This window comes from Ruditapes philippinarum, unplaced genomic scaffold, assembly GCF_026571515.1.
Source record: "Ruditapes philippinarum isolate M1 unplaced genomic scaffold, ASM2657151v2 ctg10344_1_1_1_1, whole genome shotgun sequence".
Lineage (NCBI taxonomy): Eukaryota > Metazoa > Mollusca > Bivalvia > Venerida > Veneridae > Ruditapes > Ruditapes philippinarum.
This window is the reverse complement of record NW_026855233.1, coordinates 1-51,204: the sequence shown is the minus strand read 5'-3', so window position 1 is coordinate 51,204 and position 51,204 is coordinate 1. Positions and strand designations below refer to the sequence as shown.

Genomic DNA, 51,204 nt, shown 5'->3' with positions numbered 1-51,204 from the left:
TTGCAACATGTTACGACCCAAGTAATTTGAAATGCTTTCAAGTAGGGCGCAAAGAAGATAAGGAGAGAATAATTTACAGACTTCATGACAAAATTGATAGAGTGCATGAACAATTGTCACTCGCTATAGAGAGAAATCAAACACAAGCAAAGAATGACCGAATCGGTCAGTTAAAGAAACTACATCTCAAATTGAAAACTTACGTGAATGACATACATCTGAAACTATGTTCTTATCTTGTGAAACATTACAAGCTCACAGTTCTTGGTTAAAATATCAGTCTCTTCAATTGTTAGAAAAGACAGACCGAAACATTTATCAAAGAGAAGCAACAGAGACCTGTTATGCTGGCAACACTACAAATTCAGAGAGAGATTGCTGCATAGAGCCCGAGATACAAATTGCGAAGTAATCGTTCAAGATGAAAGTTACACATCAATGACATGTGGGAATTGTGGAGTAAAGAACAAACAATTGGGTGGAAATGAAACATTTTATTGCGACAAGTGCAAATATCAAACACATCGAGACGTGAATGGTGCGAGAAATATTATGCTAAAGTATTTGAACATTTTTCCATTTTCATCATAAAAATATAAATGACATTATAGGTTTGACTCGACCTGCCTCGAGTAAGAAGTTTTGCCTCGAATTTTACATATGCGAAAGTCGGGGCAAAAATTCTCTCGGAGTGAATGAGTTACAATACATATTTTTTGCATTTTGCACTTTATGATATCTACCACATTAGATCTATCACTACTGATTAAAAATTGAAGAGGAAATATATAAATAAATATTGTAGATCATTTTCACTGTCAAGTTAATTTGCAATAAGCAATAAGCGGTTTTTTTTTTCAAGCAAAATATTTTCAAAAAGCCACGGTCAAAATAGTCTACCAACACTTTATCAGTAAACAAATTTTGGACGAAAAAAAATCGTAGACCAATGTTAATCTACTAGATTATCTACTAAATCTATTCAGTGATAAATTTACCATTTTATTTCAATTCAAAATTGTGTTCATTTCTCAAGTATAGTTTATGATTGATCATTCCATCAAACGTAAAATAAAATCGGGTTTGCATTTCAATTCGCAGACAAATAAACACGAAGAAAAAAATACCATCATTCTCGATACACAAAAGCGAACAGATTTTTTTTTCCTCTTGAAAACATGAAATATTTGCACCGAATAGCATTTCAAAACATCCACTGTTCTACATTAACAATTGAACATTTGATATTTTTTCCTACTTTGTAGTAAAGAATTTTTCTATCTGAAATATCGTTTGGAGAAATAAACCAAGAGAACTTTTTTTCTTTCAATCTAGAATAAAAAATCTAAAGTGAAGTTTATTCTCAATATTTTTTCAGACATGTCCAATAAAAAATTGATCTAAATCCATTTTTTTACAGGCAAAATATTAACATCATATTGAATGTATATTTTACAAAAAAATAAATCTAGATCTAACAAAACATTTCGCTAAAATATTTTAAATCGCTATTCAACTGACTTTCTGTATTCCGTAAATTTGACAAATAATTGTCTCTATCTACTAAAATATTCACACCATATTAAGTCTACATTTAACAAAAAATAAATCAAACAAAACAGTTCGCTAAAATATCTTAAATCGCTATTCAACTGTACTCTGTAAACTTGAAAAATAAACTTGTCTATCCTGCCTATCAATAAGAAAATATCCATCTTGTTTATATGCTTTAAAAAAATATTAACCCAACATTACATCGTCAAAAGATTCAATTTGAAATTCAACATAAGACTCATGATGATAGATCTAGAAAAATAAAATCAAAATCCAACAACATCAATCTCACGAAGTAATCTAAACTTCAATCTCTCGAAAAAAATTGCATTTTCAGACATAAAATACATTGATATTCTTTTAAAAAATTCGCCAGAGTGAAAAGTATAAACAAATGTCACATACCTCATAAAAATTGAGTAAATATCCAGTAATTATCCACCTTAAATTAAATTTTTTAACACAGCAATTTCCAACACGGCCGAACATTTTAAAAGCGAGACTTGTTATGACCCGTTTGAACGTTTTCTTATTCGAAGCTATATTGATGACGTAGTATTGATGACGTCACATTATAATTATTTTCTTAGAACTATCAAAGGCGAGCTAATTAGCGCCATATTAGTCGATAGAAATATATTGTGTATCATTGAAAACAATCTCTAATGACTTAGACAATAAAAAAGAGTAAATCAAATAAAAAAGAGGAGAAATATACCGACTGTGCCGTATTTAGCCTAAATACTGAAGAAAATCTAAATAAAAACAATAGACGACCTCTTTTACATACATTTTACGTTTACGAAGGGTTTATTCATTTTCTGAATATTACCTATCACATGTTGTCCAACATTGTACGGTCATTTCACAAGTAAAAGCAAATTTACTGTACATAAACTTATTCAGTGCGGGTTTTGATAGCATCGGATTGTATCCCCTTGATTATCAAGCGTCGTTTGTTTGACTTTGTTGTTGTGAGAAATTCAGGAATGGAAACGTCTATTTTCAACGGATTTTCGGGGCGTTTCAAGAAAAATAAAAGGTAAGTAAATTTGTTAGATCGGGTTAGATCATTAGCTATTAAAACTATAAACAACTTCATATGAAATATCTAGCTTGTTTTATTGATTTCATGCACTGTGTCAACAAAAGATGTAAACAACAGCTTTTGATCATGCATGCTGAATGATACAACAGTTTGACATTTCAATCTGACATTTGAAATTTTAAATCAAAAGTAGTCTGTAGAAATGAAAATTGTTTCTGACACTGTATATCTAAAATTGCCAGGGTGCTTGAAAGACTATTTCAATTTGACCAGAAATGAATTTGTCTGTAGAAAAAATATAGCAGAATCTATAGATAAATTTAATACTGACTCTACTCATTGAGTATTCTTACTGATTTAAAACAGTACTGTAGAGTTGTTTATGAATACAAAATGAAAATATCTCTGATCATTTGTGTAACAATTGAGTAAAACACTGAATTATCAGAAATACAGGCCTGTCATGAATGAAAATATATGTATATTTATTTCATACAGAAATTTTCAAGCATTCAAAGCAAAAAACACCATGTAACTAGCATATTGACTTGAAGAACAGGACAGATTATTCTTTTTCAATGACAGCATCAAGTAGCTCTTCTATTTATTTTAATTTGCATGCTTTTTCATGAAACACACAGCAAATTTCAATACACGTTTGAATAATTAATACAGGTACATATCTCAAAATTTCTCACAAATTGTGTTTTTGATGCCATATGGCATTTGTTTTTGATGTAATTGTTTCTTTTTATACCCCATGTCAGTGTATATGCATTTTGTCTCCTTTATTTCTTACATCATTTCTAAATTTCTAAAACTATTTGCAGAAACATGGTCAAAATGTTGATGGTTACTAAGATGAACAATTGAAAAACATCAGTGGCTGGAAAAAAATCAAGTCATGTGCAGTGACTAGAATGAATACAACACAAATTATCAGGTAAAATACTTTTTTTCAAATAAATTGATAAGTATTTTAGTCATTTATATGCTGAACTTGACATGTTCACTCTGGAAAATGAAATTTTGTATATGTTTGAATATGTTAAGATAGAATTGTAGGTGATTTTCAAAATTATAAGACACAGTACAAAGACACACTTAACATTTAGTTTCAATATTTTCTTTTTCAGATTGGAATCTTATGTAGTATTGAGAGTGGATTTTTTTACAATGGACCAGACCTCATGACAAATGTACAGCTGATGGTAATAACAAATGTTCTCTTTGTGCTGCTATTTTATCCAACAGTATTTGACTGTTATGGTAAGTTTTGAATTTTTTTCACCATACTTGAATTACATCATCCAATTTGACACACACCTGTAGATTGTTCTTGCTTCTTTCACATTATTTGGCAAAGTAAACAAAAACAGGAAATTGACTGTAAAATATTCATTTTTATCAATTTGGAGAACTTTACTATGTTTTTCACCATGTATCAATATTAATCTAAGCTGAATTGTTGTTCAAAGGAAGATCTATAAGCCTATTTTTGACAAATAGGTGAACAAAATCTTTCTATGACATGCAATACTGCATATTGAAAATATATTTATCATTGTTATCATTGTTAGACATTTATTTCATTCATTCAACCAGCCTAAATTTATTTGCTTGTTTTGTACAATAAACTGGTTGTAAATCAATGAAATCACTAAATGGTAAAAAAAAATGTGTTCCCTGAGTGACAAATAATCTTGCCTGTGTAAGAAAAGTCATTTTCAGGAGCAAATGTTGTAAAACAAACTATTCCGCAATCCTATTTTGTCTTTTTTATTTGCTTAAGAACACATATTTTCTTAAATGAAATAAAAATGCATATCATCTTTAAATATTAGTTCATTTCTATACTGTTTCATGAGTTTTGAAGCAAATATCCATGTCCATTGAGACAAAAAATCTGAAGTACTGCTGTTTTTCTTCAAAATCTTTGACAAAATGTATGAAACAAAGTAGTCAGAATCTTGTATTTTTTCAGACCTTGTTCCAGATCATTTTCATATAGCTGAGCATAAAAGTGTAGCCTTGTTTTCATTCAAGAGGTCACAGTTGCAGTTATTGTAAGTTGTTTTCAGTTAATATGAGAATTTAATATCATTGACATCATGTTTATATCTCCACCTTTTTGTTTTTCCTTGGGGGTAAGTTATATTAAATTTCACTATTTTACATCAACATGATGTTAACATGTCAATTTATTTGAAATGCAGATAAATTTCATAAGTTTTATCTGTTATGTGCATTTTATTGTTTTACTTTGACTCAATGTCAGTCCATTTTACATTCTGTGATAATATAAAACACTGGATTAATTTCATCACAGATTAAATGATTTACATATATTTTTTTCATTTTATATTTTCAATGATTTCTATTTTGTTTTCAGACTGAAAAGGACAGTTAGCATTGTGGATTATGTATTGGTGACAAAGAAATGAAAATTCACACAAAAAAATCTCCTGACATTGTGAAAAAGCATAAGATGTTGGAATGAGATGTACATATAGGAGAATGAAATAAAATTCATGTCTTCAATTTATTTTGCATTTTTATTGTTAATTTCAAACATGCATGCACAAAAAAGGATTTATAGCCAAAAATACCCCGGCCCAAACAAGGCGGGGGGTCTAAAAAAGAGGTGCCCCCCCTAAATATTATCATCAGATTTTTTTACATATCAACTATATTCCATCCACCAGTACTGGAAAAATATTGAACTTGAAAAAAATGCGTTTACGTAGAATCAAATATTTTGTTAAAGTCTACTTCACTGTCTAAGACCTATATTATGCCCACCTGAAATCTGCATAAAAGACTTTCATTTAACCACAGCTTTAACAAGCAAATTCGTTGAATTTATATCCCCCGCCGAGTACTGGTTATTATTAACACAACAACTGAAGACATAAGGCTATGCAACAGACCAGAACCATTTGATCAACTTTGGCAGGGGACCACCCTAGGATCATTCCTGTAAAGTTTGGTTGCTGTGCAGTCATTTGTTTCTGAGGAGATGTTGTTTAAAGAAATTGCTGACGACGCATGACGACGGACGGTGGGGGATCACAATAGCTCACCTAGATGTAAAAACATCTTAATCTCCAGACTTCATTATTCGTAATTTAGTGATGTTGATCATTATTCCTGTAAAGTTGGTTGATTCTAACTCAAGCACTCAAGGATCAAATAACAACATAATGAAACAGTTTTTACTAAGTCAAGGGAAATAACTCTACAAATACTGGATAAATCCACAAGCGAAACCCCAGGAACAAACTAAATATGCTGAGCAACTTTCCAATAAGGTTAAATGACTCTATGTCAAATCCTTTTTGAGTTACATGCGACACATGTTGAAAATTGCAAACATTTTCTAAATCAAGGGCAATAACTCTAAAAATACTAAATAAATCCAGACGAAAATACCCAGGTGCACAACTACACATGCTGATCAACATTCCTGTAAAGTATCATGACTTTAGGTCAAATACTTTTTGAGTTACATGTGACACAAGTTGAAAATTGCAAAATTTTACTAAGTAAAGGGCAATAACTCTAAAAATAGTAAAAATATCCGGACGAAAATACCCAGGTGCACAACTACACATACTGATCAACATTCCTGTAAAGTTTCATGACTAGGTCAAACACTTTTTGAGTTACATGCGACACAAGTTGAAAATTACAAAATTTTACTAAGTCAAGGGCAATAACTCTAAAAATGCTAAAAATATCCAGATGAAAATACCCAGGTACACAACTACACATACTGATCAACATTCCTGTAAAGTTTCATGACTCTAGGTCAAATACTTTTTGAGTTACATGCGACACAAGTTGAAAATTACAAAATTTTACTAAGTCAAGGGCAATAACTCTAAAAATACTAAAAATATCCAGAAGAAAATACCCAGGTGCACAACTTCACATGCTGATGAACATTCCCATAAAGTTTCGTTGAATTCCAGCCATTAGTTGCAGAGAACTACTCCGGAAACGAAATTCGTACGTTTTACTAAGTCAAGGGCAATAACTCTAAAAATACTAAAAATATCCAGACGAAAATACCCAGGTGCACAACTTCACATGCTGATGAACATTCCCATAAAGTTTCGTTGAATTCCAGCCATTAGTTGCAGAGAACTACTCCGGAAACGAAATTCGGACGTTTTACTAAGTCAAGGGCAATAACTCTAAAAATACTAAAAATATCCAGACGAAAATACCCAGGTGCACAACTTCACATGCTGATCAACATTCCCATAAAGTTTCGTTGAATTCCAGCCATTAGTTGCAGAGAACTACTCCGGAAACGAAATTCGGACGGATGGACGGACGGACGGAAGGACGGACGGACAACGCCAAAACTATATCCCCCTCCCGATTCCATCGGCGGGGGATAATAAAAGTCGTGGTTTAACAAGTCCATCAATTTCTGACAAATTAAAACCAGATTGGAGGAGGGGGCGGCTAATCTTGTGTACTCTGAAGACATATGTACGTTAAATGTGCAACGATCTATCGTTAATGACTAAGATTTTCCCAAACATTTATATACTAATAAACCATGTCTTGAGCTTTCTGACGATTGTAATTTCACTTATGCTTAGAAATATGCATTAACAATAAGCCAGTGACCTCAATAAATATGATTCTTTGAGAATTTGGCAAAATGTTTATATGGAAACATGTCAAGGATGGTAATTCATCAATCAGATTTTTTTAAATTTAAATATATAATTTCTAAATCCATATTACGTAAACTGTCTTGCTTTAATTTCATTTCCGGGACCATTTGTAACTTTAAATAATAATATCATTTTCAAGTCGTTATAATTATGTCGTAGCGTATCGCTGTCCAATGAAACTGATTTTAAGGACCTTCCTTTGGTTCACCTACTCCATGGTGGCCCGGATTTGACATTGTCTAGGCAATGTATTATTATGATCTTAGAGATTGTTTTTAATTAGGACAATGTGTTTGATAGATTATTCATGGGATATCAAAGGAATATTACATTTTAACATTTATTGTTTTATTAGTATAATATGCTACCCAAATATACGTTTTACTATTTCAATCTGTTGTGTTAAGCTTTTCCAATTTAGTACTTTCAACAATTTAATTTTCAAAAATTCATATAATTTTGTAGACACTTGGGCAGTGATGAAAAATGAAATATTTAAACTGCTGCTCAAAAACGCTGAACAATAATTTATTATTTATTTCTGATAAACTTTGACGAATGATGTTCCTATTTAGTTTAGCGGTTGCAACAAAATAACGCCATTGATATAGTACAAATTGAAAAAGCCACAAGTGTCGCCTGAAGACAATATTATATTCCGATGGAACAGGCTCTTTCAAATAGAAAAATATTTACAATCGGTGCTATTTCTTTCTGATGATAAGGACCTTATATGTTCTAAATCCATATATTCATTATAACAACGTTAAGTTAGTTATAAATTCATACGCTATGATAAGAAAATAGTTACAGCTGAAATGACATTAATTTCCAGGAAAAATATCTTTTTGAGGAAAACCACTTTAAATGTGATAGAATGTGACTGAATATGCAATAAAATATATCTAACAATGTTTGTGGTTCAGATCGGAATATCCGTCCCTCAGGTACCCGCCCATGGTCAGCTAGACCAAGACTGTGTTAGTTAAAATTATACCAATAGCGGGTAGACAAATTTAGTGACCTTTCACAAATTTTGGTATGGTACGTTTTTGTTGTTTTTTTAATGCAAAAAAGCAAGCATAAGAGCGGCTTAAGGTAAATAACATCTTTGACAATACTCGCTTGAAATCACGGCTGTCTCAATCGTACAGTTACCTCTCTACCATTGGCATTTTTGAAGATATTTTTTTCATTAAGCGCTTTCTTATTTGGAATTTTACCCTGACTTTGTAGAAAATTCGATCATTACATAAACATACTAAAAGTTACTCTTTAAATGTATGCGTATATCTCATGACGATTAATTGCTACATGACTTATATAAATATGATATTTTTCAGTGTTTTTCATAACCATGGACTATTAATGAAAAAATATTATTTTATTCTTTTTTAACGTATCTCATTTTACATTTTATTAGAAAATTATTCTAACATATTCTAATTGAATTAATAAGTGTATCAATATTACTAAAAAGGGCCCTTTACAACGTTCCTTCATTTTATAAAAGAAGTCATGTCAATTCTTTTTTCACTAAGTAATTTGAATAGCATTTGCGTGTGGTGTTCACAAAACAGTTAAAATAGAAACTGAAAGGAAAAGACACATATAATCGCGAATTATCAATTTGTTCCCCGAATAAAAAGAGTAAAGAAGGGCAATGACATATAATATCATACTGGCCTCATTATACAGCTAAAAATCTGACTAGAAGTTACAGGTTTCAAGAGAAATGAGATTCTGCCGAATATCCGCGAGCCAAATATTTCAGTCTGAGACGGACGGTGGCCAGTGTTTCTTTCATTTTTTTGCATATTATAGTTCAAAAAGAAATCACAAACACTCGTATTTCGATTTAGCATTTTTACATTAACGAGTATTGTGATAATGCTAGACTTCTTTGAATAAAGTATAATTGCTTAAATCGATAGTTTAATTAGCCATTAAAGAGATCCTCATTGTATAGGCGTATTTGAGCCCCGTCACGACAAAACCAACATAGTGCGTTTGCGACCAGCTTGGATCCAGACTAGCCTGCGCATCCGCGCAGTCTGATCAGGATCCATGCTGTTCGCTTACCAACTCTATTACAAGTAGAGAAACTGATAGCGAACAGCATGGATCCTGATCAGTCTGCGCGGATGCGCAGGCTGGTCTGGATCCATGCTGGTCGCAAACCCATTACGTTGGTTTTGTCGTGACGCGGCTCATTTGTTTTTTTATCATAACATTCATGTACATGTAAAGAATAGGCCCACAGATATTACGTTATACATTAAATCTAGTTCATTGTATAATATTTCATTTCCACAGTAGCCTCGTAATCACAACACGTGAATTTTTAATAACTTACGAAGTATCATTATTAAAACAATATTATAAAGTAGTAGGTCATTCAATGTTTAATAAGGTATTGGATTAAAACAATATTTTTAAGTAGAAAGTCATTTAATGTTAAAGTAGGTATTGCATTTAAAACCTTGAAATTTGAATATTTGTTTTCTTTCAATTTTTTTTTTCATAATTTATTTATGATAGTGTAAATAATTCCTAAAGCCTATACTCGTAAATTTTATAGTAAAATTACACTCCTTATACTTGAAACACAATTAATGGTATTTTTATTAAAATACTTCAGGGGAAAAAGATATATTTTAGTTCACTAACTATAAATCTATATGAAGTATGTAACACTGAAATAACATAAAAATAATAAAAATACATAAATATGTACATGTATAATGTTTTTTCTCATATCAAGGTTTATTATTATTATAAATTATGAATTTTTTGTATCACATGTGTAGATTCATATTCTATGTATATTGCATTGTAATTAGCTGTATTCATGTAGCAATGTTTTAATTGAACAAATCTATTTTTAATTGACATTTTTTTTCAGCGTAAACGTGATGTTCCGTTTGAATGTATAGTTAAATGGACGTTGTGTCATCTGCTATTTCATAAACGTTATTTTTTGGCAAAACGTCGAAATCTTAAAGTTACATTTAATAAATTTCATAAAAACAGATATAGCGACACTTCATTAATAAATTGGGTTTTATATCGACTCAAGATCTTATTTTTGTGTCCAGACAAATAAGCATAAAAAATGCACAACCTCATTGTGGCGAAATCGGAAGTACAATTATATCTGTTTGCATGAGAAACTCCGCCTTCAGATCTTCCGTACATCAATATTAAATCATCAAACATGACGTATAGGATATCGGCCTCGTACATCGATCTTTCTGTTTAGGAAAGACCTGGTCACGAATTTCATGTGACACCGAGAGCGCGTTGCGCTCGAGGTGTTTCATGAAATTCGTGACCAGGTCTTTCCTAAACAGAAAGATCGATGTACGAGGCCGATATCCAACTTACACACCGTAAAACTATACTGGCTTGCGCTATGGCTGATCTGAAGCATTTGATGCAATGCACAAATATTATTTTTTAACACAACGCATATAGAGGTAAGCTTTTATCAACGTTCTTCTTAAATACAATATATATTTTGCTTTTCCCTTTAAAATAATAATCAAAAAGCTAAATCAGCAGTTTGTCAATAATAAAGTGAATAGGTCTGTAATGGAAGGTATGCTAAAGTATGAATAATTATGTTGATAGTATTTAGTATCAGACATTGCAAATTCTAGGACATTTAAATCCGGACAGGTGCCCCCTCGGACGTTTGCTCCCACTTTTTTTGCTGTTGCGACTTGTCACTTGCCAGAGGTCATCTCGTGTACATGTATATTTTTTTGTATGTCAATGTAAACATTATAGTTCATTTATTTATGGATGCTATTTTGATGTTCACAAATTTGCGCGTGAGTTTTTGTGTATTTAAAGCAACACGCCTCCAGATTCATTTTAATTTTCATGAAAATTTTGGAAATGTATTTAAAAGTAAAATATTGTAAGGTAAACAAATAAAATAATTTACATATTACAATTGGCACTTACAATCCAAGAAAATTACCAAAAAGTCGTCAACATATGCAAAAGTAGCCCGTACTGCGTTACTAACGCAGTAGAAATATTGTAATGAATATGTAAATAGTACAATAAGGCTGTTTGGCAAGTCCGATTTTATATATATAATAAGTCCGTGGCAGAGTGGTTAGGGTCGTTGACTTCAAACCACCTGCTCCTCACCGCTGTGGGTTCGAATCCCGACAGGGACTTTGAATTCTTTCATGTGAGGTAGCTATCCAGCTAGCTTACGGAACGTCGGTGGTTCTACTCAGGTGCCCGTTCGTGAAATTATGCTGGAACATCGCCAAATGACCTATACTGTGTCGGTGTGACGTTAAACCCAAACAAACAAACGAACAACATATTAATTTAAATTAATAAGTTCAATAGTATAAACAACGCAGATATCATATAATCAGTTTGCTATAATAATTGTTTACACTGTGTATAAGAAAAAAAGAGAATATGTTATAATGTTTTGGGATTAAGTAGCAATGGTTTCATTTTAATAGTTATTAGATTAATGCATTGATTTGTGAGTTGCAGTATAGGGATATCATCCCGCGGGAAATACTGTTTCCCGAGGTGTTTACTGAGGGTACCATTAATTATTTGAGCGATTGTGGTTGTTGCTATTGCTCACAAACCTATGCGTTATTAATTTTGTAGCCCTGGATAGATATTTCGTTTAGACACGGTTTCAATATTGAAAGAAGTTCTGTACCTATGTAACAGTCCGACATTTTTAGTCACATAGTACTGTTGAATTAACAATAAGAATAACTCCCTTTTGAAATTAACATTACAAAAATAGTGAGGGGTAATAATATATTATGCAAAAATGTTCAAAAATTACAATTAATATGTAATAGAAAGAGCATCGAAACACGAGGCTATCTGATTTATACGAGGGGGCGTAGCCCACGAGTATTAATCATATTGTCGAGTGTTTTGATATGCTTTCTCTTTTGTATCATAGTCAAACATGAAAACACGTTCCCTGTTGTCACAACCCCGCAGAAAAGTAACAAATGAACGAGCATCTAAATATGATATTTCTGTCGCTTTCATTTTCTCTGCCGTCACAATAAGTAAACCCCAGCAAAAATGAGCCAATCAATTGGCATCATGCTCTAGAGTGCGGGTAACTTATACCTGCACTCCAGTTAAGGCACGGTGCATATATGTATACGATTTAACTCGGACACATTTTCAACAGAAAGGTCCCCAAACTATGATACAAATTGATTTAACTGTACCATCTATTGATAAGTTTAATATTATCATGTCAACAATTTATACAGAAAACATAAAATCAGTTGCTATGTTATTATGCAATGTATTAGAAAAAAACCCATAAAGTATGCGTAAATGATTTTTGATACAGTTATAAAGTTTTTACAATGCCGGTATATGATGTTTAGAGGTTAAACAATTATGTGTATGTGTAACATTTAGCATATCTAATGTTATATAAGTCTATAAAACTAATTTAGCATATCTAAGGTTATATAAGTCTATAAAACTAATTGTGTATGTATACTTTTGCATGGGCCACAGACCTCAGAGCAACTTTTTTTTCTTGCAGAATTTTCTGTTATTATGCATGTTTTTTTTATAATTATGTAAAACGGCTTTAATTTATTTTCAATAACGCTAAAAATGTCTAAATAGAAATTGAGTCTGAAATTTAACAACGTTTATGTCAGTTATCAGTGTAACATTTACCTAACCACGCCGTTTTAGCTAGAATGAATTAAAAGGGATGAGACAAATCTCAATCTAAACTTTTGAAGAAATTAAGTACCAAAAGATCTACATTAGTGGGCTAAAATGTTGTAAATTCTGAGCATTGGCTTTATAAATGATAATACAATTGGTACCTGTATCTTATCTGAAGTGATTGTTCACCTAATATTTTAAGTACCACAGACTGAATGTCGAGGCATCTCCGCGTCCTAAAATGATTGCAATGTTTGTCATCAGTGCATATGATGTGAAATTCATATCATTTATATATAATACATTATCCATAATCAATTCATTCTCTAATGCATACGCATAGGTCTTTGTCTGTATTATTTGTTGTCATATATAAATATATTTAACCCCTCGGTGAAATTGTCAGAGAATGTTTCGCGTTATCAAGGTCTTTAATTGTGTACATATATTTTCCCGGCATTGTCAAAACGATTAAAAAATTTATGTATCTTTAGAGATAATCTTATGCGTAATGTATTTCGGAAATAAACATTTAGATTTGACAGTATATTTCATATAAACATATTTTGATTTTGTAATGTTTGTTTACACTTCCGCCAATTGTTTTCTTGTTAGGGCACAAGCATTGTTTTAATTGGGGATCATACGCCCCATTCCATGATAACCTCGTATGAACACATCTACGGATGTTTCTATATTCAAAATTTTACAATTTTATGTTAATGTTGAATACAGATGTTCGTTTTTCATTTTCTGTGCTAAATTTATGACAATTGCTACATTCTAGCACATTTTATGCTATTTCCTTACTAAAGCTACTGTGCAAATGCTGCTTTATATTATGACAATTACGTCATTAGCAAACAAATGTGACTTCAGATGTGACGTCGACATACCAAGTGAAGTCATTAAAATATCATCATATACATTAATATTAAAAGAATGGAATTTCTGATATGTTCATGTAACATAATGGTGGCTGATTTGATACACAAAGTGCCAAACGGCGCATTATCGCCTTATCAATTTGTCGTCCTTTCCTTAGCAAAACACGCCAAATGGCGCGTTTTCTCGCCGCGTGTGGCGCGATGACACATCGTCGCTTTTTAAATGGAAGAATTGGCTAATTGGTGCTATGATGCTCGCGACAGCGAGCTATGTAACAGCACGATAAGAAGCCAACTCTTCGCAGTTTTGCGCGTTAGGTAGCGATCATACGACAAGGCGAAAATGCGATAACAATATATGTTGTGTTGTCGCTAGTGACAACGCAACTCACAAAAGTGTAACAAGTCAGCCACCATATAATATTGATTACATTGATACATAATTCGTCATTTGTAATATGATATTCACGTCTACCGGAAGTTCATGATATATAAATTGCACAGCAGTGCATTACTCTACGAGAACGTACTCAAAATTCCTAACAAAAGCAATGTAATATTTTCTGCTGTAAATACATTGTAGCAATGTCAAAGCTTATACTTAGAATTATTTGCGTCGTCTTGCTTACCAACAGGAGCATAAGTTATATTGAAATTTTGAATTTGAAGACTTGCATAGATCTATTCGTTATCCCATATATGCCGTTTAACAGCAAAATGTGTAGAAATATAAACGTGCCTTTTTAACTTTGATCAAAACAGCGATCAAATTATGATCATAATTTCAAGTCTTAGTTCAGTAAATCTGTTAGTTATTGCAAGGTCTCATATTGTTGTCAACACATACTGTATGGATAAAGTCTAAATCACTATCAACTAAAGTGAATTATTGGATATTTAATTTACAAAAATGAAGGTTGCATACTATTTACTGTTTTAAAATTTAAAATGTATTATCAGTACATCCTACACTTTAAACATTCATATCATTGCATAGCTGATCAAGTCGCTTTGTATTGAATATACATGTATTTAAATTCGGGTCGACTAATAAGTAATTAAGTCAATAGAATCTTTCAAATTATAGTATACATGTGAATATAAGTAAGTGTACCTGTGTGTAATACGTGTGCCTGTCTGTAGTACGTGTACCGGTGTGTAGTACGTGTGCATGTGTGTAGTACGTGTACCTCTGTGTAGCACGTGTACATGTGTGTTTTACGTGTACCTGTGTGTAGTACGTGTACCTGTGTGACATAAGTGTACCTGTGTGTAGTACGTGTATCTGTGTGCAGTACGTGTACCTGTGTGTAGTATGTGTACCTGTGTGTAGTACGTGTACCTGTGTGTAGTACGTGTACCTGTGTGTAGTACGTGTACATATGTGAAGTACATGTACCTGTGTGTAGTACGTGTACCTATGTGTAGTACGTGTATCTATGTGCAGTACGTGCACTTGTGTGTAGTACGTGTATCTGTGTGTAGTACGTGTCCCTGTGTGTTGTACGTTTACCTGTGTATAGTACGTGTACCTGTGTGTAGTACGTGTACATGTGTGCAGTACGTGCACTTGTGTGTAGTACGTGTTCTTGTGTGTGTAGTACGTGTATTTGTGTGTAGTACGTGTCCCTGTGTGCAGTACGTGTACCTGTTTGCAGTACGTGTACTTGTGTTCAGTACGTGAGTCTGTGTTCAGTACGTGAGCCTGTGTGTAGTACGTGTCCTGTGTGTAGTACGTGTCCCTGTGTGTAGTACGTGTATCAGTGTGTAGTACGTGTCCCTGGGTGTAGTACGTGTCCCTGGGTGTAGTACGTGTACTTGTGTGAAGTAAGTGTACCTGTGTGTAGTACTTGTACCTGTGTGTAGTACGTGTCCCTGTATGTAGTACGTGTACCTGTGTGTAGTACGTGTACTTGTGTGGAGTAAGTGTACCTGTGTGTGGTACGTGTACCTGTGTGTAGTACGTGTATCAGTGTGTAGTACGTGTACCTGTGTGTAGCACGTGTCCCTGTATGTAATACGCGTACCTGTGAGTAGTAGGTGTACATTTGTGTAGTACGTGTACCTGTGTGTAGTACGTGTAACTGTGTGTAGTACGTGTACCTGTGTGTAGCACGTGTCCCTGTATGTAATACGCGTACCTGTGAGTAGAAGGTGTACATTGGTGTAGTACGTGTACCTGGATGTAGTACGTGTACCTGTGTGTAGTACGTGTACCTGTGTGTAGTGCGTGTTCCTGTGTGTAATAAGTGTACCTGTGTGTAGTACGTGTACCTGTATGTAGTACGCGTACCTGTGAGTAGTAGGTGTACATTTGTGTAGTACGTGTCCCTGTGTGTAGTACGTGTACCTGTGTGTAGTACGTGTACTTGTGTGAAGTACGTGTACCTGTGTGAAGTACGTGTACATGTGTGTAGTAAGTGTACCTGTGTGTAGTACGTGTACCTGTATGTATTACGCGTACCTGTGAGTAGTAGGTGTACATTTGTGTAGTACGTGTACCTGTGTGTTGTACGTGTACCTGTGTGTAGTACGTGTGCTTTTGTGTAGTACGTGTGCCTGTATGTAGTACGTGCGCATGTGTGTAGTTAGAGCGCCTGTGTGTACAGGCATGTGTTTAAAGTGTCAAGGATTATATAGCATTCAACATTTCGTGTACGGTACATAACCTTTCTATTTCTTGACGAGTTTGAAATACGTTGCAAAATTGCCATGACAAATCAAAATTGAATGTATTAATCGTGTTTGATTAATGACCGCGTTATTTCTTCATTATAACTAAATCATCGCCAAATACATGTAGGTTTATTTTAGCTTATTATTTCCTTCTTTTGTTATGTAAGGCACTACATAAACGGTCATAGGTCGATGTTATTAAGCAATATCAATCCATTTAAGTTAAAAGTCATGATCAAATATGAAAAGGTTAAGATGGAAAAAAACTGAGTTTTTCACACAACACATCTATATCATACATGTATATACTCGGTTGGCTCGAACAATCAATCTCTCGAACAAATTTACGCAGGCCCTCCGAATTAAAGCGAACGAAGTTTGACTGTATATACGTATGTATATCAGATGCATCGTTTTATTTGCTGCAGGTTATAACAAGTAAGCTCACAGACTTATGGTTAGTAGGAAATCGTCCACAATTTTCTTTGATATTCATATTTTTGGACATTGTGTCTGTCCTTGTTCCTATCTTGTTATATTCGTCTTAGTAGTGCGGTAACGGCTAAGGATAATGTAGAATTAGTGTTAATATCACGTAGTCATATCTTGTAATTCTTATAGTTTAATTTCCAAATGCGCGCTTGGAGACTGAAAAATGTATTTTAATTATAAACATAGAATATTAGAATAAAAATTGCCTTTTTATCCAATATCATGACACAGAACGTTCAAGTATTCTTAACTAAATTTAACTGTACTATACTGGTTAATGCAGTTTAACAGTTTCCTTTCAACATCATCTAACGAAAATGCTGAGTTTGATCCTAAATAGATCAAAATGCCTTCAGTTATAAGCGGGTTATACTTAAATACATATTTACATTTACACCAGGAAGATTTATTAGTTCATTGATAAGATGAAGCGTTTATATAAAAAAAACATGTAAGATTTAGTCATTTTATAGAGATAGTAGTTGTTGGATATTGATTAAGTAAAGAAGAAAATTATGTGGAACAAGTTTGATAAAAGCCCACAATCTCTGTGATGTAAACCTGTTTTGAAAATTTGAAAATTGCTCTTAAGTTAAGAAAAGAATCGGATAGACAGGAGAAGTATTTATTTATTTTTATATCTAAACTTTTGAGTACAAATATTTTCTGTGAAGTTGATTGTATCATAACATTTGAACTATGCCTAACTTATTTTCAACAAATACAGTGTTTTGTACACCGAAAAACAAAGTGATTGTAAAATAATTGGCTTGGCATAAAAACAGTTGTTTCATATTCTTTACTACATAATTGGTAATAAATAATTGGAGAAATATTTTTTTAAGTTTGTTTTTGAACACATGGCATATTATATTTAATATAACCGTTACACATGTTTTCATATGACATACATTATAATGTGTAACCATTAAAATGCCAGCGTTTGCAACATATTGTTCAGTACAAATCATCATTGGATCCAATGTGATAAAAGTCCCGTTCAGCTTTAAAGTTCAATTTTTTTTTTTTTTAGTTTTCGGAGTCCAAAATGTCTACTTCAAATCTGTTTTGTGCTTCATCTAACTTTTTTTAATCATGAGAGTACTGAAAATCTATTTCAAATCAATAGTGTACACTAAAAATGTACTTCAGATACAATGAACTCTACAACGTATAATAACCTCGTATATACCACGTGATATGTAAGATTGTAGAACAATAGCGAGCGTAAAACGTGAAACATTCGGTTTCCGTTTATTTCATGGCGTTCAGTCATATGATGAAAGAGTTGCATATGATTTGTCATTATCATATAAAGTTTTAACAAATAAGATCAAGATTTACAGCTAGTCTGTAAGAATTATACATCTGTATACAAGAATCTTACATTCCAACAAAGGGAGAGCACAAAATTTTGATACAAATATTTCTCCTTATTTTATTAGTATATGAGTCATTACTAATGATAGTGAATCTTATGAAATATTTTTGCAGACAATCAATTACGACACAATGACGACTTTGTTCTGTATTGTGCTGCTTCTGTTACAAGCTACAACCAGGAAATGCTTTGCAGGTAAAATGTGGTCTGTTTGTTACTGCTTATGTCTTACGCCTTTTCCTCATTTTAATGACAAACTAGAATAAATCTGAATTGATAGAAAACCGCCACAAACAGCCTTTATCAAGGGGTTGATCAGTTACACGGAAGATGAAGTTCTTCTGATAACTGTCACAGAGTTCCTGATATCGTCGGAAATCTTTTGTATTTTTGTATACATTGAAAAAAACACTCGTCAAAAAGAATGATTTTTCATCTTTAAAAACAGAGTTAGAGGTCCTAAATTCAGCTTGGCTTACATATTGTTTTATGTGCCCGAAAAAATAAAAACACCTGACAGCCCATTTGCATCTCCTCTTGTTTAAAATCTTGCAGATTGCCAAATTATTCGCTCATTCATACATATTGATCTGTTCATTTGTGACCTTCTTCCTTGAATAAGAAAGGCTGTTGATCGATCTCATTTTGAAAATGTATAATTTAAAGCGCATTGGTGACAATTAACATGTAAACATACCTTTCATAAACGGACTCCTTCGAAACAAAATTGTACTAAGCTTGATGTTATTAGTTAATACGATTTCTATTCTAAGACTATTCTTATAAAATCGAATGCAGGATAGTTGAATCTAAGTAAAATTATGTAGATAAACAAATATCGATATGTATTGCTAAATCTATAGCAATGGGTAGTTGTATCTCTCAAGAAACTTCGTGCTTTGTCTGTAGACTTTATGAATTGTTTCACCAGTATTTCTTCTCCTTGAATTATATATTTGTTTGTCATAAAGATACAACAAAATCAAGCAAACAATCTCAAAAAGAAAAAAGCAACAACAACAGAAAAATAACAATAATTTGTTGGTTAAAGTAAGACATATATTTCCTTTTAGGCATATATAGATTAAAAGGAAATATGCGTTTTGTTTGCAAACTGTTGTCATGAACACTAAGTGTAAAAGAGGAAAGTTAGTTACTTGATAAAACTGCACAAGATATCAAAATATGATTTTGATTTTGTCAATATTCTTTTACAATCCGGCAAATTAGTCTTAATTGTATCGTTTCAGATTTCAATCTTATCGATCGTATCAGAGCAACCGTTACAACAAGCCAGTCTAGTATATTTGCTCCAATAAATAATCCACAGGATTTTAACTCTCGTAAAGCAATAGACGGATTGCAGAATTATTCTATAGATCATTGTAAATGTTGCAGTGTTACAAATGGAGCATCTCCTTCATGGTGGCAAATTGATCTTGGACAGAAATACCTGTTAGGTGGTTTACAAATATTTGGACGTGCAACAAGTAAGATAATATATTTGTCTAACTTTAAACGGTTTTGTTTTCGACTAATAGCAGATTGAATTCGTTACAAGTGTTTATAAAAGTCATAATTGTATTAGTTTTTTTTTTAATATTACAAAGTATAAACGTCATCAGAATTCCAAAAGGAAGAACGATAATTTGTTATATAAAGACTCAAGTGTATTCAAAATTTATCAGAAATCAGGGTAGGTAGTTAGGTAGGGTAGGTAGGTAGGCTAGGTGGGTAGGGTATGGTAGGGTAGGGTGGTTGGGTAGTGTAGGGTAGGGTAGGGTAGGGTAGGGTAGGGTAGGGTAGGTAGGTAGGATGGGATGGGATGGATGGATGGATGGATGGATGGATGGAAGGAAGGAAGATGTGTTACATACCGAAATCTTTTTGTGTCAGAGGATGAATCGCAATTGGAATATGCTGAAGTTTATGCTAGCAACGTGTCAATGAAGCCAGGAAAAGCTGCATATAAAATGAAGGTTTACGACGTTCCATCGATGAATGCTTCGACAAGGAATTTTACAAAACAATTAGACGCAATAATCGCGCAGTACTTCTTAGTAGAATTGAACCAGGAAGTGTTGACTCTGTGTGAATTCAAGCTTAACGAGAAAGGTATCATTTTAAAAATAATTATGTGTGTTACAATGTAATCTTTACAGTGTAGATAAAAACTTGACTAATTTATCATTGGTGATCGACATATAAATATTTGACAAAATGCTACTATAAAAAGGTCTTCGGTTTCAAGGACTTAATTGTTATTGTATCAATGAATGTACACGTGCTTAATGATGTAAGTTTTGTTATTACACAAATTAAACATCATATCAATATAAAATAATTGGTAACATAATTTTATAAAGGTAATTGAAATTAGTATATAGATTACAATTTATCTTTATTTGGGGGAAGAGGATTTTCCCTTGAAAACGCTAACATGTTTTTTTTCTAACTTATTTTGAATAATATTCAGAAACTCTAAAAGAAGTTATTTCATTTGACTGTTTTTATTTAGAGTGTAAAGTCGGTTACTTTGGATCGGGATGTTTGCATAGTTGTCACTGTTCAGATAATAACAGATGTGATCAAGTGACAGGGACATGTCGGACACCTGGTTGTCTTGCAGGATGGAAAGGCGAAGCATGTCCGGAAGGTAAGCCGTAACAGAAAGGTTAAAACACTTTCGTATTTGTTCGACTTTAATGTCAAAATAACATTCCATTATCTTGTGAAAAATCAATTTGTTGTATGCCCTATATTAAAATCACACCGTCTGTCTGTCTGTGCGTCCTCACACAACATTTTTGTCCGGACTGTACTGTGTCAAATGTCTACCATATCATGGTGATATGTCGCCTCTAAGACCCCTTCCCCTACCTCAAAGATCAAGGTCACACCTTCAGTTTGAATGTTCACATTCTCATAATTATTGTTTAAGGTAGACCATAGGTAATGCATTACCTTCACTCTGTCGAGTGCTATGAAACTATGCAAAATGCTTCAATACTGATGAAACTTGGCACAAATGTTAACTGGACCATAGCTTCTGTAACAACATGCTCCATCGTAAATTTCCTATTACCATGGAAACGCGGGGACGTCTCAAAATTGCCAAAAATCACTATTTCGCATTTTAACTTCTCAATGAATTGAGATAGAGTAAAGGCTTTTCAGCGTCGGTTATTAGTTACCCTAAGATCGACCTGAAGCCATTCTTAGCCTGTCACATGTCAAAATTTTCTTGGCGATGAGGCGGACCACCCTCTTCAAACACCCCAAACAGAAGGGAGCACATCCCCCTCCTAGCAACCCCCTGATAGGGGCGGCGCCGAAAAAGTGGTCACTTTTTTAACAACATTTCTCTAACGAAAAACAGTGTTTAGGGCCTAAATAGGGCATTTTGTCACTGTTTGAGACCTCAAAAAAAAGGGCAAAATGCCGTCAAAAACGTCTATATGAGTGAAAAGGATAAGCAAATAGTTACTTTTTCTCTTTCAATTTCATAATAACTTTCTGAAATACTTACAAAACCTTTTCAGGGAGATTCCTGACTTTTGCGTGACAGCTCTTGTTGTAATTATTATAACTGTTGATTACTTTATCGTAATAAATCTATTTTAAAACTATGAGTGAGGATAAAAAAGGGATTGAAGCACCACACTGAAATACCGTTTTCCGGTACATACCGGACAAGACGTTTGAATGATTAAATGCTTAAATTATTGCCTTTGCACCTTATGGTATGAATTTTAAAACATCTAATTCATCTTTTCACACCGATTTATATACGATAATGAATGAAAAATGTTATAATCAGCGAAAAAAATATTTATGTTCTCTGCAAGCGTCCAGAGCTACTGCTCCAGACCTGTATTGAGTAAAATCCAAAAACTATAGATCACTTTACCGTGATAATCGTTTTACAAACATTATCATGGTTATCCCTACGTGTGTATTTCTTGAGTATGTAAAAATTGCCCTGCTTTTATAATTGCTTTAATTGAACTCTAATGTTATTTAAAATTTAGTAGCGGAAGTAATGGTCTTGCATTTTCTTTTTGGACAAAAGGCATCTTACATTATGTTACATGATAAAAGTATATGTTTCACATTACTTATAATTAAATTTTTTTCTACAAGAGCATAAACATGATTCTAGTATAGGTAAAATTATATTACCATAGATTTATGCTAACACTAATGTCATTGTATTGTATTGAGATGGTGAAATTATATTATATGTCAAGTCAGTGGCTTATTTTCTAAACCGGATTGTTATTCTTTACATGTGGATTTGGAAATTTACATTTCTTCTTTTTTGTACTTATACTTATATTTAAAACCTTCAATGTATTGGTTTTAAAATCAGTCAATCCTATTTTTATCTAAACGTTCTATTAAACTTTTGTTTGCAGCATTAGAAATAGCATTTATTATATGTCGTTCTAAACATATATCATGGTGTTATTAATCAGTTGACTTCATACTGGCCTTGGTTTTGACTGAAGACAACTGAAAACAGCCCTGTTGGCCTCACGCACGGCAAACCTACGATCCACTCCAAAATTCTGGTTTTCTAACAATCGAGCGAACGGCATTTCCGATATAGTATTGAAAGTCGGTTTAATAGGCTTATTGTTAGTATTGTTTATGCTGTTGTCTTCTTATTCTTTTTTTTTCTTTCAAATAACCGATCAATGTAGGTCCGTGTAGGATTGTTAAGGTTTTCCAATGATCTAAGTTGTTGCGAAAATGAAAATTTGATTAAACTCGGGAGAAACCTTTCACCTGACAAAATGAGTAATTTTTTTGAATATTGAACAACGCACCGCACTGAAGATTTTTTTGAAATGGTATTAGAAAATCATCTACCCCTAACAATAGCTTGTATGTCGTGCAAAATAAGTTACTCCGGGTGAATTCCTTAAATTTGTATATCACTATTTCTCGAAAGTAGTGGAGCGAAAGGCAAGATATGATGGAGTGTTAAGCGCAAGGCAATATTTAATTTAGTGTGTCTACGAATTTCCATAAATTAAAGTTTTACAAGTTTAAATAGACATACTTAAAAGTGAAGACTGAGAAATTATAATTTATTTCTACTTAAACTAGATCTATTAATTATTGATAATTTTAGTAAGGAGCCTTTTTGTTCATATATAAAATGCTCTATGTTTAAATGTACAAAATTTTGCACATAAAAATAATTAATTAAAAAATAAAGAGGGAATATATTGACAATATGCAGAGTTTGGTAATAAAATGTAAACACTTCTATATACACTTTGAGACGGCAATAATCAACTAAACAACAATGCTAAATAAGACAAGAAGTGTCTTTAATCATTAAATCATTACCAAAATACGTGTTATATCACACTTTTTGCAACTATTTCATGCACATTTCCTACCTTAAACTAGATTATAGATTGATACGAAACAAAGGGTTTTCAATTCATAAAAGCGCTTGGTGTTTTATCTTATCGTTTATGATAACAAGAAGTTACGTGAAACATAGCTAGTTGTGGTAAAAGCTTGTTAAAAGGGAAGAAGCGATGCATTACATGTGTCCCGTGCATTACATAGTGTTGTCTCTTCTCTGTCTTGAACTTAAAAAAAACCATAATATTTTGGCCGATTTCTACAAAAAGAATTCCAATGGCAAAATATTTACGAAAACGTTTTGTATATTGCAAAAATAATAGTTTACAAAACTTTCAATAATGTTTTACACAGGAATATTGCAACAAACAAATTTCTCCTTCAATGTAAATTAACCGAATCTAGTATTTGTGTTTTTGCTGTATGGGTGTTGAAAGCATTCACCACCTATTTTGGTACTGCCAAACGGTACAAATATTCAGGAATAATCTATTCAAATGGCTAAATGAAATAGCAATAAACGTATGACAATTGTACACCATTCTTTCATGCTAAGGATAAGAAAACATCATATATTTTTCTATTCTAAAAATATTATATTTATACCAGTAAATTAAAAAACAAACTCCAGACATTCAAAAGAAAATTTTTAAACAGATCAAAAATGGAAAGATTTGTTGCATTACAAAATAATACATTAGAAGACTTTGTTTGATATGTAAATAGGTACATGCAGAGAGAAATGCTACCAAAGCAGTTTATTTACTTTTTTCATTATTTTGCGCCTTTTCTTGTGTAATTGTTTAAATGAATGAACCTCTTAACTTTTTTAAAATATCTTATATATTCTGATATAATACCTAACAAAAACATCATAACAAATAAAATTTATTTAAATTAAAAAAAAACTCAGAAACATTTGTTCGCGGTACGGATACGTTATTTATAAATATACATAGTCGTGTCAAAAAACGCCATTGACTTTGTATAGGTGACATTCTATAAAGGTATGTAAATTATTCAATTTTAGGTCCACACGCAAATTTGGAACCTAAACCTTTTATGGAATCTACGGCAGCATTAGGTGGCACATTCCCGATTACGTTTTATTACATGAACATTTAAACAGTTTTGTTGTAAATCCAATTAAATCGTGTTCATAAGTTATAATTTTAAAAGAAAAACCCCACGGTAACACTCAAGTTTGTCATGCAAATGAAGACTAGTATAATTAGCTGTTGTACTCGTATGCGCTACGTCACAGATGTATAAATAATTGTTACCATGTGGATCACAGCAGATTTAAGATATTCTTGTGCAAAAAAACTTGGAATGAAACAAAAACAAAGATTAAACTGAAATGTAATCACATTGAATGTAGTTATTGTTAAAAAGATCTTATTTTTAAGATCATAAATGATTGAATAAAATAAAAAAGAAGGTAGAAAAGATTCAATTGGAAAATTATTTTGTCTCCACATTTGAGTATTTTACCTTCTTAAGCTCTTATAAATAGAAAATTTGTGTCGCTCCACTAATTTCGAAAAATAGCAATATATACAAATTTAAGGATTCCACTATGATAGGACAGGTTATTGCTAAAGTTGGATTTTTTAATACACTTTTTCAAGAAATCGGACAGGTAGAGCATGTTTATGCTTTGGAAGTACAACATTCAGCAAATCGTTGTTCACTTCGTCAGGGCAAAAAAGATCCCAGGTTTAATTACATTTTCTTTTCGCAACAGCTTAGACCATGGCATAGAAGCCTTCGATAATCCTACACGAAATAACATTGAAAATAAATAACTTATATGAATAAGAAGACAAAAAACGTAATAAATACTTAGCCATTTGAATCGGCCATCCGCTCTATCTCGATCAGTGTTCAGTACACCACTTTTTGGAAGTGGAACGTAAGTTTTTTGGGGATGGCCTGAGATCGTTTTAATCAGCTTTTTAATATACTGCAGAAGTAAAATATCGCATGAAATATAGCATTTCTAACAGCTCTGCTCCATTCATATTCTGCAAGCGTAAATAATAATGTTTTAGATATTGTTAAAGAGAATGGTTTTTAACTGTGGTACATGTATCTGATAACTTAATTTAGGCATAAAATAACTGCTTAAGACCTAATGTTCAGCTTGAGATCTAATGTTCTGCTAAAGATATAATGTTCTGTAATGACAGACATGTTGAATGATTAAAGCATTACTTGTAATCTTAATTTTAATGTCCTTGACCGTAAAAGTGAAACAAAGGAATTTTGTTTATATTGCTATAACTTTGTTATTTATTAACAAGTTTGATTAATACTTAGACATAAACACTTATGACAAAACCGACATTTGTATAAAACAAATATAAACTTGACCTTTAATTACCTAGATGTCAAGGTCAAAATATTGAATTTTGCTTAATTTGACATGGCTTTGTAATTTGTTTATAGGTTACTAGACAACGCGTGTAACAAAACAGAAAAGTTTAATAATTAATATATAACGTTGACTTTTGAAATACCTTCCCTGTCAAAGTCAAAATATTGCAAGCAAAACAAAAAATGTTTGCCTTTTGAACCACCGAAATCAAAGCTGTATATTATTCTGCATATCTACGATGTTCAGAATCAATCAATCAATCAATCAATAAATCAATCAATTTACTCGAAGTGCTGTTGCGAGTTGTGATGTCAAAGAAAGCTTAATGTATAAGTATACTCTATTAACTTTGAGGTTTTATTATAGGATGTTACTTTATTACAGAATGTTATCATCGAAAATTCGATATAGGGTGTAACAAAATGTGTCATTGTAAAGACAACACAAGTTGTGATCATATAAGCGGACATTGTGATACAGGATTGTGTGATCCGGGCTGGTTATTACCTTCATGTAGCCAAGGTTAAATGATTCATTCAAATAGCTGATTTTACATATATTCCAATAGCGTGTGTCCTACAACTTGAATAAAAGGGCCCAGTATCAACACATATTTTACTAAATTTTTCGCTAACCTTACAACAGTATGATTCAATAACAGCATTCTTAATAAGACAAAACATTGATTCAGTTTTAAAGGGTTCTTGTTGTATGCAACTTAAGTGCTACCTGCTTAAAAATTGTTATACCAGTATGCACCTGCATACAAAATGAATTATCACAAGTTTGAACATTGCTTATTCATTTATTTATCACTTCACTTTGCTTTAAGCATGTGGCCATCGAAGGTTCGGACAGGATTGTACTTCGGTTTGTCATTGTTTATATAATACAAGTTGTAATACAATATCTGGAGAATGTCACAATGGTATATGTGATCCTGGATGGCAGACTCCTAGTTGTGATAAAGGTAAGGTACAAAACTCAAAATAGCTCGTATATCGTCTTGTTTAATGCAATATAGTGTTGTTAATGCATGCATGTTAAGTACACTACAGGATGAGTAAACAATTAAACTTATTTATTCATTATAAATTTTGTAATAAATATAAAGTTGTAATAAAATATCCGGAGAATGTTACAAGGGTATATGTGATCGTGGATGGCAGACGCCAAGTTGTGATAAAGGTAAGAGGAAGAAACTCAAAAGCTCCCAGATCTTTTTTATTACTGCAATATCTTGCTAAAAATGTAAATGTTGTTCTGTTGTTTCTCCCTTACATTTTTCTTCTTTGGTTTGATAGTGATAAAAAACGTAAATGATAATAATAACTGGTTATATAAAATCTTTAGGCATTCAATGTCAATAAAACTTATGGGAATATTAACATTTAGACTATACGCATAAAACTTTCTGCATATTCGAACTAAAATGAATCGTGCATTTACCTACGACCACTCAAAAACGTTTGCGTCTTTAGTTCCGCTGTTTTACAAAAAGAAACTGTACTATTTTGTCCAAATATGACATATTTAAGAAATAATATATCCCAAACAGTGATTTTATCGCTCAATAACATCACTGTTTGGAGTTTGGATGCGAGGAATTATATCACGAGGGCGTAGCCCGAGTGATATAATGATGCGCATCCGAACGACAAACAGTGATGTTATCAAGCGATAAAATCACTAATTTGGATATATTATTTCGATTCTAACACGACATCAACAAATAAATGTTGCCGTACTTGATAGCTAAGCAAAATTGCGCCTGATTTGTTTCCGTACTTATTTTCAGCGCGTCGGATTTTTAGTGGTTACGTCGCGTGTATAATGATTACGTCACATGTCTAAATATAGAACGTCAAAATGTGCATCTGTTGCATAATAACACACACTTTCTGTTCTTCTATGTTCAATAGGGAAAATGCGGGTCGTGTTAGAATAAGAAATAACACATCATTTTTATATACTTTCCACACACATACAGCGTGCAACAATAATTTTTCTTGATCTCAGGAAAATGTAATTGAAACAATTGTGGTTCTGGCACAAACTAACTGCATCTTGACAGTATACTTATATCAACGTTCATTTACGAATAAAGGAACAACAATCACGTTGATTATATTTTGATTTATATAAACATAATGGTTAATGTTTTATAGAAGATAAATTTGCTTTACTTTGCTGTATTGTGTTTTCAGCTGAAAAAATGTTTAATAGCCACGATTCTCTTATTGAATTTTTGTCTTGTGTTAACAAATATTTGAAATTCTGCTTGTTGTGCGATGCTTACTTTTTCAATTCTTTAGCATGTGATTTTCACACATTTGGTTTTAATTGTTCATCGACATGCCATTGCCTTAATAATACAAATTGCAACAGTACAACTGGGGAATGTGGTATCGGTATGTGTGACCCTGGTTGGCAAGGATCTAGCTGTGATCAAGGTAAGGTTATGTATACAATAAGTTGATCGGTCAGTATTTTTTAATTTGTTCTTTTCTAATTTATTTATTATTTTAAATTTCTTTAGAATATTCTTTTCCGTATTATTACTTTCTTTGGGGGGGGGGGGGGTCTAATGACATGATATTACGATAATAGATTTCTTTCAAATAGTTGACAAAAAGAAAAGAGTACTGCTGTTTTTAAATCTATGTGAAATGAATGAATATGGAGTTAATTTCTCGATCAGAGAACTTATGAGTGTTATAAATAGGGACGTCATCATTCTACAGCACGTTTCATTCTTATATTTTATCAAGCCGGTGTTAGGGTGTTTGAGTAATGCTGCACCTTTTCTACAGACTCAATCAATCTGAGCCTTAAATTTTCATGTACTTTTGTTGGATTTAGGCATCTGACTTTTTCCAGATTTGAAATACAAATTGTTGCTGTTTATTTTATGGTTGTCTCACGTTTTTAAAGAGGTACTAGCTAGAAAATTATCAAATTTGCGAAAAATATTTTCTGTAAACTGATGCTAAACAATATTATAATTGAACATAGCGATGCTTGTTTCCTCTCTAGTTTGTCAATTATTAAAAGAATACCTTGTATTAGTGCACCACAATTGTAATGTAAATAATCGTTTGTGCATAATAACAGATTTGCACTGTTTTCTTAACCCTGACAAAATGCCTGTATATTTACTCATATTTTTGACATTAATGTCGTATTCGTTTTATTTTTCCTTAGCCTGTGATCACAGGTCATTTGGCCTTAATTGTTCATCGACTTGCCACTGCCTGAATAATGCTGCTTGCAATGGTACAACTGGAAATTGTGTTCTCGTTTTATGTGACTCTGGTTGGCAAGGTCCTAGATGTGATCAAGGTATTTTTATTTCATAAAAGTTTAATGCAATTTGTTATGCAAAGGGCGGCATATTAAAATCCGTCTGTCTGTAAGGCCCAACCCTAGCATATATATGTATACCACATCAAGACCACGTATCGCGTCCAAGACCTACTTCCCAAGCCCATCCGAAGTCAACGTCACTCATTATAAGCACACATACATTTGTACTATTTTGCTTTGAGTTTTGATTACATGATTATAAATATATCTGATGTTGATACATATTATATATATGATATGATATATTGTTCACTGAAGTCCGCCAAAGGATAGCAAAATAAATACGAATTTCTATTAACTTCTGCGTATAGGTCTGTTTTATGTGCCTCGACTGATTCTTGTCAGAAATTTAAAGTTTTTATGTTTTTAGTCAGCGGAGTTCCTTCAACATTCTTTTATTCAATTTTATAGTATGCGATCATCGTTCATTCGGGTATAATTGTTCATCTACTTGCCACTGTCTTAACAATACAAATTGCAACAGTACAACTGGGACCTGTATTACTGGATTATGTGATCCTGGTTGGCAAGGACCAAGATGTGATCGAGGTATGGATAACTTGTGTGCATAAAACAGTCATTATTTTTATTACATTCTAAGTATACCTTTAATTTGTTCCTTGACATTGTTTTAATGATAATACTGTTGGAATGAATAAATTATTATTATTATTATTATTATTATTATTATTATTATTATTAGTTTTATTATTATTATTGCTATTGTTCATTGTTTGGTTATTTTCTCAATAATACAAATTGCAACAGTACAACAGGGACGTGTGATATCGGCTTTTATGATTTAGGGTTAGCAAGGACCTTGTGTAAATTTATTCATTAAACTAAGGTCATTCAATTCATCGTGCATGTTTTGTATTTCTTCTTTATAAAAGTCATAGACAATGAAATAGGTATAGTTCATAAACAGGTGGTAATCAATTGAATTTGGTGTTCCTGTCATTTATTTCCTTCCCGTTTCTACATTATTTTGTTATTTGCAGTATGTGATAATCGTTCATTTGGTATTAATTGTTCATCACTTTGCCATTGTTTCAATAATACAAATTGCAACAGTACAACAGGTGTATGCGATAATGGTCTATGTGATTCCGGTTGGCAGGGTCCTGCATGTGATCAAGATAACATTTTATATTTCCAATGATAATGTTAATTATTTAAGCATACTTTCAACGTCTTATCAGATAGTCTTCTTATTTCACAAAATAAATAGAAACAAAAGAAGCTAATCAAAAGATTTAATAAAACTCAACTCATTTTAGTCACTACATGAGTATTTTTGCAATACATGAACTTCATTGCTTTGGTTTTGTTTATATTTTATAAATCATATCCTAACCACAATAAAACGATCGCATTTGCACATATGTGTCAAACAATTGTTTAATGTGCTTTTTGTAATAAGGTAGCAATGAATTTTAATCTATAGTTTAGAATGTAACAATGGTACCTTTGGGTATATTTGTTCATCATCATGTCATTTTTTTAATGAGTCACACTGCAACAGTACAACAGGGAATGGAATGTGAAATCGAATTATGTGAGTCAGGTTGGCAAGGTCCTGCATGCGACCAAGGTACTACTTAACAATAATTTGTGATTTTGAAAATCTTTTCTAAAATATATTCTAAGGTACTTTGGTATAGAAATGAATTACTTCATCCATGATATATGTATCGTTTGACTTCATCTTTAAATTTCATTTGTTTACCTACTTACTATTATTGTTATGGTTCAGCTTATACGTAATATCCATAAGTTTTGATCAGATGGTGACTTTTAGCGTTTTTCTATATTAACTTGTGATGTTATCATGGAAAATTCGGTATTGGATGTTACAAAATGTGTCATTGTAAAGACGACACAATGTGCGACCATATAAGCGGACATTGTGATACAGGATTTGGTAACCCGGCTGAAATAATTCATTTTAATATCAGTTCGTCTTTTATTTTATATATCAGCTGGTATCTATTATTTCCTGATGAAATGTATCCTTAAACTGGAACAAAGGGTCAGAATATGAACATGTACATTAAACATTTTTCTCTTAAGTTATAACTGTGGGAATCAATAACATAATTCTAAGTCGGACAAAAGATTTATTTTATATATGTATATTTACATATCACACATATTACAGATCACTTTTTAACAAAGTAAGGCCCTCATTTGTAATGATTGTTAGGCCATAGGATATTAAAATTTTACACTTGCACATATATATATATATATATAGCAACATAAAATACATGTTGTATTTAAATTTGGATCTACGCAGGTAGATACAATGACATTAATCTATTGCTTGGTTTTGTTTAAATCTAACATCGAGTAATTACTGCAAAAACAAACAAAGATTCGTGAATACATGTAATGCATTTTTCTAAAAGAAGTATTGTTTATTTATTCCAGTATGTGATTATCGTGCCTTTGGATATAATTGTTCATCAACTTGCCATTGTCTTAACAATACAGATTGCAACAGTTCAACGGGGCGATGTTATATCGAATTATGTGACTTTGGTTGGCAAGGTCCTAGATGTGATGAAGGTAATTTTCATCCGGAATTTAACTACTAGAACTTTTTTGATGTATTTTTCTTCTTTTAAGGCTGGTGATTTGAAATCTTTGTGATTGATAACTGTAAAGTCAAATGTAGTTTGATTGCATTTATGGTTATTCAGAGTGAATAACAGTAATGTTATGACGCAATCAAAATGTTTTACAATCTTATTGTCATCTTATAATTACTAGTATATTATCACTACTGAAATTACTTATTTTATGTTTTTTATTGCATTTATTGACTAATATTAGTATAGACATCCTGATTTTATAAAGCATGTTTTCACTCAGAAAAGAATATATTGAGACGTTCAGATGTGCTGACAGATATGTCATCAACATTCCTTAACTGGACATCAAATCTAGCAATCGATGGAAGCATTGGTCCAAAACCTGACGTTTGCAATTGCTGTAGCGGCACAAAGAATTCCCTAATATCCTGGTGGACAGTAGATTTGGGAAAACGGTATCCTATTAATAGTGTTACTGTGTTCAGTAGAGAGTTTGGTAAGTTGAAACGTTTTATGTCAGATAAGCTTGAAAGAATTAAAACAATGAACATTATTGTAAACCATAAAAGTATCTTAAACAATTACAAATTTTACAATAATATGTTCTATTAATATATATTTATAATGAAGAATCGCCTGTGTGATAAAAAGATACTTATCTTGTTATAATCATTATAATTATTCTTTGATCTAGTTATTATTTGCAATTCCGTTATTTTGTTGCCTCTTAGATCAGTTATATCAGCAGCTCGCCGATTTTGAGCTATATCTTGCTAACGATACTGGGAAAAACTCGTTTCATCTGGTGGAAAATAGCACAAGAAGAATTGATGGAAATAAACACGTTCTTACATTTTCAAATAAATTGACAAGATTCATTAAGATTCAGAGACCAGGCGTCCTTACTCTGTGCGAAGTGATGGTGTCTGAAGGGGGTGAGCACTTTTCGTCTAAAATCGAATATATAAATATAAATCATAGTATTCTTATTACTATTTCAATTAAATACCATTAATTGAAGAAGTATAGCTATTACAATTTCTAGCTGTTTCTAATCAATTTATGTATAATATGAATAAAACATGTTCTATGTTTTGCTTTATAGAATGTCAGGTCGGAACATTTGGCGAAGAATGCTCCGAGATATGTCACTGTGCTGATGACCTTGCTTGTGATAAAACAAGTGGATATTGTCAGTCAGATGCATGTAAATCTGGTTGGATCGGTAAATCATGTAACCAAGGTAGGTTTACAAATGACTAGTGGAGTTAAAAAGTCTATGTTGCATGTTTTATTTAATGAACAGAACCAAAACTAAAAAAAAAAAACATTTTACTATTTCTTCTATTTTGTGGAATTTAAGTATATTACTTTTGAAATTCAGAAATAAGTAACATCCAAAGTTAGAAAAGTTTACCTTTAACCGATGTGTCCTTCTATGCATGTATGTATACATGTATTTAAAGCTTTGTTAAATCAATTGCATTACACACACATGTATGTATATATATACTCATTTCATTTACTTAATCAGAAAACAGTATTAATATATTTGTAACCTTTTCGTATATTAAGAATGTCCAAAAAACAGATTTGGTGACCGATGTAGTGAGACTTGTTTTTGTGCTGAAGGTACATGCACTAGTAACTATGGGGTATGTCAGAACGGTTGTCAACAAGGGTACACTGGCTTTCATTGCAATCAAGGTAATTTGATGTAATTTGCTGCTATCATTCATAGACATCAAAACTCTTAGACGATGGTTTGTGTTTAAAGGAAACCTTTGGAATAGATATATTAATTGATGAAATTGTTTGATAATGAGATATTGTACATTATTGTATACAGTTGGTGATTTCAACAATCATACCCGTCCAGCTAATGAAGAGAAGAATTCATCAGCTCTCATAGCAGTTGTTATCGGCGGATCAATTGCTGTTCTGATCATATGTGTATTAGTAGGTGTGGTGGTTGTGAAATTAAGACGAAAAAGCAGGTAAGTATTATTTAAACATATAAATATACACAAAACTACTGATTGTAAACACTTTTAATTCAATTACTTTAAATACTAAAGAAAACCATGAGCATAGTAAACAAAAAGAGTGTGTTGCATTCAAAGTATGTTTAGTTTTAACATATGTTTGGCAAATCTATTTGTAATAACATAGACTAGATAATGTTATTTTCAATGTTATTTTATATTATTACCCCTCACTTTTTATGCCTCTGAAGGGAGTCATATTAAAATCGCACAGTCCATCTGTCTATACGTCTGTCTGTCTGTCTGTCCAGACTGTAACTTTGTCATACATTGAGGGATTTTGAAATAGGTTGGCACAAATGTCTACCACATCGAGATGATGTGTTGAGTCTAAGAACCACTTCCCTATCTCAAAGGTCAAGATCACACTAACATTTTGAAGTTTCACTTTATCACAATAAGAGTTTATAGGTACACACATTTGTGTCCGAACTGTAATATTGTCATGCATCGAAGGATTTTAGAATAACTTGGCATACATTTCTACCAAAACGATGTGTCCCGTTTAAAAAGCACGTACCTACCTCAAAGGTCAAGGTCAAACTACCATTTTGAAGTTCATGTTATCACAATTAGAGTTTATAGATACACACATTGGTGTCCGAATTGTAACTTTGTCATGCATTGAAGAATTTTAAAATAACTAACAACCACATTAAGACGACATGTTGCGTTCAAGACCCCTGTCTCTACCTTCAATGTCAAAGTCACACTTATAGTTTGAAGGTACTGATTCTCTCGAGAAGAGTTTGAAGATAAACATTCATGTCAGGACTGTAACTTTGTCATGCATGGAAGGATTATAAAATAACTTGGAACAAATTTCTACCACATCAAGACGATGTTTCCTGGCTAAGGCTCATGTCCGTTTGTCTGTCCTCACTTACACAACACTTTGTCCTGCATTGAGGGATTTAAAAATAGATATGCACAAATGTCAAGTACATGACAATGTTGTGTCGCGTCCGAGAACCACATCCTTTTTCAAAGGTTAAGATCACACTTATATTCTGAATGTTCACACTACCACAATTAGAGATTATAGGTACACACAGTTGTGTTCGGACAATTACTATGTCATGCATCGAAGGATTTTAAAATAACTTGGCGTAAAAGTCTACCATATCAAGATGACGTTTTGTGTGTAACACCCATGTTCCAACCTCCAAGGTCAAGGCTACACTAATAGTTTGAAGGTACTTATGCTCTTAACAAGAGTTTGAAGGTACATATTAGTTTCCAAACTGTAACATTGCCATGCATTGGAGGATTTAAAAATAACTTGGCATAAATGTCTATATCAAGATGGTGTGTCGCATCCAAGACCCTTGTCCAGAGGTGTTAGGTTTGCTATAAATAGCACTTCATTTCACAACAACAATATTAAGCAATTAGTTACTTTCATTCTCTTTTCTTTTCATAATACCTGCATGCTTAAGAAACCTTTTCCGAGGCATCGGTCACTTGCGTGACAGCACTTGTTTCGTAATGTTAATTTCCCATAGGCTTCTGGGAGTTATTCTTACTGGTAATGCAAGTGTACCACGTGACTATACTGTTTTATAGGTAACAGTACTTTTTAACAGTATAAAATCTGGTCATGTGGTTTATTTTCTAAATAAAAATAAATTAAAATGGCCGCCATTTTTTTCTCGATTCATTTTTATTTCCGAAGTTCACCACGATATGGCATCTCCAGAGTAAATATGACACCCATAACATTTAGTCGTTTGCACCATGGAGATCATTTTGCGTATAAACTATCTTTTCGTTGAATTGTAATAAAAGTAAACATCCTCTTTCAACGGAAGTAAATACAATGTGAATAATTATGTGTCATACTGGAACATACAGACGATTAAAGCATGCAACAAAGGATTATTTCATATGAAACGTTACATATATGGTGGACAAACATAGGAAATCATCGTTGTTTTGTAAATGCACTTTGTCAAAAAACATGCAAAGAATATTCTGGATACAGAAGGATTATATTTCACAGCTCATAACCGTATAAATGGGATAGTGTTTTGTTTTCAAAATAAAACACAGCTCATATATGTTTATGACTGGTAGATATCTTTCTTAAATAATAAAAGGAAAACTTCGCAAGTAGGCCTACCGTACACTCAAAACTTAAAACGTAATAACAGTTTAGTTATTGGTACTCTTGGATAAATTTTGTTGTTGACAATATCAGATCATCAAAGTATTTGTTCGGGGTTTGTGACTAACAGTAAAAATATCATCCCTCGTAACTACTGTTATAACAGTATCTTCCTCGGAATGGTATTTTTTACTGTTACCCACAAACTACAAACGCATGTGTTATTCATATATTATTTCGTTTTTACAGCGAAGGTAATAAAAGTCACTACTCAACGCCAAACTCTCGAGCTAACCAAGATGATCAGGATTATGACACTTTAGATATACTTAATGGTAAAACTTTACTTATGTACATTATTTTCATATTGTAATAAATATATGAACTATAATACAAACATTCGGTAAAGAGCATTAATAAATACTTTGATCTCATTTTCCGGTCCACAGGTCAGGCATAGAACTCATAGATGTTCGTATTTAAGTATAAACATGTGTTAACGGACTAGTATATTATCGTAAATTGAGACATTTTGATATAAATGTTAACCATTAAGGTTTACCAGCATTACACATTTAGTCCAAGTCAATGTATGCAAAGACACTTATCACAAAGAAATGTTTGAATTTTGTCCGAAGAATATCTTCTTGCTGAATTGAGGGATTTTAGAATTACTTGATACAAATATTTACCATCATGAATAAATATGGTATCCATCGCATGAAACAGGTCAAATATCATGGTTACACACAGTAGATAAGGTTCACATCAGTCTATATCATGAGCATCATTCAGGACTGTTTATGATTGCGCGACCGGCATATATTGTGACAAAATTACTTTTGTTAAAAGATGATAAAAATCTTAAGGCGGAAAAGATTTGCGGAAGAATAATCTTGTACATCAGTGACAATATTTTTATTTTCAGATAACCAAGGCCGAAGGCACACTACGTATCAAAATGAAGTTGTGTCGAACATGTGATGTATTTGACTAGAAAAAGCCTGATAAAAAGTCGAGTGTATTGGAATCTTATTAAACGAATATGACAATTATTTTTCATTCATTCATTCATCAAATTATTTGATCAATGTTGAAGCTTTTATCACGCATGAACTGCAGTTCTTAATATTAAACTTTTTGTCAAGCATTTGTGTTTATGTTAAAAATTACATTCATTCTAAACGAATAATTTAACATGGTAAAATAAAAACATTTAAAGAAATGCACTTGAAAAATGGAATATGTTTGATATTTAACATTTAAACCTTTTATTTCTAGTAAATTTTGAGGAGATTTATGCTATTTCAGAATGGTATATTACAAATGATATGAAAACATGCTAAACATTCTTATCTAATCATAAAGTTTGTTCCTGGTATCATTATTGTTCTGTCATAAACTAGTTCAGAATGGTTCATAGCATTATATTGATTTGACTTACCTATACTTTAATAGACTCTGACTTATAAGGCGTTATCAATTATGATATTGTGAACCCGTTTCTTTGTAAAATAATAGATCGAAAAATCTTTATTCCTTGCATTGATTAATATATGTATAGTATGAAGGATAATTGTGCTTTTATTATATAACAATGCAAACTTACCTGTATCATAGTTTGGAGACGTTTCCATTGAATACGGGTTAGAATTTAATCATACACTACTAATACATGCACAATATGTCAAATGGAATGCAGGTATTAGTTACACAAACTCCAGTTACAACACTGTCTGTCTGAGATAAACATAGAGCCTGCTTGTTGATTGGCTCATTTTTGTTGTTGTTGATTTGGGGGATCAAAGTTACTTTTTTCTAGGGTTTCATATAGTGTCGACAGGGACGGTGATTTTATTTCTGTCTATGATACAAAAGAGAAACAACACCAAAACACTCGACAATCTGATTTATACTCGGGGAAGCGGCTACGCCTCCTTGCACATGTCACATTACCCTGTGTTTCGATGCTCCTATTACTTTATAGCTTTTCTACAGATCGGTTAAAGCGTGAAATCTACATAACGGCATCACCAAAACACTTATACTTCCCTTATATTTAGGACGGCAAATCATATGTTCCCAGTTGCAACTGGCCGTTGGTATATCACACCATACGATAAGGGAAGGTGTAAACGTCAAATTAACATAGGAGATTCATGTAATCATTTATCTTTTTAACGAAATCAAAAGCAGATGATTCTTATTTAATTTCATAGATATCCAATATTTAGTTGATTCATAGGGTATTTGATGAAACAATTTATACGGTAGTCTTACACGTGAAATAGCAGGCCACTCAATCTGCCTATGACATTCAATAGAAACATTGATGAGAGACATGTCATGTGCATTTTCCACTTTTTTTTCTGTTCAATAAACACATCTACTTTAAAAACAAAACCAACCGTTAAATGTTAAAGGCAACTTGTGTTTAAATGTCAAACAAGATTAAGAAGCGGCGATGACAGTATATCGTTTACGAAACGCTCCAGACGACCAAAGGTAGCATGGGCGAAATATTGTACAGTGCGTTACAAAAACCTTTGAAAAAGACAGACATCTCACCCACTGTATGGGAACCAGTGACATTTTTGTTTTAAAATAATACTTTAAAATATGAAATTCATAAAGTAAAAGCAACATAAAATGTATTAAGTATACACCAGACAGGTACCAAATTGAATAGCGGGTAAACATGAAGTTAATTTGACGCTGTTGTCGTTGTCAAAGTGCTCCATGACGATGTATATATGTTGTATGTAAATACTGTTAAAATACAAACGTAAGTCACAGTTCAGTAATTTTTGATAAATGTGTTTGCTAGATATGTATATTTTTGCTGACAAAATTTGTACAACGTTTGTATTGTTATACAATAAAAAATAAAGAAGTATATGAACTTTCCGGACATCCCTCGTAGTAAAAATCTTTCTCTGAATTATCAATTCTTTAAGAACAAATAAAACAAACATGTGTTTTCTGTTGTTGCTACATTTGTTTTTTTGTTTATATCAAAAGAAGTAATTGCAATTCTTTATATATGTGTTACCCACACTTTTATACATTTAGATATTGTTTTTAGTCTTATGTAATGTACCATATAAGTACATTAAATTCATTGATATTGCTTAAGTGCTTCAATTATTGACAGTCTCTAGTTATCGACAGTTTTATTATTTTTCATTATTTAAAAATTTCAAATTAACTTGTCAAACACATTTGAGGTAATCTTTTCCCTGAAACACTATCTACACGTTCCTTTTGCTATTTTGCAAAAGTCCACGGAGTTTGGTCAAGTCAAATTTGCATGATTTTTACAACCGTTGCATCAATTTGTTTACTAGACAGGACAGCTTACGTCACAGGGTAAATCAGTCAGTTACGTAATATCTTAAAGTTGTGATTTTCGCTTTATTTTTCCGAGAGTTATTCCACTTTGTTAGTCTAATATAAGATGTGTATGGGTTACAGACCACTAAATATGCATATTAACGGTATTGATACAGTTGTAGGGGGATGTCGATAACTACGTCAAGTAAACAGAAAGGTCTACAGTTATCGACACATTGCAATTTTTAAATAAAAATTTATGTTTTAAAAAAACAATTTTATTGAAGAGTATAAAAATAATGTAACTATATAGAATATTAATGTTTTATTTAATTATCCATTTACATACAATGTTCAACAGTAAACATTTAGTTCTACCTCAGAAAAATTTAAACTTTAAAGATGATAGGTTTCAATACAGTCATGAAAGAATATTACTCCTGTCCTAGACGTCATTTCAAAATCATAAGAGGGTCCAATACTTGCCACCCAAAATGAGGGGAAGTTGAAGTCAACTATGAGATGTAATGGGATGTCGAAGGTAAAGGCTGCCAGGCTATATGGGGTTCCAAGGACCACCCTTTAAGATAACCATTTGGGAAGAGTTCCTGAAATGCCATCAAGGCCCGGACTTCCGTCAGTTTAGACTCCTGCTGAGGAGAAAGCTCAAATAAACTATGCAAAACTGATGGCAAAAGTTTTACCTTGAATTTTATACTCTGTTGAAATCGGAAAACAAAAATTATATGCTGAAATTATCTATGAAGTGCACCTTTTAATGATGTTATGGTTCATGTATTTCAACTACAAATGTATGCAATTTTGATAACTTCTTAATAAAACGTTTCAAATCAAAACTTCCTATATATATTAATAGGTTCTTCATCTATTTTAAACACATTTGCCATGACTATGAATCTTTATTTTATATTTCAGGTTATTCACTATCCAAGAAAGAGATTTTGACTAAGTTCTTAAGTGATCAGTCCTTTTCCCCTTAATATCTCCTGAAGGCAAGTGGGTCCATCTGACTCTGAGCTTATAGTAGCAACTACATGTACTTCAACTGTCTCAGACAAGTCTTCTGCCTTTAATAAACTCATTATCCCTGAAATAAAGAAAAGAAAAGTCAATTCCATTAGAAATAAAATCCCAAAAGTGTTGTAAGGTTCTGTTGCTTTGAATTTGTTAATGTGAGAGAAAGTAAGAGAAGACCAGAAGAAGAGGAGTAAGAAAGACAGAAAGATAAAGCAAGAAAAGTGAGAGAGGAAGAGAAATAAAGAAAGAAAGATTTGTAAAAGATAATAAAGAAAGAAAATAAAATTGATAGAAAAGAAAAAAAGGTAGAGGCATATATATGCCAGCAATACCTCTTCTGAGGAAAATATACCATACATGGATTCCGATGATGATGATGATGATGATGGTGGTATTCAAATGCAATGGTTTGTTGAATTAACTATGTCAGTATGTTATCTTATACTTTACATCAAATTGTATGTTACCAGCCTTATACATGTACTTACATCACAGTCTTTAACTATCTCTGCTTACATCAATATATATGAATAAAAAATTGAAATTGGTTATTGACTTATCATTTTTCTTAAAATTTAGGGGTCTGCAACTTGGGTTCAAAGTTCAATCCAATTAAAAAAAAAATAAACTGCAAACACATGAAAATCACGATTTATTAATTTAAGTAAATACTTTTTGAAATATAAATGATTGTCATGATATTATAAAACATAATTATTATCAATATGTCCCATTAAAAAGGATTAGTGTCCTCAATTAAAAAGTACCTGTCGATAATTGCGTCCATGTGTCGATAACTACAGCCTTAGAATTAGTAGTTACTACCGAGTGTCACGCTGTGTAAAAATAATTGGAACCGGGAAATACCCTTCTAAACAACCAATCAACGATTGTTTTACATAGTAGAATTCAATCAAATGGAAATAAACAAATCGATAATTGTACGATGGCTTTTTTGGGTTAACCTGTCGATAACTGTAGCACTTGCTAATAAAAGTATTTTTTCCTTTCAACGATGTTACTTGGTTGATATTATGGCCATAGGAAAAAGATGAAATAATCACCGGCTGTTTTGCTTTCCTTTCACTTTTTTGTCTTCGTGGCGGTCAAATATGTGTCAATGATGTATAATTCAGTATATGTATATCAATATTTTCTTTCTTTGCAAAACATATCTGAACAATTCCACAGTTAGTGTAAAAGTCAGAAGATAAATACACGTCGTCATTTGAACTGACATAATTCGGGCATGGTGGCAATGTTTTCAGAGGGAAGTAAGAGTCAATACGTTAGTCATAAGGGATACGGGTTGCATATCTGTAGGGCTTGGACAGATGGTGGGAGATTAATTGCAACTAGATTACAGTATATCTTATCAAATCTGATAAACCTACTTTCTAGTCTGCAATGGTTTAGGAAACGCCTCCCCGGTTCTCTTACACGGCTATGACAGTCTCTGGGTCATATTTATCTTGTCAATATTGGTTCTTGTGTATGTAGGCAAGATACTTGCTGCATATTCAGCATGCGGTCGGTTGCTAGTTCTTCGATTTTCTCTGTTTTTATCATTTCATTTCTTTTGATAAAGCCAAGGGATCTGTTTGTATTGGGCGCTTACTCATGATATATATGTATTAAATTTAAGGTCTGGAGACAGTTCTACTCCGAGATATTTTGCATTAGAGACTGATTCTAGGACTTGGTTATGCAGGATATATTTAAGAAAATATATCGCTCTAAGCAGTGTTTATCGGCTATTTAATACCGGTTTGGGGTTTTGATAAATTTGAATTGACCGATATCATTTACATTTTTATAACACAGAATAAGGAAAGTCACTGTTTTTTTTTCAAGAGCAGATTACTTCTTCTGCCGATTTTCTTACAACGCAATCGACTTCTTTACATTTTATTGTATCAGCATGTTAATTACGTCTGTTTTATTGAACAATCCGTCCTCTAAAGGGACAAGTGTTCATTAGAAATGCAAGGTACATGGTGTCCATACATAGATAAAATATATTACTCTGCTCGGGACATAAATATCAAAACTACTTTAAAATATAAAAGATATGCTAGAAGTCTTAAAATGCACAAAACGCATAAGTGTTTCAATATCTTTTGAAGTGATGTTGTGTCAAATGTGCATATTATCAGTGAATTACCCTATATCAAGCAAACATGTGCAGTATTGTGTACATCTAGTCAACTTTGTCCTTAATGCGCCTTTTTTAAACATAAGTATCATTGCATGTTTGATAAGGACTTTTTATATTTTTATAATGAATGGGTTTTAAAAAGATTAAATCCGGGTCAACTGCATAGCACGCCGTCTAATGATAAATAAACCAAGAAGAAAAACAATGTGATACAAATTTATCATGAATGCGTACGTGTGAGAGCGTCCATTCAAATTAGCGTATATAAGTTGTGTGCAATAACAGGGACAATTGTAGTAGTATCCAATATAATAGAGAAAAACAGAACCCCTAAAGATAGCCCAACATTGCAAAATTGCAAATGTTGCAAGCAGGAACTATACTTCTCAACAAATAAGTTTGATCACAAAACGAGGAATATGTTACGAATTTTGTGAGGGAGGGGCAGGGGTTTGCTTATTATTCAGAACTGATTTTCATAAATATTTTATTTGATGACGATCTTGACGCACGCCAGATTATTTACAGTAACATAGATTTATAATCACACTAAGAGGTTAGTGATGAAACATGTGTAAGATAGCATCAATATCGTTGTGATTAAATGGGTTGTATGAGTCATTTATTATCCCCGTCGTGGGAAGTGGGATAATGTTTTGTAGTTTTCCGTCCTTCCATCCGTTCAACCTTCCGTCCATCCCTCCATTCGAGTCTCGTGTCCGTGCTTGTTCTCTGCAATTACTGGCTTGAATTCAACCAAATTTTATGGGACCCATAAACATAAAAAAAAGAAATGTTCCGTTCAGACCCTTTTAGTTATGCAATTATTATGCATATAGAGAAATGATCGTTTCCGCGCTACTTCTCTACAAATTCCGGCTGGAATTCAACGCAACTTTATGGGAACTTTCAATTCTAAGAGGAGATTCGCATATCTTCGCCTTGTTCCGGTCAGACCCTTTACTTGGGGTTATGGTCCTTCATTAATTATGCAGTATGCATATTAAGCAATAACCGTTTCTTTGCTACTTCTCTGCAACTACTAGGTGGAATTCAATGCAACTTTATGGGAAACATCAATACTAAGAGGAGATGCGCATATCATCGCATTGTTCCGGTCAGACTCTTTCAGAGTAATGGCCCTTGATTATCTATGCAGTATGCATATAGAGCAATCGTTTCTGCGCTATTTCTCTGCAACTACTGGCTAGAATTAAACGAAACCTTAAGATAACCATCAATACTTTTATTCATACAAATTAGGCCCTTCAACACAGAGTTATGTCCTATGATTATTTATGCAGTATCCATATAGAGCAATAATCGTGTTCATGCAATTTCTCGGCAACTATTGGCTTGAAGTCAACGAAACTTAATGGGAACAATCAATACTTAGGGAAGAGGCGCTTATCGTTGCCTTATTCCGGTCAGACCCTTCAACATAGAGTTATGACCCTTGATAAGTTAAGCAGTATGCATATAGAGCAATAATCTTGTCATCGCTATATCTCTGCAAGTACAGGCTGGAATTCAATGACACTTAATTGGTACAATTAATTCAATTGGGAGATGAAAATATAATTCCATTGTTCTGTTCAGAGCCTTCACGACAGAGTTATAGCCCTTGATTAGCTGTGCAGTATGCATATAGAGCAATAATGTTATTACTTTTGATTTCAACAAGACGTTATTGGAACCATCAATACGAAAAGGAAATTTGCATGCAAAATGTATGCATTTACATGATAAATTTATGTAAATAAAGCCGTGTGTCTAAAGCTTTTTGTGTTAGTAATAACCAGTACTCGGCGGGGGATATAAATTCAACGCATTTCCTTGTTATATTTTGCATTTCCATTGCGATAAAATAAAATAAACGTAAGTATGGAATGCCAAGTAACGTGGTGATAAGAGCTATTTGATTATATATGAATTATGTGTTTCGTGTTTTAACCTTCAATTGCACAGATTGTTTGAGTATGGTTTTCACTTCCTGATTATCATAAAAGTGTTATTGTTCTCTGTTATAAATTATTATCAAGATATTGTTTTGTGTTGATCCGTTAAATGTTTTGCACAGCTGAAAATAAAACTTTAAAAGAAAAAGCAAATTGAATATGTTTGATCTTTTAAAAGTCTTTAAATAGATTTGAATAGTGTTGTAAATTTTGTTTGAAACTCTTAATGTCTTTTGCCACAATTTAACAATTTTTGATCGTGTGTATATCTATATTTTCTCCAATTGCTATTTATTCAATCATTACTTACCTACGTTATCGACAATGTTGATTTTATTGTATTGGTACCTGTGTTAAACTTAATATTCTCTAATAACCTTGTGTATGAAAAATATCCAATGAGTTAAAAATATCTAAAACATTATATAAAATAATTTAAAATTGCCTTTACAAGGATTTGATATGCAGACTAAAAAATCGTTATTCAACATCAAACTCAGATAACTTCAAAAGTATTTTATACATAAACTAAGCTGGACACAGACCTATTTACAAGTATTATATATTAAACAAGGCTAGACTTAGTATATGTACAGCCGGATAAGATTTAAGACAATTACACAATTAGTATTTTGTTAATAACATTCCTTATGGTAGTAGCAGTCTTAATTAAGAACAGTGTGTACATGTGCCATCTGTTAAAGACTCAATTCACTACACACATGCCTGCACAAATGTTCCCATTTACATCTTTTATGAACATCAGTTCCTGACAAAAAGTCTTGTATTTGGTAAAAAAGAATATTTAAAAGCTTAAAGACCCCATGACAGGACCACTTTTACATAAGAGTCACATTTTGAGCAATATTGTATAATCAAAGTCATAATACATGATGATACATGTTGAATACTAAGCGTCTTCTTGGTATTTTAAAAACTAATTTTTTATAGGGATGATAAGTTATTTTGATTGACAGGGTCGTAAGAAGCTAACACGGAATATGTTAGATAACAGCTCATACTTTAGATATCAGTGAGAGATAAATTTAAGAAATTTTAACTTCCTTGATATTCAGTGTGTAGTGAAGGATAAACAAGCCAGGTATATTTCTTTATAATTATTTTCTAAATTGTAATATGTATTCACCGGAACTCGGTTACTTCTTCAAAGACGGTGCTGGTTTTGTCAAACAGGAATCCTATGATTACTACATTTGTCAAGTCTTTACTATCAATAAAATCTTTAGCATTAGTAAACTGGTTATAATTAAAAGGTTAGTTATCCAGGAATGCCTTTTAGTTTAACAGACCGCCAAAACATGACACAATATATATTTTATACTGTTGGAAAATGTCAAATGCAAAAATGTGTTTGGACACATTTTTCCCATAGTGTGGGACATTTGTTCGCACATTTTTATAATTTTTTACAGAGAGTCAATTAAGACACAATGCAATGATCATACGTTTCTGTGTTGTGTTGCTCCTGTTACAAGCTACTGCAATGAAATGTTATGCAGGTAAATAATGTTTCAATTTTAACTTTTTTATAGCTTTTCATATAAATAATAGCCATATTTGAAATATGTATTTATTGGTATAGGACATTGTAAGTGTTTTAAGATATTATATGTAAAGCCATGTAACTAAATAATACTCCATATTCTAGATATGAATCTTATCGATCGCATTCGATCCAATGTTTAGTAAACCCGTCCAAACTTTGTTTTTTGGGGGACCTCTTTATACAACTCGTAAAAACAATAGCGGGCCCAACCCAAAAATTTCTCGATAGCATTTGGCCGTGCTTCAGTGTAACCCGATGGTTTGGCCGTCATGGGGGCAAAATTGATTAAAGAAAAGTATTAATTTTATGCGATAAGATATTTGGGCGTGGGAAATTTTTGGGGTCTAAACTCTTTTTCTCCTTTCCATTTAAATTAAAAATTAAAAAATTATTAAACGAGAAAAAAAAATGATTTGGTTTTTCCTTTTTTGTGCCTTTTTAAAAATTAGTGTTTTTAAAGGAAAACTTTTTTGAAAAAAATTTTGTCAAACAATTTTTGATATATCCTGAAAATAAAAACTCCTGAGGTAAGAAGCGTTTTATTAGTTGAAATTGTATGCTAATGCCTATTTCGTTTTGTCGTTTCAAACATCAGATATCTCCACTTTTTGCATGTTTTTAATTTACGCCGTGAAACTATTGGTGTGTAAATTTTATAAACATGATTGTCACTTTCCAATTTGATTTAAACCGTTCAAAAAAACCAATATATAAAGAAAGCTGCTAAGTATTATGTCAAAAAGCCATACAATATAACGTCTAACTTGTTGACTTATTTTTTCAACATAGAACACATTTGTTATTACTTTGGCACATAACTGACAATTGCTATTCTGTTAACATTGTGTGTGTCTTTTAAGAAAACTCAATGTGAAAAGTCAGATTGTAAATTTAAACTTTTTTAGTGTAAAACCTGAATTATACTTTAGGGTATTATCATACTATGATTTTAAAGCAAAGAAACCAAACATCGTTGAAAATGACAAAGAATTATGGAAGCATGATGGTTACTATTAAATACGTAGTAAATAGTCCTCCCGCATAAAATAGGGTAAGCATCAGATTTGTAATTCTGAGTTCATCCTCGAAAGTGGAGTAATTTTTCCGTGACTGTAGACCTCGTATATGGAGTCCAATGGTTAGGAGTCAGTCACTCGTGGATAAATCGTAATTACAAGCTAGGTGGCACTAAAAGCTGGTAAGGTTAGTAGACAACGTCATATGACTAATATATGTTACTTTTTTAGGGCAATGTAGCTTTAAACGCCAAATAATTTCGAGGCAGCGTCTTTTGCGATGTACTAAATAGCGACATATTTTTATTTCAATATTGTTTGATAACTATTAATATGCTGATGTCTTCTAGAGGGCGTAAGTTATGTTGCGCTTTTTCATTATCCCTCATGTACAGACTCAATCAAACCGAGTCTACAATTTTCATGCAATTTTGCAGTGTTCAGAGCTTCCAAGGAATCACTTTTTTCCAGATATTTTTCTTCTATTTTAGGCTACGATGAACAATTTGGAAAATGCAATTGTTTTGGCCAGCAAATTCGTCTATAGATATTGAGCTCATCACAAATGATGCTCGTATACACAATTCCAAACTATGTCCAATATGAGGCAATTTATCACTTTATATCGGTCCTACTTATTGTAAACAAATTTTCAAAGTAGAGCTGAAATCATAACAAATCTTTGACGCTGTTGAGTTCAAGTTTCGAATAAAGGTAAATTATTTGATTAGAATAATACTCGGTCGGAATCAAACATTTAAACTTAAATATTCAGCATATTTATCAGGATGCTTTGTAAGCAAAGGGATCAGCAGATAATTATTATTTTTCAAAACGTGGCGTTTATATTCATCGTCCATCATGTATTCCAAGCTAGCTTTCTTATTTCAAAACCGATTTTCTAAAAGAGTGAAAAAGCATTGCAAGAGTATGATTTTTTTCTTCCCCGGTTACAACGGTTTAATTAAAAAAAAGCATTTTGTTTTAACATTTGAACGCGGGTTTTGAATCGGTGCAGATTTTCAGCTGAAAATTGATGTGGTGAGAAGTTTCCATGGCTTTTTGTCATTTAATAGTTTATTAAAGGCCTTCGCTGACATTTTTTGAACATTAATATGTAACAATGACTTATGCAATAAGATTTTCAATTTTGCCGTTTTGCTATTTCTTTAAGGATTATATATTTCTCTATATTTTTTGCATGTAACTCAAAAATAAATTCACAACTGCGCAGATTTGTAAAAATGTCTGGAAACTCCTGTGAACGTTACCTTTGCCTTGGTGATTTTTATTCTCGTTTTTCTATGATTAAAGCTCGACAATTTTTGATTTTATATAAAATATTTTTGAGGAATTTCTAATCTAGGCTTAATTGGATTTAAGTTGTTGGCTGAAATGCAAATCATTCAAATGAATTGTTTCTTTAACGAGTCGTCAAATGATGTTTTGAGTTGTTCGTGTGTAACGTGCTGTCCTGTATACTATACTTCAAATTTTTATGCAGCTTAGAATTTTAACTTTGAAAGTCCTAAATGAATATGCGCTATGCATATATAGACCTAGAATCTTAAATTTGTAACGCATACATTTAAAGGTATTGCTAAAAAGTTAAAGAACATGTTAAAAAGCGAGTTTTCGGTGAAACGTAATAAAACATTTTAATAAATTGTGATATGTGGACAATGTTGTAGAAATTGACTTGACCACATGTCTAAACTCATTGCAATTATTGCGAATAAAAATGTTTTGACATTTTATGTGCGCTTTTGTACGCCGAAAATGTATTTACCCAATATTAAAGAATTCTAACACGATGCAAAACATTATGCACGGTGTAATCGATCAGGGTTTGACTTCGATTAGTTCCCGTTGTTAAACTGATTTTGGGATTTTTTGCACCGCGGGACTGATTCAATGGAAGTGGAACCGGAAGAGGTCAGAATAACTTAACGACTCTCTGTAAAATCAGTTTTCACCTGTTTTCATCAAATAGTATATGACACAAACTATCATAACGGAAACACTACAGTTTGTCAGTTTATCTTCATACACCAATTTTTCAATTAACTGGTTTGCTTTGAAAATGTTAAGACGATATTCTTCTAAAAAAGCAAAATATCAAAAATTGACATTGTGTAAAAGTCCTCGCATGAATTTCTGAAATAAATTCTTTATAATTTGGATTATAGAGCGTAAGTATCTCTATATATATGTTTTCGAACGAAATTCAGACGCCCAACAGAATAACGGAAAGTAGTTTTAAAACAGAAGTCATGTTTGACTTGAAACAAACCCTGGAGGTAAAATAACAGATACTTGTTGGAATATTGTATGATTGAAACAAGCTCTATGTCGTTCATTTTTAACATGTTCTTACTTTTAACATTTCCATTGTTCACTAGTTGAACAGAACTTTTATCAAATCTTTGATTCTTCTTATTCTTGAACCCTCGATAGTGTTTCAAGTTTTTTTTCCATTTAAAAAGGGGGGAAAAATTTTTTTCCTTTTGCCTGTGTTTTTTAATTTTGAGGACTTTTAATAGAATTTTTAATGAAAAAAAATTTTCACAAAGAAAAATGAAAATTTTGCCTGTTCTCTATTTGTATGAACCAACCCAAATTTCCCTAATTTTTTTTTCCCCGGTTTTTAAAAAAAACGCGAAATTTTTCAAATTCTTTTAAACCGCAAAACATTTCATTTAAAAACCTTTAAAATTGTTTCATTATTAAATCATGAAAAAAACCTGAAAGGACAAACCCAATTAGTAATGATAATTGGAAATTTTTTAATGCGCAAGTTATTATTGCGCCCACTCAAGGGTTAAAATTTTTTTTTCATTTCCAATTAATAAAACCTTAAAGGTTTCTTATTTCTTTAAACATTGAAATGTTCCCGGTGTTTAAGTAGAAATATTTGAAAAATAACCAGCCTATACATGTGTTAATTTCCAATTATTTTATTCCCTCGTCAAGCTCCAAATCCCGATTTTTATCTGAAATCAATAATTATGCTATAAATCCAAATTATTTCTGAAAGGGGAATATTCCAAATCATCCAGGAATAGCGATTTCAACTTGCAGTTGCTATTTTCCCCTATCAAATACATAAAAACCTGTCAAAGTGGCTATTATTATGTCGTTATAAAGCACAGCACACAAAAAACAAATGCCTGGCCCTCCCCCCATATAACGTAAAAAAGGCATCATTAAACCACAAATGATGTGAGGACGATTTACCCTCTTTCGCTCACTGTTAGTACAGCATGGTTTTCATTCAATACTTTTTTTGCAATGTTTAGAATGGAAATAAATATTGATCTTTCTTGCATTGTTGTAATACAATAAAATTGTAATATATTTAGAAATCACCTCGCAACATACAATTACGAATACAAAATTGTTTATCTAACCGTAAACCTTATGCTAATAATTCATTATTCTTGTTAGGCTTTTGGTTTTTCTAAACTTTTAGAATGTGAAAATGGGTATTTTTTGGAATAACTGCTCAACATTGCGATTGCTTTTTGGACAAGAAAGCATGTACAAATGTCATAGGTAAAAGCCAGACAGATTGAAAGTTTTTGAACTGGGTGGGCAAGGAGAGCTTGTGATACAAGGGGTTTGTTTAATTATATAATAATGTTTTGAAAATCTCATTCGTTCATTTCTCTGTCTCCATTCTCTTTTAAATGTAAATTTTTGCTCGGCTCGTCACCGGCGGAGCCCCGGTATTTCGGGTTAGGAAACTTTTTACTGAGGGAAACAACCCCAAAAAAATGAAAACGCATCCTTCCAAAAATGTATCGAAAAATTTTC

At 32.2% G+C, this 51,204-nt stretch overlaps 1 protein-coding gene and 1 long non-coding RNA gene across 6 annotated transcripts; both read left to right on the top strand.

Moving 5' to 3' along the window:
• Window positions 1–1,825: 1,825 nt before the first annotated feature.
• LOC132742564 (uncharacterized) lies at window positions 1,826–5,147 on the top strand. Of its 2 annotated transcripts, XR_009627443.1 has the most exons (5): window positions 1,826–2,596; window positions 3,433–3,545; window positions 3,739–3,871; window positions 4,587–4,668; window positions 4,995–5,147. It is a non-coding gene; the product is annotated as an uncharacterized LOC132742564 (long non-coding RNA). The 2 variants fall into 2 exon arrangements; XR_009627444.1 differs by lacking the exon at window positions 4,587–4,668 and having other exon boundaries at window positions 2,452–2,596.
• A 12,470-nt stretch (window positions 5,148–17,617) lies between these two features.
• Window positions 17,618–38,987, top strand: LOC132742566 (protein draper-like). Of its 4 annotated transcripts, XM_060731004.1 has the most exons (18): window positions 17,618–17,678; window positions 18,552–18,633; window positions 19,689–19,928; window positions 20,335–20,553; window positions 20,957–21,094; window positions 26,588–26,725; window positions 27,036–27,173; window positions 28,519–28,656; window positions 29,408–29,545; window positions 29,981–30,118; window positions 32,003–32,140; window positions 32,447–32,662; window positions 32,898–33,101; window positions 33,272–33,409; window positions 33,742–33,873; window positions 34,016–34,163; window positions 36,568–36,653; window positions 37,247–38,985. In XM_060731004.1, exons 2-18 carry the CDS (start codon window positions 18,570–18,572, stop codon window positions 37,300–37,302), a joined length of 2,469 nt encoding a protein of 822 aa, XP_060586987.1. In that variant the 5' UTR covers window positions 17,618–17,678; window positions 18,552–18,569; the 3' UTR covers window positions 37,303–38,985. The 4 variants fall into 4 exon arrangements, with proteins under 4 accessions (XP_060586987.1, XP_060586989.1, XP_060586988.1 ...); XM_060731006.1 differs by lacking the exon at window positions 29,981–30,118 and having other exon boundaries at window positions 37,247–38,987; XM_060731005.1 differs by lacking the exon at window positions 26,588–26,725 and having other exon boundaries at window positions 37,247–38,984.
• The last annotated feature ends 12,217 nt before the right edge of the window (window positions 38,988–51,204 follow it).

Excerpts from the sequence above, each read along its gene's own strand:
- LOC132742566 (XM_060731004.1), top strand. The coding sequence starts at position 18,570 with ATGACGACTTTGTTCTGTATTGTGCTGCTTCTGTTACAAGCTACAACC. Across the intron at positions 19,929-20,334 it reads AATATTTGGACGTGCAACAA|AGGATGAATCGCAATTGGAA; the intron begins GTAAGATAATAT and ends TTTTTGTGTCAG. Across the intron at positions 30,119-32,002 it reads AGGACCAAGATGTGATCGAG|TATGTGATTATCGTGCCTTT; the intron begins GTATGGATAACT and ends TATTTATTCCAG.